The 72,089-nt window shown below is 43.6% G+C and overlaps 1 protein-coding gene across 1 annotated transcript; it reads left to right on the top strand.

Moving 5' to 3' along the window:
• Positions 1-33,787: 33,787 nt before the first annotated feature.
• Positions 33,788-48,746, top strand: LOC103656494 (lysozyme-like protein 1). Its single transcript, XM_008683890.2, has 4 exons — positions 33,788-34,031; positions 34,518-34,676; positions 47,435-47,513; positions 48,351-48,746. The coding sequence occupies exons 1-4, from the start codon at positions 33,893-33,895 to the stop codon at positions 48,418-48,420; spliced, it is 447 nt and encodes a 148-aa protein (XP_008682112.1). The 5' UTR covers positions 33,788-33,892; the 3' UTR covers positions 48,421-48,746.
• Positions 48,747-72,089: the final 23,343 nt, after the last annotated feature.

The following is a 72,089-nucleotide window of genomic DNA, read 5'->3' as shown; positions in this document are numbered from 1 at the left end:
TCAGGCATCCCCGAGGGGAGGCCACCAGGGAGGCTTTGTCACCACTCCTAGTTTCATCGAGCTTTTGCTCGATAAAAAAGCAAGCTGTCAGCGTCAGATGCCCTGAGATTACCAGTGCGAGAAAAGAGCGCCTCTGTCATTCTGCCAGCCTGCTGCTTCCAAACTTTCTCCCCAGCCCTTCTTCCGCATCGGTTACACCATCGAACGGAGCCCAGGGGTGACATGTCACCACACCCCCGGGGAAAGGTCCAAACCTGCCTGTGGGGGTGGAGCCGGCACCAAGTTCCACTGAGAAAACCATCTGGGAGGCGCTGGGACCGGGATTAGCGGGTGAAGTCGCGTTCCCAGCTGTCGCACCGGGTATCTGATCAACGTGTCCTCTCCTTTCGTCACAACGTACATTTGTGTAGTACTTCAGAGTGGACAAAGGCTTTGTATTCATTACTCCATTATAACCTCAAAACAATTATGAGAGGTAATTCCTGATTTTACAACCAAGGAAGCCAAGAGGTTGAATGACTGGCTTTGCATGACCAGGTCAATGAACGTCAACGTCAAAACGGGAATCCAAGTGTGTTGGGTATTTTTTACTATTAAGTTTTTCAAACATAAGAAAGGTAGAGAGAAGAGATCATCTCTCTACGCCCATCACCTCGCCTTAATAACTCTTAAGATCTTTCCAGATTTGCTTCATCTATTTTTGGTTTGCTGAAATAATTTCCCAGACATCCCATCATTCTGCCCCAAAGTGCGAGGTGTGCATCTCTTTAAAAATAAAACTACCTGTATTTTCTGACTTTAAACCCGCGGTCTGCCCACTGCTCCCTCACACACCCGTGGGGCTCACTTTCGTCATTCGTGCCTGCGGAGCTCGTGCTGAACGAGGTGAGCTCTGGGCTTGTTCCCATTTCGAAATTTCTGTTTCTGGTGTTTGCAACCAAAGCAACATTCACCCTGACAGTTTTGGGCACTGTTGTCTCCTCACCTTTCAAAGGTGTTCCCTCTCCTGTTCCTGATGCCAGGACTTCATGGCTCCTCAGCAGGGGAGCTGAGACAGCCAAGTTGGGGGGACTGATAAAATCAGAGTTGGGTTGCCCAGTGTAAACAGACCAAGTGCATCCTTTGAGGTATTAATGAGCAAAGTGGAGCCACTTGAACAGTTTCTAAAGGAATGGATGTGGGGGCGCCCGGGTGGCTCAGTCAGTGAAACGTCCAACTCTTGGTTTCCGCTCAGGTCATGATCTCTGGGTCATGGGATTGAGCCCCATGTCAGGCTCTGCACTCGTTGCAGAATCTTCCTGGGATTCTCTCTCCTGCTCTCTCTCTCTCAAATAAATAAATAAATCTTAAAAAAAAAAAAAAAAAAAAAAAAAAAAAACGAATGGATGTGAAAAATTACAAACACCCAGGATTGAAGTATTTATCTTCAGAAAATAAGAACTTGATTGGTTTTTGTGACACTTCTGCTATGGTTTAGTAAGGTTTGTGTCCTGGATTTTCAGGGAGCACCGTGACTTTTGCAGTATAAGGACCCCCCTGGCTCCCACCAGGATAAGGACCCGAGAATTAAAGCTGCTGAGTAGGAAAATTGAATTCCAGCCTTGTTTGCAGATCCAGTGAAAGACCCTAGGTGTTTGGTAATTGGGAGATGGATTTTCTAAGGCACATGGATGGGATAAGACGCCCCTCCTCACAGCCTGGCTGAGCGCCAGCTCCTCGAGTGGCTTTCAGAAAGGTTTACGGTACTGTTTTCCTGTTTGCTGTGACATCTACCACATCCCGAAATGAAGGGCTGTATTGTCAGGGTCTCAGCGGATTCATGCGCCCCTCCTACGAGACAGGTGTTAGAAGCCCCGCCTTGCGGGTTAGGACATTCCTCTTGAGAGGCTCAGGGGAAAGGCATCCCAGGATAGCCTGCAAATTTCTCGGGAATAGGGTCACTCCGGTGTGAGCAGTGGCTGTTGTCACCATGTGTAAGAAGGTGGCGGGGCCTGACCTAATCCTCAGGGCTCTTGAGGGGAGCCGTCTGCCTGGAGGACCACCTCGGTGCCCCTAGCGATGCTCACTTCTCTCGGAGGCAGGGTCTGCGATGAGCCGAGTTTCACATGCAGGCACGCTCAGGGTGCTGCCCCCGGGGCCTTTCACCCCGAGCCCCCCCTCTGGGGCAGGGCCAAGTGGGAAGCCTGGCCCCAGCGCCTCTGCCAGCCGGGCTGGAAAGCCTGCCCCGAGTCCGGGCCTGTTGCAGCCAACCGACTTTATACCACGCAGACAACGTAGACCAGACGCCGTCTTGAAGCATCTGGTCTCGAGAGGCAGTTTATTGATCTGGCAGATGATTAAAAGACAACAGAGATGAGCTCAAGTGATGCTTTGGTTTTTCCATCCTGACAGTGAATCTGAAATTTCCTTGGGGATCATTAGCCCGTCTACTGCTGCAGGAGAGGCAGATGACTCCTCGGAGCAGGCAAAGGTCACGAGAGTATCCCGTCACCGTCTCCTGGCCCTCGCCCGTTCTCAGCAAGACACCCGGGGGAGCGACACGTTCCACCCCGGCTTGGGGCATGCCAACTCCAGCTCATGCCTCTGCCAAAGGAGCCCTCATGCTGTCTATCGGAGGGGCTCTGCTCGCCTCTCTGTTTACGGGACGAGGGAGATGCTTGTTGCACTGCTGTAAGGTTTGAAGCCAGCTCTAAAAGAAAGAAGACGAAGACGCTGGCTCGTCCGCACGGCAGAGGGCTGACCGCTTCCAGCAAGGACGGAAGAGGGACGGAACTTGGGCCCCTGTGCCCGAACTCACCTGGAGCTGTCATCTGAAACAGACAGCACTCCTGCCAAACCTTGGACGGCCTAAGGTGCCACACCGCACTGTACTTGGCCTTGTCACTAAGCAGACTCGCTCTGGTCGGAGGAGAAATGACGGGGGCTTCGGTGCTCAGGGGGCAGATTATTTACAAACTGTTCCTAATGCGAGAGCTTTTACAGCAGTGGTTTTGTGGACCAAAGTACATATTAAAAGGCTAATGTAATCGCTCGTGTTGGCAGTGAAATATAACCGGATTGGGTTTCCGCAGGACACCTATAGCGATGGAGCACGCCTCAATCTGATTAGAGAGCGAACGGCTCTCTCCTGGAACAAATTATGCGCTCCCCAGGCCAGCACTCGGAGAACCCGAGGAGCAAATGAGTCCTGGCCATTAACTTCTCCGAAGCGAGGTTCTCTTTCCTCTTCTCACACACTCTCTGACACCAGCGTTGGATAAAAAAGCACATGTACGCTTTTTTATACAAGACTCGGCATCCCAGCTCCTGATTCCAGCTCGGATTCCAGCTCCAAAGAAAGCTGATTCTGCTTTGGAAACCTCGAACAACAACAGCCAGACCTAAATTGCCCTTCTTGCCTCAAAATTCTCTGCAAAACTTGCTTCAGCATCAAAACACTGTGGCCCAGAAAAGCGTTCATACACAAAATTAGATGGTACTGCCTCGCAGGGAACTTCCCCAGATGTTTTTATGGTGCGTGGGGGGACATTTTTAAAGATAAAATGGGGGCGCCTGGGTGGCTCAGTCGTTAAGCGTCTGCCTTGGGCTCAGGGCGTGATCCCGGTGTTATAGGATCGAGCCCCACATCGGGCTCCCTGCTCCGCTATGAGCCTGCTTCTTCCTCTCCCACTCCCCCTGCTTGTGTTCCCTCTCTCGCTGGCTGTCTCTGTGTCAAATAAATAAATAAAATCTTTAAAAGAAAATAAAGATAAAATGAGCCCCATTTGCCATTCCCACCCCCAACTCCTCCAGCCCTGGCAGCCCACTGTTTTTTGTCAAAGATAGTTGGAGTTACAGCTCATTAATCATCCACCACCCAGATGGACTCTGCCAAGGATGCTGATAGCATCGGGGCCGCAGGGGGGGTTGGCAGCCTACAGAGGTAGGACAGGACAGGACGGGTGGCAGGGCGACATTCTCTCCAGCCCAGGTCTGCCAGGCCAGCGGCCCAAGTAGCTTCTGTTTCTCGGTTTCGTTTCCAAAGATTGAAAGCTTGTGCTCTAACTCAGGCTCAGATCGGCTGGGCAAGCTCTCTGACAGTGGAGTCTTCAGGACCTGAGTACTAACCACACTCCCGGGGCCATCGAAAGTGCTGGCATGATTAAAAGCAACCAGAAGTAGTCAGCATTCAAGACAATCCTTGTGCTAACTTACGTTCTGATTGTGCAGGTAAGTTTCGTTCAATCCTAACAACACCAGAGCAATTCTATTGCTGGATATTAGCTAGACCCATTCGTGAATTAAATAATACACACACACACACACACACACATCCTCAGAGGAAACACACAGTGTTTTCACATATTGGCCATAGTTTCTAAACTCAACATTGGGACAGCTAGTGCAAGAAGCAAGAGCCATATTGTTGCATCCGGGGAAAGTAGATGTACCAAAGACCAAAAAAAAAAAAAAAAAATCAACAGGTCATGTATGGAAATCCAAAGTTCTCCAGATGAGAAGTTTCAACAAGCAAATCATTTGCTTTCCTCCTAAAGAGATGGACTAATATCAGGTGATCGCATTAAGACCCAACAAGAGTTTTTAAAGAGGAGCGCCATAATCTGTTCACAAATATCTTTAAGTACTCTTGAGAGGCAACCCTGACTGCATTTTAGAGGTGAAAATTTAGAGACCAAAGATGAGAGGCCGACCCCATGTCACTTGGGAAAGTCTCATTCTGTGACACTGTATTTAATACCCATTCCATTAGCCCCTGCCAAAGACACTCATTTCCTTCCTCAGGCGGTGACTTTAATGGACATAAAGTCAAATTCTGGCATATGGCAGACCTTACTTCCTTTACCAGTTCTCTGTTTCGGGGAGATGGAGGGGGAGAGAGGGAGAAACCCAGACAGTGGGGGTGGGAGGTGGCGATGGAGTACCGTGGTTCGTGTGTTTGGATTTCCCTGCATGGGGGTGGGGGGTGAGGGCTTATTACCTGAAGTGAGCTGGGATCTTGTGAATATTCTGAATCGCACTAGGAGGGGTTTGTGTGAGTCATGGGATTTTAAAATTATCAATTAAAGAAAAGAGTTCAGGGATAAACGCAGCACCACTCCGTTGTTTCAATGCCACCCTCTCCATCAGCTGGTATAATGACCCAGTTAGGAAACCATGGGACCCGTGGATGGGTTGTCAGCTTAAGGAGTGTGTCATCTACTTGGCCTTATTCAATGTCATTGAAAGCTTGTTTTAAAGAAAGTCCCAGAATTCAGATTATTCAAGCACACAGAAGCTTGTTTGTAAACGGGAGCGTTTACAAAAGATCTTAGGCAAAATATTAAGATAGAGAAAGCTGCTTCCTGAGATTGTGCAAGTGACTCAAAGATGCACAGACACGCCACGTTAGGCACGGGGACGTCGTCATTCAAATAGCATATTCTAGAACCCGCACCCACTCTCACATCATCCCAGCCCTGAAGTCCAAAGAAGGTCAAACTAGCAGGAGTTGTAAATAAGAGTTGTCAAGTGAAGATGCACACAGAAGGCCTCAAAGTGATGAGTGGGGTTTTTACCAAGGGCTTTAGACAAGTAACTTTCATTAGCGTTAACGAGAGCTGTCCTACCTAAAACCGACTCTTAAGCAAGTTGAGTAAATACTCTTAAAGGTATGAAACAAAGTCCTCTCTCTTTACATTTGAAAAAATAAAAGGAAGGAAAATTTAACAGCAGGGTTCAGACATGCCCCAAGACTCTATAAATAAAAGGTTTTATTTAAAAGATAAGGTGAACTCTGGGCCTCTGTCATAGTCTGTCTCTGTGAGATCAATGCTATGGCGTTTGTAGAAAATGAAACTCTCAGAGAAGCCAAGACTTTTCTTGTCAAAACATGGACATTATTTTCTGGCAACCAAGTTCAGTCCTTTTGACCTTGCATGCCCTTAAGGTAAACGAGATAATAAAACAGCACGCGAGAGATGGAATCAGATAGCTAACGTGTGGGGAGAAGGAGAAAGGTATTTAGATCTTTGGGGTGAGCTCCCCTTCATCCAGATGCTTTTAGTAAAAAGGTGCATTCTCCATTGTTTCCCACTGTATTGGAAAGACAGACCCAGCTTACTTGGAATGGGGTTTTGTTTTTATTTCGGACCGAGAGGCGGTGGCGGCTACGTCACAAGCAATCCTCACTACCTCAGCCACGCGCGCTGGGGTTGTGGCGCTGCAGACGTGGCGCGCGCTTGGGGGGGAGGGGAGGGGGGAGAGGTTGTGCTGGGAACACACTGCCATCCCTTTTTCAGATGTGCTGGCAAGAGGGGCTCTGGCTGGCCTTGTAAAAGTAGCTCCAGAGCAAATCATTAGCACATCTAACCTCAATATTTTGAAATCCAGAAACAACATTGAGTCATGCTGCTCGTACTGTAAAGTTTTATTGCGTTTTTTTAAACAGAGTCAAAAACAAGCTGGGAATCATGTGAATTATCTCTTTACGTGTGTCAAGCCCAGGAATTTGGCACATGGATGACAATGATGGAATGGAGCAGGGAAGCCACCGCGAATATGTCATTAGAGAAAAATTGCCCCGGGGCCCGGAGATGTATGGCACTTCATCAGGCGGGTTCTCCCATTGTCTGAACCACATACCTGGCATGGTGTCTGATCTGAGAAACCCGGGCTATAAATACCCTTCGTCCTGTACTAAAAATAGAGACTCGTTTGAGGCAAAAGGATCCACAGGGAAAAAGTATTGACCGCTGCTGACATCAATTTGTGTCTTCCAGTATCTGTGTTTCTCTGGCCATGCTTTCCGTGAGCCTGCAACATTGGGGATCTTTGACAGGATTTTCAGGAAAAAAATTGAACGAAGGAAGGATTCTCTTCTGGGGAAAGCTCTGTATGCATCAATGGTGAAAACAACCTGTCAACATTTCCTAGATGCTTTCACAAATCTCCAGGTCCACCTTCTCTGGAAACAGTCCACCAAAATCACCTGTCATGTCAACGTTGTAAAAATACTTGGTTTCCGGAGTGTCTAGGAATGACTTCTTAGCCTATAGCATCCAAGGTCACAAGAACAGACAACGTTCCAAGGTTCCCAGGCACACAAGGGGACCTGACTAAACTGACCAAAATCCAAACTAACGTCTTGTATAAGAGGAACACTAAACAGATGAGAAAATCTAATGAAGTATTTCAGAAGACAAACAAGTAGACTCATGGTACCAGGCACTGAAACAGATTATAAAGTCACAAAAGTTACACAGATATGGCATTAGAACCAGAACGGGCAAAGAAATTGATAGAAGTCTGTAGAACAGACCCCAAAATTCAATATTATATGAAAAAGCTACTGTGTCCATTTGGTGGAGAACACATAGGTGATTATTTTTTTAAAAAATATTTTATTTATTTATTTAACAGAGAGAGAGACAGCCAGCGAGAGAGGGAACACAAGCAGGGGGAGTGGGAGAGGAAGAAGCAGGCTCCCAGAGGACAAGCTTGATGCGGGGCTCGATCCCAGGACTCTGAGATCACGCCCTGAGCTGAAGGCAGATGCTTAATGACTGAGCCACCCAGGTGCCTCACATAATAATCACATAGGTGATTATTAAGTTGTTTAAGTATAACTGATGAACTCTTTAGCAAACAGCAAGTTAGAGATTTACCCCCATGGCTTATACTAAAAGAAATCCCAAATGGATTTAAAAGGTAAGTGTTTAACATAAAATCATAAAAAAAGAAAATGTACCTGACTGTTTATAAAGTTGTTTTATGAGAAGGGAAGGATTTTTCAAAGAGGCAGAAACCCATAGGGAAAAGAGGCAGAAACCATAGGGGAAAGAAAGCAATGCATGGAAAACAAAACACACATGCAGAGAGAATAACGGGTAAAGATGAATAAGGAATCCATTAAAGAAGACGCACACACAGTCATGGCGGCATGAATATGGCAGCTCTTGGCTGGCTGCGCCAATCACCATTTGTAAAACTCTTCTCCCTTATTCATTTCCACCCTAAAAACTGAAAAATCTCAATACTCACTTTTTGCGCCTGCAGACATGGCTGCCCATGTGACGTGAATCTGCACAAAGAGCTGTGAGGAGAGGTTTGCATGATTCTTGGTTAGACAATTCATGATCTCCATTTCTGTAGGGTTGCCTACTGGAGATTTATTTTGCTTCAGTTTTGCCAGATGAATAAGTTCTAGAGATCTGCCGTAGGTCATCATGTGCAGAGTTCCACATACAGTATACTTTGTATACTTTGAAATGTGTTAAGCAGGTAGGTCTCATGTTGTTAAGTGTTCTCGCCACAAACAAAACAAAACAACAAACAAATGAAAAGCACAAAGGAACTCCGGGAAACTCTGGGAGGTGTTGGATATGCCCATCTTGATTGTGGCGATGGTATCGGTGTGCACACATATGTCCAAACTCGACAAATTGTACTTGTCAAACATGTGCAGTTCTTTATGTAGCAATTACAGCTCACCAAAGCTGTTAAAAAAATAAATAAAAGTTATGAACAGAATGTTTTTTGAAAAGTTCAAAGAAAAGGTCGCCACCACGTCTTCGTTTCTTCCCATCTTGAATAAGGGTGTGAAGCCTGGAGCAGGGGCAGCCATTTTGTGACTTTGAGGGAAGATTAAGGGGGTTGCAGAAGCTTTAGCTTCAATAGGGACAGCCCTCAGCAGCTGCCAGCCTCCTGTTTATAGAAGAAAAACTAAACCCTGTTTGTCTAAGGTAACTTAAATCTCTATTACTTTGTAGGAAATGCGTCCCTAACTGATTGAGGGCAACGACTGTTACAGATCGTCACACAACACACACTGTCCACCCAACTCCTTAATTTCCAAAAGAAAAGGAGGGAAAAGAGTATGTATTCAGAAGATATTCTGCAGAATAACATTTTTATTTTATTTTTCAATAACCGTGCTATTTAGAATAACATGTTTAAATTCCAGAAATATCATTAATTTATAAACAGGCATACCTGACATTCTAGATAAATAATCTTTTACAAAGCCTCTAAAGAGCCCTTGGAATGACTGATTCCGTTAGCAAATCAACAAAAAGTAATAAAGACGTACTGTAAAATGTTCCTTTGAACATTATATTGTCAAAATTTAAAAAGGAGGGTACAAAAAGATTGGTTAATGAATAATTGCAAATCTATAAAATTAAATAAAACATGGCTGTTATCGAACACGTTGTAGAATGTTTAGTAAGACGGGAAAATTGATGCTATATACTTAAGGGACAATTAAAAGACAGAATACACGGTGCATTATCATTTTTGTTGCTAAAGACGGAGACCAAATCAATCTTGTTTATCACTGGATTCCCAGTGCCTAGTACAGAGCCTGCCACATATTAGTGTGGTTTTAAAATTTTGTTAAATAACTTAATGTGAAAGAAACAAAGTGAACTACTACTAGAGGGTTTTTTTCTTTTTTCTTTGTTCAAATACGATCCCGTTTTTCATATTTTCCATTTATTTTTCATTAAATATATATATGACTTTTATAATTAGGAAAAAGTTAAAAGACAACTAATGAAACAAACCTGTCTTTTCCCCCAACATCACTCCTGGCCTTGGTATGGATACGGAGCATGCAGACCTTACTTCTTATGGGCCACGCTTGGTGTGGATCTGAGCAGGTCTTGGCATATGCCATCCCCTCGAGGCCATGCTATAGGGGGTGAGCAAAATCCTCACCCTTCTCTTTGCCCACTCAGCCATTGCTGTCGCCGGGATCAGCCTGCTGCTCCCTTCCCCTGCTGCTGGCTTCCGTGGAACGCTCTTAAAATCCTCACTTTTCTGTTCACCCTCCTCCTCTCTCTTCACCCCTCCACCAAGAACCCGGATTCTGCACCCCGTTATCGTTGTTCCTTCAATCTAATTTGTGTTTGATAACGTGACAAGAAGCTATTGTGAATAGGCGTTTTTTTTTTCTTCCTTTCCAGGGTAATATTGTCAGCAGAAATAGCCCTAGTGTACCCCAAATTTGGCTCAAATGGCAGAAATATGATGGTGCTGCTCCCCCACGAAACCTCCAGAAAGGTTCAGATTTAAGATATGGGGTTGGTCTCAAGAGTGAAGGGTAGGCCAGGTCAGTTCCTGGAGAACAAAGGCAATTGTGATGGAATCGGGGTAGGAATAGGGCAAGTTATGACAAACTCACTCCCCTCGACCCTATATCTACCATCACTCCCTGGAAGGTAGCTCTTGGATGTGTCAGTGGAGAGAAATCTCATTGGCCTCACCGAGGGAGCCCTAAGACCTATAGGACAATGTTGCTTCTTCTTCTGGTGAACAAGTTCCGACATTGCTGGGAGAACGTGCTGGTGCGAGCCTGCCCTCCTCTGTGCTGACCACTTGCCTTCCTTTCCCCACCTGCCTCTCTACCCAAACTCTTTCCCNCTTGACAGTTCCTGACCATCACACCAGCTATTCAATGTTGACGGTGCCTGCCTTGTGAAGACCCTACTCTTGCCATTGGCCTCATCATATAAAACATGCCCCACTCACCCTGCGCTTATGTGCACTCCTAGTCCCCACTGCCATTGCCATGGTGGTATTTTGGAGATCTTGCATCTACTTCATGGCAGAAGGAAATAAAGGACATTTTTAGAAATGAAGAAGAGTAAGATGGAAAAAGGAAGAACAGTATAGGAGGCTGGGGGCTTCTAGAATTCTCCAGGTGCTCCGCTGAAAGATAGCTGTGTGCTGTCAAGGATTTCATAAAAACTGGCCCAAGTCTCTGAGAGACACTCAAATGCTCACATTCCCAGGACCTCTCAGCTTTGCAGGATCCACCTAGACCACTGCAGTCACCCGGGCCTATCAGGTACAGAGGTCTGACCGTGCAGCAGAACTGCCTGCCCAGAGGGGGACAGATGGAGATGTGGAGCAGAGGAAAGCCATGTTTCCATCATCCCACTTTCTCCTCAAGGGCCGCCTACGGACCCACACCTTGGGCCCTACTTCTGTTGTCCAACTCATCAGCCAGTGGCTGGCCTGCAATCCCCAGCCGTCCCTGCACCCCGCTGCCCCAGGGAAGGACTCCGGGGAGCTGTGTCCCGAGCACAGGCTCAGGAAAGGTGGGGGGCCATTCCTTCAGCCTTCATCTAGCGTCTACTATTTAAGGACATTAGGCTGAGGTACAGAGCTGAATAAGACGCCCTCAAGAGACTGCCAGAGCACAGTATGTCCAGCTGCCACATCATGGCTCTCTGGTGACACTAGCCCTTCTCACTGAGGAGGACACCAAGGTGCAGGGCCATCAAACAGGCGGCCCTTGTGTTCAAACAGTTGATCCTTCACTCTTTCGTCTCCTTCCCCATGTCAACTTTCCATGAAGGAGCATCAATGGCAGAAGTGGGAAACAGCACAAAGAACTACTAAACCTGTTTTTAATCTCCTCTTACATATTTTTGTTTAAAAAGACCTCGTTAGAAACTCATTAAAAAACCGACCTCATCTCCTCCTGTCCCCGTGCATCTCGTTCCTGCTGAACGCCCCCTCTTCCGTCATTCGTGCACACACGTACGAATTCATACACACACGTACACACATTCGTCCCTGCAGTAGCTGTGAAAAACAGGTTCTTCGGTTGTTTCCTGTTTTCGCTGGGTCTGATCAAGTTGAGTCAGAGATAGTGCATTTTTTGTTTTTTTTGGTGATCTAGAAAGCAAAAATATAAAGTTTAGAGCAGTGTTTATAAAAATAAAAATTCTGTGGCGGCCTAGGTTGTCCTGGAAGTGTGTGGGTTATCGAGGGCCAGCTTTTGTCTACGAAGTGCAGAGCAGAGGCTCATGAACTGTTCTGAATGCACTTGCGTGTGTGTAAGCACCACCAGTCAACATAGGCACAGGGCTTGCGCAAGAGGCTGAAGGATTGAACCCCCTATGTACGTGTATTTCACAGCTAAATATATGTGTGGAAATGTGACAGATTGAGCGTGTCTACTGTGTTTATAATACAGATAAAGACAGAGAGAGACGTCAACAGTGAACACCCAGGAATGCCCTCTTTCTCACACAGGGACTCCCAGGGCTCAGCAGTAGCCAGGGCACGCTGACCAGAGTGGGGTCACCTTGATTTCTTTGCGTGGCCTTAGAAAGAAAGGACACTGCTATGCCGGTACCGTATGCTGAACCAGCAGGGAATTTCAGAGCCTCTGTGTCGCTCTCTGTTGTGAAAACCATCCATTAATTTTCCACCTGACACAGGAATGGCTTTGACGAGAGGCACGACATTGAATCTTCTTTCCTAACCTTTGCACTTATAAACGTGAGATTCGTACTTCTTTTGAAAAATACTCCTGTTGTCAATGAGAGAACACAGAGAAAGCCTAGAGGACAAGAGTGCAAGTTTCAACAAATTAAAGAAAGTAAGGAAAGTGTTTAGAGCGTACAAGTAGTCTAATTAGAATGAACCCCTCGCTACCCTCTGCCTTTAAGGCAATCTGGAGTCTTGGTCCCTTGGTTTGCCAAGTGAAATGTTTTTTTCTGCTCTACCATTGACCCACTAAGTTACATGGTGTAGTTTTATTGAAAAAGCATGTGCAAAATGTCTCCAGAGCAGCAATGGGGATGAGACTACTTGCTCCACTCTCTTTAAAACACCCAACACGGGGGAGCACATACTAGTTAACTGACGAAAGGACCAGCATTCCAGGCTCCCCGAGCAACAGTTTTCAAAGCAGCGAACAATGGTCATAAATCTTTGTGATGAGCCAAGTACAGTATTTAGCCTGACTTACCCTCATAGAGTGTGTGTATGTGTGTGTGTGTGTGTGTGTGTGTGGTGTGGTGTGTGTTTATGTGTGTCTTGTTTTTGTTCCCTAGTCCTGGGATCCATCTCCATTTCTGTACTTGTTTTGTTTATAATTCCAAAATGCAAATTGTGACTTGCTGCCTGGGAACACTACAAAGTCCTTCCTCACAAACACTGAGGAAAGAGAAAACGCACAGATTTCCCACAAAAGTGGCTTTCCACTCCTATTAGATACAATGATTTTCATTATGGGTTCACAGAAAATAAAACACTTTTTTTTTTTTTTGGAATGAGAAATAGGAGACTCTGTGATCCTCCTGAAGTAATAGAAGAAACGGGGCTTAAGGGTCTCTTCACTGACTTTAAACACACACACACACACACACACACACACACACACACACAGCTTAAAAACAAAGCCTCTTGAATTTTAACAGAATTTTATAGAATTTTCTAGAGCTTTCTATAAGATACACACAGTCATGGTATTTTTGATTAAATGAAAAAAAAATGATGATTCCATGGGTATGTCCCTTTTTCCATAAAACAGGTGAGAGACCATTTTTAAACAGGGTTTTCTTCCTAAATAGTTCTCATCGAAAGCTGGTACAAGAGTTACATCAGGAGAAGGTATGTATCAGGAATAGATGCAAAGTTCCCAGCACTGGCTATCTTTCTCCCCACTCCCCAGAAATCTCTGGCTGTCACATTTGTCAGTTTAGACATGGTTGGACACAAAAACTACTTTTATTCTGGAAACATGAAGATGTTCCCCTGGACACCGGGGATCAATAGCATTTGTCCATCACTCCAGGACAGGTCCTTCATGTCCAAGAGAATCTTCCTTCTGAAATTCTCGGTTCTGTGTGTCTGCTGTAATCATTGCATCCAAATGCTTCATACACCCAGATCACTTTTCAGGGGAACTGAAAACAATAGTTTTGCTGACTTCTAAAGAGGACTAAGAAAGCATTGGTCAGGAAGGTCAGTCATTAAGAAATGGCACCAAAGCATGGACGGCACTGGAGGAGATAATGCTAAGTGAAATAAGTCAAGCAGAGAAAGACAACTATCATATGATTTCTCTCATCTATGGAACATAAGAACTAGGATGATGGTAGGGGAAGAAAGGGATAAAGAAAGGGGGGTAATCAGAAGGGGGAATGAAACATGAGAGACTATGGACTCTGAGAAACAAACTGAGGGCCTCAGAGGGGAGGGGGTGGGGGAATGGGAAGGACTGGTGATGGGTAGTAAGGAGGACACGTGTTGCATGGTGCACTGGGTGTTATACGCAACTAATGAATCATCGAACTTTACATCGGAAACCGGGGATGTACTGTATGGTGACTAACATAATATAATAAAAAAACATTAAAAAAAATATTAAAAAAAAGAAATGGCACCAAAGGCCCTACCTTTCTCTATGTGAAGTAATCTGAGTTCTTTTGTAATCCAAATCTCCGTACCAGTCCAGCTGGAGGCCTCCAATTCACAGTGGTCTCCTCTTTCAGGTCAAATCACAGAAGACCCATTTTAAAATGCAAGTACTTCATTCAAGAGGGGCTGAGTCCAGTGAACCATGATTAAATCTGAGCAAGAAGAACAGAGAATGGCATTGGAGGGAAGGGCAAAGGAGTTCAGACGTCAATAGAGTTTAGACATAGTTAAAGATGAAAAGAACATGTTTCTGCCAAGGCTTGTGGGCCTGGGCAGGATGTGAGAGCAAAGGTGGCCTAGGACAGCAAGAAGATGCTGGACACTTCCAGGTGCATGGGGATGGAATGAGGATGCTGCAGAGGAGGAGATGGTGGTGAGGCAACATGAAAGCCCTCTACTAGACAATTCTACTTGGGGCCGGTCTGTGCTGTCCAGATAAGGATATTGTCTTTGAGATTCTCATCAATCAGGATTGTCTATCTCCGGACTTAGCAACATCTGACCACAGAGAATGAATATGATCCCGGTATCTTTCATGCCAGCATTTGTCACAAATGTGGTGGTCAGTTTTCTGAGCCTCCACTCCAGATAACACAAAAGAGCAAAGGAAATGAAATTAATAAATGTATCACCCATCAACTCCTTGTTCCAGTTGTATTTCAAGTTAATGAATTCCTCTAGAAATGTGTATTGCTATAAAACATTTGGAGGGACACAGCTGAGATAAGATGACATCGTGTATGTAGGAAAACAATATTCCTGGCAAGGAGTCAAAATCTACCCATTTCGAAGAGCATATTGACATGAGAACATCAAATATTTCTTAAAAATTATGCCTTCTGAAGAAAAATAAGGAAATGACACAGAAGTAAGCCTTTTATGTGTTTTTGATGGGGACGCTGTATTATTAGGATTTTGAGTAAATATGAGTTTCTCTTTGAAATGATAGAACCCATGATGAAGATGTGTTAAGTTCGGCACATTTATCTGTCCATTGGTGAAATAGTTCCTTGAGAAATGAAATTACAAATGTATTTTCTCTTTCAAAAAATCTATTTCTGGCCTTTTTCAGTTAGTATTTAATTGGCAATGAAGTATTTCTCACACATTGAAGCAGACACTTCAAGGATCTTATTTATAACCCATTGGGACGGGGAGTACATGGCAATAGAATGAATTTGGCTTCCTTGGAAATACAGAAATGAACAAGGATCTGACAAGTTAGAAGTGTTTTGATAGCCATCTAATGTGGGGATTCTTAAGGCAGGTCTACATGGAGCCTTGGGAGTGAATTCCCTGTGTGTGTTTGCATGTTTATGTGTGAATATACATGGTCCCAGACCATGGTTTTCATCAGATTCTGACTAGACAACTCCGGAAAGGTTAAGAAGCTTTGGTGTAAAGTAAAATAAAAGCGAAAGAGTCAGTAAGAAACAGAAGTCTATTTTGGAAAGAACAAATATTGTGGAATTGAATAATTAAAGTAGAGGAAGGATTTGTTTACTCCAACATTTTGCTGGGGACGTGGCACCGAGATCTGAGGAAGGGCAAAGGCAGAGCCTCATTCCTATGCGATGAAGGTAGCCACTGAGCAAACTTAATGTCCCCAAAGGCAAAGTGTACCTTTAGGATTTTATAAATGCATGATGAGATAAAAGGTCTAGACTCCCTGTGTCCAGAAAGTGAGATGAAAGAGTTCAGGAAGAGGAGAACATATGAGGAGCAGATCCAGTGTCAGAAGAACAGGCGTGGAAAGACTCAGACCAACACTACTTCATACTTCAAGTCTGAAATCAGGTGATGCAAGAGAGTAGATCGCCAGCAAAACACACCCTTTGTAATTGTGTGGGGTTCCATTTCTGCAAGAGGATGTCATCCAGCCTACAAGTGTTGAAGTCAATGTCTTTCAACACCAGCTTGGTCAAAACTCAAGACTGAAGGTAATACAAGTCACAACCTTACCACACACCTACATACACACGAAGTCCAGCTAGAAGAGAAAGAGTGTATTNGGGTCGTCCAGAGAAACAGAATTAATAGGAGATCTCTTAAAAAATAAGGAATTGGCTTACGCAATTACGGAGACTGAGTCTCAAGATCTGCAATCAACACACTGGAGACCCAGGAGAGCCTATGGTGCAAGTTCTAGTCCAAAGACTAGTCCCAACAACAGATGTTTCAGGTACGAAGGCAGGAAAAGACTGATGTCCCAACTCAAGGTGGTTAGGCAAGAAGAGTTCTCTCTTTTGTTCTAGTCAGGGCTTCAATTGGTTAGGTGAGGCCCACCCACACCAGGGAAGAGCATCTGCTTTATTCAGTCTACCAATTCAAATGTTAACCACATCCAGAAATGTACTCACAGATACATCCAGAATAAGGTTTGATCAAATGTCTGGGTACCCTGGCCCAGCCAAGTTGACACATAAAATTAACCATCACAAAAAGGCTGAATCTTTTTAACAGATACACCCGTTCCTACATACCCGAAAGTAAAATCTGACAATTCGATAAACTTTACAGTTCTGAAAATATTGGCTGGTCTTCCCCTAGTACTTACTGCATGCCAGGAAATACCTGGACACATCACATGGATTGACTCACTTGATCCTCACCACAACTCTATAAAAAAGATTCTACTCTTCTCTCCATCTTATAGATGAGGAAACTGAGGCACAGAGAACCCAAGATTATGCAAGAAGTAAGGAAAGGAGCTGGGTTTCAAATCCAGCCGGTCTTAGTCTTGGTCCCAGTGCTATGCCCCCAAACTGCCTCTCATCCTGTTTCCTGCATTTACTCTGATTCTATAATGTTTCCATCGCTCAAAATGCCTTAATGTTTTGTGGATAGATATCTATATAGATATATACAATGAATAAATATAATAAATTATATTAAAAAAAGCTCAAAATGCCTTAATGCTTTTGTACATATATATAATATATAATGAATAAATACAATAAATTATATAAATAAATAAGCAAAAAATCTTTAATTATATATTTATGTATATTTCAAAGCCAAATTTAATTTGATATCACACGAACTCTGATAATAGTAACTATAACCTAACAAGGTGGATCCCCAAGTGCTTTTCATGTATTCCCTCTAAAAACAATAGCAAAGGAGGGTTTGGTTAGTGTGACTCCAAGATGCTTTGAAAATATTCTATCCTAACCAAATATGACACTAGAAAACTTAATGTTAGTAATTTCAGGAATCGCTAATAGAGAGTGGTGTGATTACACATGTAATCTCCTGCCTGGATTTCGTACATATACCATTAACTGGTTAAAGTAAATTACTTTAAAAAATCACAGCCATAATAAGGAAAATTAGATAAATGACTCATGGGCAGGCCACGAAAAGAACAGAATACATAGCAGTAAGTAGGATTCAACACTAAAACATGCATGAAGTCAGGGTCTCAGTTGGGGCTCCTCATTCTGGATGGGGCCTCCATGCTGGGATGTTAAGCAACACAGAGCTGCTACCTGTTGTGCTGGGAGGGGACAGGGGCAGTTGTATGATCTCGAAGGAAATAAGCCCTTAGGAACAGGGACTGCACATCCCCGCAGGACATGCCAAAAGAAGAAATGGTTCCAAACCAGACAGCTGGGGGGACAGAGACAATAACAAACTATCCACATAGAGGCATTAACATGAGGAAAGGAAAACATGCGTGGGCACACACACACACATCTTTCCCAAAGTGAGTTGAAAGCTAAACCAAGAACAAGACATTAGGAAACAAACAAACAGGAACAGAAATACTCGAATCCAGAACAGGGAAGACTACAAAAGACAAATGCTAGAACTCAAACAAAAATATATAAACTGCGATAGAACTAAACAGAAGGGGTAATCAATACCAGAGTTGTCATACCGGCAGGATCAGTGCTGTAATACTGTTCTCAGCGCTCCAGAGGGAAACACAGACAGACGAAGAAAAGGGACATACAGAAGAAAAGCTAAGTAACTCTCCCTAAGGGACATAATAGGAGTTCCAGAAGCAGAGAATAGACAGGATGGTGGAGGGGCAAATTTTGAAGAACTGATGGCTGAAGATTTTCCTGAAGTGAAGGAAAAAAGAGTCCTCGTACATATAGTGCGTGCCAAGTGTGGAAAGGAGAAAAAATAAATAAAGTAACACTATATCTAGACACTTTGTAGTGAAACTCTAGGTCATCGAAGAAACAAATTTTAGAAGTTACAAGAGACAAATGCCAGATCTCCCACAGATGAGTAACAGGTGGGTGATATATTCGTTTTCTGTGCTCATAAAAAATTAACACAAGTTTGGCAGCTTAAAACCACATGTATTTTTTTTATCTCACAGTTGCTGTGGGCTAGGAGTTAGGACACAGCTCACTTCGGTTCTCCGTGAGGCTGCAATCAAGGTGTCAGCCAGGGCTGGGTTCTCATCTGAAGGCTCAGTTGGGGAGGGTTCACTTCCAAGCCTGTTCAGGTTGTCAGCAGAGTTCATTTCCTTGCAATTATATAGGACTCACAGCTACTTGCTTCTTCAAAGCAGCAAGGAGAGGGAGACTATAGAGCCAGTCTTCTAGCAAGGCAGTCTTACGTAACATAACGTAATCCCAGCAGGGACCTCCCGTCTCCCTTGCCACATTCTGCTGATTAGAAGCAAGTCACCCACACTCAGAGCGAGAGATTATAAAGAGCATGAACATCAGGAGGCAAGATCATGGAGGCCACGTTAAAGCTCATCTGTCATAGGCAACAGCAAACATCTCACCAATAATAGATATCAAAAGACAGTGGCGTAATATCCTCAAAGTACTGGAGAAAGTAACTGTCAGTCGTACCAGGATGAGAGAGGCTTCAATCATGAGGACCAAATAAAGTCATTTTCAAATATTAAAGCTTAGAAAGTTGACTACCTACAGAGCCTTCCTGAATTCTTAAGGAATATAATCATTAGCAAGAAAAGTGTTTGTAGGGACGCTTGGACGGCTCAGTCAGTTAAGTGTCTACTTTCAGCTCAGGTCATGATCCCAGGGTCCTGGGATTGAGTCCTGCGTCAGGCTCCTTGTTCAGCGGGGAGGCTGCTTTTCCCTCTGCCCGCTGCTGCCCCTGCTTGTGTTCTCTCTCTCTCTGTCTCTCTGACAAATACATAATTAAAATCTTTAAAAAAAAAGTGTTTGTAAAATATGGTGATATAGCTAACTACTGTGAGCTAAATACTAATAATTGATTGTATTATGTTTTTAAAGAAGTGACCCTGAAATTCCAGATGGCAACAACACAAAGATGGGGGGAGAAGATGGAAAATATACAACGCATGCCAGCCTTCTACCAGCGCCTGTGCTGTTTCAGAGGAGGACAGAGGCACTGGATAACTCAAGATATCATTAGGGAAATGTATAATAAAATACATACATTAAAACCAATTTTTGCCTAAAAATGAAAGATTATAAGCAGTACTATTCAAGCAAATGTAGGGGACAGAAAAGGAGATCCTGAACCCCCACCCCCCCACCCCCACCAAAAAGCTTTAACAATTCAACAGATGTCAGGAAAGTTAAAAAAAAAAAAAATTGCCAAAGAAAAGAACATGGTACTAGAAAGGTAGCAGGAAGCAGCCCAAATGCGTCGATAAATACAATAAATGTAAAATAATTACCTTCGCCTATTAAAATATGCTGCTTTTAAAAGAGTAAGCATCAGAAGAAAGCTTAAAAATAAAAGAATGTTTTTAATTCATGGATTTCAAGGCTCCCGCTTGCTTTAAGTCAGCGAGTCTCCAAACCTCTAATGAACCACCTAAAGCATTTGCTGAAAATACAGATTCCTGGGCCCCGGGCCAGAAATGCTGATTCAGGAGGCCTGGTTTCTCAACCCAATTATCTGGATGTTTAACCCGTTAGCCAACTGTTTCTGTGAAGTTGACCGGAATATCAAACTCCAGAACACCAGATTCTTCAGCCTTCGGTCTTGCCATCGAAGCCTTCCGTCATCGGATCATCCTGCTTCTCTCAGCTTAGTTTTCCCTGCTCCCCCAACAGGTGATAGGTTTCCTTTTCCAGCCCCGACATGGCCAATGCTCATTTCCAGCAGTTTCTGAGCTTCTTGCAGACGCGAGCGCCAGCTCCTTGGGCATGCTGAGCCCTTACAGCCCTTGGGATGATGAGCTGATGTGAGGCCGTATCATTTTCTGGTTTAGGAAGAAGTCAAAGAAAGTGTGGAAAAAGTGAATGAGCTGAGACTGGAGATTAAACAACACCCGAAAGGGGGCGCCTGGGTGGTTCGGTCCATTCAGCGTCTGACTCTTGGTTTCCACTCTGGTCGTGATCTCAGGAGTGTAAGACGGAGCCAGGCGTCCGGCTCCGTACTCGGCACGGAGTCTGCCTGAGATGCTCTCTCCCTCTCCCTTTGCCTCTCCCATTCGTGCTCCCTCTCTCTCTCTCTCTAAAGTAAATTAATAAATCTTTAAAAAATAAAACAAAACAGCACCAAAAAGAAGAGGAGGAGGAAGACGAGGAGGAGGACAAAGGACCGCAAGAGGCAGAGACAGCCCAAGGGAGACCGGAAGAGGGAGAAGAGCACAGCGGAGGAGAGCGGAGAGCAGGGAAGCGTGGCTTCTCTGGTTGATTGCTTCCCAGGCTCCAAATTTCTGGGGTGAGGCCCGGGGTGCTCTACGGCCATTGTTTCTGCAGCCGCAGAGATGAAAGTCAGACAAAATAATCCAAAAGTGCTGAACTCTGCTTGCTAAGTCCTTAGGGGTTTATTAGACTTGACTTTCCTCAGACATTGAAGAAAGTCTTCAGCTGAAGTCCATTAAGCAAATTAAAAAGCAGGAGAAAAATAAACAGAGATGGATGGAGATAGCAGTTTTACGAGGCAAAGGGGGCAGTTAGTTCTGACAAAGCTCCTGGCCTTCCTTGTATTCTTGGATTCCCTGGCCCTTAAAACTCCGAAGATACTGTTCCTTCCACGACACCCTGCTGGCCATCATAGAAGAAAGCTAATAGAATTTTTCCCCCATGAAGACAAAGGCTGATAACAGCTAAAGTAAAAATATTGTCCACATTGTTTCTCGGTACAGTTCCTGACACCAAACCATTTGTCCTCCTGTCTCTGAGCAGGGTCCTAAGAAAAAAAACTCCAACACTGTCTTATATATATTTTATGGGCTATATACTGCACACGCTGTTGGCCCTAAAAGGAAACCAAACCGCGTTAATATACGTTTCCCCCAAATAGAGACTTGTATGATAGAGGATCACTTCAAATTCATACCTTCTTGGGATTATCAATGGTATCTGAAAAACAAGACATTTTATAATGTTCCAGATCTTTAAAATAACACAAGTCAAAAAAAAAAAAAGATTCATTGCACACCCACTATGTGCAAAGTGCCATGCTTGGGCCCCTGACACATGCAAAAAAGCGGAACAAAAGATCTGCATTCAGCTCATCTTCTTTGCCTGACTTTGTGAACTTATTTTCAACCCGAAAAAATAAAGCCACTCTTGGACTTTGTCTCCAAGGCAAGGAATATTCCCTTGGGGCAATGACTCTCTGTGCTCTCTGCGTATTTTCCTCAGGGGCTGGGGCAAAGCCAGCATTAGATTTTCCATTTCACAGTCTGTGGCGGCTTCAGACAGCTGAGCTCTTCCTCACCTTGCCCTGAGGTTATGGAAACCGAGCCTGCTGCCAGCCCAGCTCGCGCTCTCGCAGATTCGCAAGCGGCCGGCCCCTGGTTTCTGTCCAGGACCCAGGGCTGCAGAAGCCCGTGATGCCTAAATGCAAATTTAGTCCCTGGGTTTTTCTAAGCCAAGTAAATTTAGCACTTCAAAACATTCTTACATTTTCAAAAACTCAGGCTTTCCAAATACTGCAATATTCTTGACTTCCAACTATCTCCAGCCTTTGTTTCCTCTTTTTTTTTTTTTTACAGATTTTTTAGTTATTTATTCGACAGAGATAGAGACAGCCAGCGAGAGAGGGAACACAAGCAGGGGGAGTGGGAGAGGAAGAAGCAGGCTCATAGCAGAGGAGCCTGATGTGGGGCTCGATCCCATAACGCCGGGATCACGCCCTGAGCCAAAGGCAGACGTTTAACTGCTGTGCCACCCAGGCGCCCCGCTTTTGTTTCCTCTTGAACATGGTTTTGCGTTGTCATAGACATCATATATTCCCAAACAAATAAAGGGGGATATAAAACAAACCTGAACCATCAAAATCTATCAAAAGTGAAAAGTACTGTTTTGCAAAAATGTCACAGTATTTTTTCAGTGGGAAGAAAATTAAGTTGTACTAATTTTTTAACAGATGAAAGCACATTTTCATCTTTTAGAGCAATTAGTTACAAAGGAGAGTGTCTTAAACACATAAAGGACCAGATTCTCCCTTGGCCGAAGTAAGTATCTTCAATTAATCTCCTAAAAGAGCCTGTAATAATCCCAAAGCTGGTTGCTGGTCTCTTGACGCCAAAATCCAAATTAAATCTAATTATCCTTTCTAGTAGGACACAGGAAAGGCATACCAATTTAAATCCACAGAAACCCCAAACCTCATTTTTACCAATCGTTTTAACATTTTCTCCCCTGAAATCTTTTACAAGAGCTGCCTTACAAACAAAAGAGCTTCTCTTTTGCCTTTCTTCTTCCGCTGATTAGTGGAGATGCTAACGACCAGGAAAATGCATGGATTGTGAGGGAACTGGAGACGGGAAGTTCAAACACTCCACAAACCAGGTTACCAGTCAAAGGAAAAATGTTAAAAAAATAAATAAATAAGAGTTCCCCCCAATCCCCCAATGAAATGAGAAATAATAACCCCCTAGACGCGCCCATGATTTTTAACATCCGTGGAATGCCTGGTTGAGTTAATATCAAATATTATTACCACATCTGGGTTAGCAAGTGGAATTTCCATGCAATCTTGGATCCCCGACTTTTCTTCCGCAACCTCATTAGTGGCACAGACCCTGCCGTGAAAATCTACCCAGGTTTGCAACCAGCATTATCTTTTTGTCAAAACAAGACACGTGTAAGGCAAAGTGTAAAATCCTGGGCCCTGTGCGTATGGGGAGTAGCTGTGAAATGAGGACCTGGCTAGGTAGGTGGGGGTGCTCATGGAATCAGGCTTATGACCCACTGCTCCCTGAACAGACTTAGGGTGGGGGCGGGGAGCCCACCTTCTGAGCACTCAGGGGCTTGGGAGGGGCAAGGAGCTCTTGGGGAAAAGAAAGGACACCTTCGAGGGTCAGAACGACTTCATCAAGATCAGCCACTGTGAACAGAAGTACGCTTGCCAATTAACTTGTGTGAAGGGTAGTGGACGAGGGCAGCAACGGGTCGTTCTTGTTTAGAATTCTGTGACATGAGGGGCGCCTGGGTGGCTCAAATGGTCGAGCATCTGTCTTCGGCTCAGGTCATGATTTCCAGGTTCTGGGATCGAGCCCCATGTCGGGCTCCCAGCTCAGCGGGGAGTCTGCTTCTCCGTCTCCCTCTGTCTCTCCCCCTGCATGTGCTCTCTCTGCTTCTCTCTCTCAAATGAATGAATGAATGAACAAATGAATAAGTAAATAAATAAATAAATAAATAAAATCTTTAAAAAAAAAAGAATTCTGCGACATGATTGCTATGTTCAGGAGAGCAAGTGAGTGCTGCAGTCATATTTTACAGTGAGATGGGCTGGTTTGTGGAGAGCTGTGTCCCTGGGTCAAATGGTAGTTGCTTTTTATTTTTTTCCTGAGCTTCCATCAATATGTCCTATTAACTCAATATTTATTAAGCTCTGACTAAGTGCCGGGCATTTGGAGACTCTTTCTTATGGCAAGTCATTTAATCACAAATATTCATCTAATAAGCACCTAATGGATGTTTCTTTGGAACCAAACTTTGTGCTGCATGTTAAAATGCACCTGGATAACTTCAGGATTCAACCTTTATTTTTCTTCTTCTTTTTTTAAAAAAATTGAAGTGTCATTGGCATACAACAATATATTAGCTTCAGGTGTACAAAATAATGATTTCATATTTGTGTCTATTGCAAAATGATCTCCGCAGTAACTTTAATTAACATCTGTCACTACATATAGTTACAGAATTTTTTTCTTGTGATGAGAATTTTTAAGATCTACTCTCTTAGGAACTTTAAAATATGCGATACGGTATTACTAACTATGGTCACCATGCAGTACATTGTATCTCTATGACTTACTGAATTTATATCTGGAAGCTTTTGCTTTTTGATCCCCATTACCCATTTGCCCCCCCAACACACACACACCCTACCTGCGGCAACTACCAATCTGTCCTCTGTGTCTATGAACTTGATTGTCATTTTTTTTAAGATTCCACATATAAGATCATACAGTATTTGCCTTTCTCTCTCTGACTCGTTTCACTTAGCATAATGCCCTCAAGATCCATCCGTGTTGTCACAAATGGCAAGATTTCATTCTTTGTTATGGCTGCACAGTATTTCACTGCAGATATACCACATTTTCTTTATCCATTCATCCACCGATGGACACGGAGATTATTTCCATGTCTTGGCTACTGTAAATGATGTGGCAGTGAACATGGAGCTATGTATATCTTCTCAAGGGAGTATTTTCGTTTTCTTGAGATAAATACCCTGAAGTGGAATTGTGGGATCATATGGAATTTCTATTTTAATTTCTTGGGGAATCTCCATACTCTTTTCCACAGTGGCTATACCAGTCCTCATTTCCGCAACAGTCACGAAGGTTTCCTCTTCCCTATAACCCTACCCACGCTTGTTAATTCTTGTCTTTCTGATAATAACCATTCTAACAGGTGTGAAGTAACATCTCATTGTCATTTGGATTTGCATTTCCCTAATGATGAGTGACGTTGAGCATCTTTTCATGTACGTGTTGGCCATCTGTACGTCTTCTTTGGAAAAATGCCTGTTCATACTCTCTGCCCATTTCCCCCCCCACCGGATTGTTTGTTTTTGTGCTATTGTGTTGTATGAGTTTTTTTATACATCTTGTATATTAACCCCTTAACAGGTATATGATTGGCAAATATTTTCTCCAATTCGGTAGGTTGCCTTTTCAATTTGTAGATGGTGTCCTTGGCTTTTTAATCTGTAAAATAAGGTACTCTACAACATTTCTAGGGTTTCTTCCTGTTAAAAAAAACAGAACTCATTTTGATTGGTTTTATTATTTGTTTATAAATAGTTTGTCTTTCATTTATAAACTTCAAGAATCCAGATTCGTTATTGTGATGTTTCCTGGGTCTAAATTATACATTGGAAAGGTCACCCGACGATACAGTTCTCACCATGGGAGCCTGCCAGCGTTGAGAATGGAGATAAACGTTAACTGGAATTTTAAACACATGCTTACAAATTACTGCAAACCTCAGATACAATAAATAACTGACAGCAAGGGAATCAAGATCCTAAGAATTATTCACATAAAACTTCTTTCTCACGTAATAGTGGCACATAGCCAGGATTCCAGCAGAGATGGAGCCCTCCTTTTGGGGGACACGCCGAAGGCTAGAGGTAGTTTGGCTGGGACCTCATATCTCAGTTGTGTGGCCCACGGTAACAGCCCTTTTGCCACTGACAGGAGCCAGAGGATGTAAGCCTGCTAGGTTTCTGATTTTCCTTATTCTGGGGGGTGCACAGCTGGATTAAGTGATGGAAAAAGTCATGCCACACAGACATTTTCCTTTCAAGAAGTTAAGGAGAGTTCAGCCACAGTGCAAGTTCTTTCTGCATTTATCTTGGACTTAAAAAAAAACTGGAAATGGCTACAACATGACATGCTGACATATGAGAGTACAAATGGGGAAGGTTTGCAAAGATGATGGCAAAGAGAAGAGGCTGACATAGGTGAGCATATGTGGGGGGAAAATAGCAGCGATGTAGTGGGAAAGACTGAGCATTAATATGCACGTGCATGTGCACACACACACACACACACACGGGTACACAAACACACATACACACACACAGATTCTCCCAAGGTTACAATGTAAAGGATTGAAGACATTCCTGGAGTGCCACAAAATGTAGTAAATGTGTGTTTCATGGAGGAACCAATGTTGCCCCCCACATTTTAGAGTGTTTGCAAAATTGGAGAACTTTCCATATGCATTCAGCATACGTCAAAAATGTCAAAGAACAGGAATAAGAAAGAGCCAGTGCAAGATTAGTGTGGCATGAAAGACAGACCAAGGATTCGTATCCCATCCCTGGCGGGGTCTCCCGGCAGAGTGCTCCAGGGGCCGAGCTGTCGAATCCTGGCTCCGCAGGCTCTAGTAACAGTCCTCACATTGTGGAAGCCCAGATTCCTTTGAGAATTCGGTCAAATTTAGAGTCTATCCCTAGAAAAATGCACATAAATACCCTCATTCTGCATATAATTACGGGAGATTTTCAGATCCCCAGAAGCTTTGGACTAAGAATCCTAACTAAAAGATCCCTCTAGATCTTTCTGTTGGGTGAAGCTTTATGCTGAATGATCTCACATTTCTTCATCAAAATAACGACCAAACCTTCCTTGTTGCATTTGCCTAAGATTTCATTTTCTTCACCATGGTAATAAAAAATCATCACAATTGTGATCCCTGTAAATGATGGTGATAGCCAGCATAAAATGAGCTCTTATGTGTCAGGCAGTATTCCAGCAGCTTACATGTATTATCTTACTTGGTCTTCGTAGTGACCCTGTTGAAAAAAAAATGCTGTTATCATTCCATCTTACAGACAACACCACTGGGGCACGGAGAATTTAAAGTAACAAGTAGTCATTGGCAAGTCCAGACTCTGGCAGTCTGATGTCACACCTTGCATTCTTACCCTTCCAGGTTTTTTTTACTCATAAAAATGTTTCTCTCCTATACACAGCAGTAGAAACTTTTCAAAACAAACATACACAACAAAAAACATGAACTGAAAAATAAAGTTTTAAAGAAAATTGTTTTATCTTCTTTCCTTATTATTTCGGAGAAATAATAGAGAAAAGGTGCAGTGAAAGTCTTGGCATCTTATTCAAAGGACCCATCCCCTCCTAACAATGGGTTACTCTCCAATTCCAGTGGCCAGTCACCAGCCATCACATCCCTGAGCTGGGTGGCCCTTGGGTCCTTCATCTCATTTTACATGTCCACAGATAAGCGGATTGAGAATCATGTATCCATTCCTTCCCGTCAGCTTATTGCAACCTATGGCAGTGTAGATGGCATAGGATGTCACCAATGTGGTCGCATTTAATTAAAAATTAAGTAAGATCAGACTATATTAGTAGAGTTAATGATATTAGTTGTTAATACGGTTAATTTTATTAAAATGAGGCCTTTAAATAGTAGAATCTTTGCAATAATTTGTAATGAGAAGAGTGATTTCAAAAATCTTTTGTGCCCCATGTTCGTTGGGTTTTTCACTGGTAAAGTAGTAAAAGGGTTGTCAGATTTAGAAATTAATCATTTTTAGTTTACAGTAATAAGTGCAATATGTGTGTTTGTATGTGTGTTTTTCCGACACCACCAAGCAATTCTCCCATGCTCGGTGACCTAGCCTGGGTGTCCTACAGTTTAACTCAGTTCTGACACTACTTACATCCAGGTAGATAGTGTCAGATCCCACAGGGCAAGAGCTCAGTCCCACAAACTGCCCTCTGCCTCAGATAACAGCCACAAGACCAGGCTGTCATCTGTGCTTCTGACCAATTGGCAATAAATTGAAGGCTCTAGAGACTCCCTTTCTTGGGTTCGATACATTTCCTACAACTCAGTAGGAACAGTCAGATGGAAGAGGTGCATAGGGCCAGGCATGGGGGAAGGGTTGCAGAGCCCCCATGCTCTTTCTAGACACACCACTCTCCCCATACCTCCTGCCATTCACCAACCCTGAAGCTCTTTAAACTCCATCCTTTTTGGGTCTCCATGAAGCCATCATAGGCGCAATGAATTAAGTCATTGGCCATTGGGGATTCGACTCCACCTCCAGACCCTTTCCCCTCTGGGGAGTCAGGAGAGTGGGACTGAAAATTCCAGCCCTCTAATCACAGGGTTGGTTCTGCTGGCAACCAGCACCCATCCTTTGGTACTCCCCAAAAGTTATCTCATGAACATAAACTCACAAACATTAACACGAAAGGGGTTTGTTATGAATATCAAGACACCTTTATCACTCTTATCACTTAGGAAGTTCCAAGGGTTTTAAGAGCTTGGTGCCAGAAGCAGGATGAAGGCCAAATATACATTTATTATAAATCACAATATCACACGAGTGTTTCAAATCTGCTCGACTTTTCAGTTATAAGTGCTTATCAGCAGTTATGTGAACTAGCAGATGTTTAAACTGATTTTGGAACAATTTTAGGTTTACAGAAAAGTTTCCCAGATAGCAGAGTCTCCATATAGCCTTTACTCAGCTTCCCTGACATTAACATCTGTCATATCCACAGCACATCTGTCAAAACTCAGATATTAACATTGGCACAATGTGTTAGCTACAGGCTTTATTCAGATTTCACCAGTTTTTCCAGTATTGTCCTTTCTTGATTCCAGGGTCCAATCCAGGACACCACACTGTATTTTAGTCATCATATCATCCTAATCTCTGCCAGTCTGTAACAGTTTCTCAGTCTTGTTTTTCATGACTTTGGTATATTTGAAGAGTACTGATGAGGTATTTTATGGAATGTCTTTCTTTTGGGGTTTGGCTTATTTTCTCATGATTAGATGGTGCTTGTAGATTTTGGGGAAGAAACCATAGAGGTCAAGTGCCCTTCCCATCACATCCTACCAGTGGGCACATAACATGACTCCTCACTATGAGGTTAACCTTCATCAATGGCTAAGGTGAGGTCCATCAGGTTTGTCCACTATAAAGTTACTGTTTCCCCCCTTTCCATACTCTATCTGTTGGAAGCAAGTCACTAAATCTAGACCCTACTCAAAAGAAGGGGAATTAAGCTCCATTTCCTGGAGGGGGGATTATCTACATAGATTATTTAAAATTCTTCTGTAAGATTTGTCCCTTTCCCCATATATTTATTTATCCAATCATTTATTTATATCAGTGTGCACTCATATTTATTTTATTTCCTGAGTTCTAATCCAATACTATAGTTATTTATTTGATTGTTCAAATTGTTCCAGTTTTGGCCATTAAAGTTCTTTCAGTTTGGCTCCTCTCTCCCTTGGATATAATACACCCCCCTCTTCGTCTTTCTCTTTTTAAGCACTTCCTCAATATCTAGCATTAATAAGACATCCCAGGCTCATCTTGCATTTTCCATGCCCCAGTCCTGAAATCAGCCAATTTCCCAAGAAGTCCTGGTTTCATTCACTGGCGAATGGTGTTAGAAGCAAGATCTGGGTCCTGAGTGTGCTCATTGTTACTGAGTGTCACATTTTCTAGGTCCTCTCAGAAGCTGGAATTAAGGGGGCGCCTGGGTGGCTCAGTCGTTAAGCATCTGCCTTCAGCTCAAGGCGTGATCCCGGCGTTATGGGATCGAGCCCCACATCAGGCTCCTCCGCTGGGAGCCTGCTTCTTCCTCTCCTACTCCCCCTGCTTGTGTTCCCTCTCTCGCTGGCTGTCTCTCTCTGTCAAATAAATAAATAAAATCTTAAAAAAAAAAAAAGAAGTTGGAGTTAAGAAATAAATGTGTATATACTAAGTCATGTATACACACAAACCTACGTTTATTTTTCTATCGAAGTTTAAAGATACATATGTATAGATATTCAATAGATATAGTGAAGATACATTTATTGAGCATATCAAAGATAGGGAAAATTGTAGGTGTGTGTATATAAGTATGTATGTATACATATGTGTATGCATGTGTGGATTTAGCTGAAGACAGATGATGGATAGATGATAGATAGATAGATAGATAGATAGATAGATAGATAGATAGATGATAGATAGATAGATAGATAGATAGATGATAGATAGATAGATAGATAGATAGATAGATAGATAGATAGATAGTAGATAGATGATAGATAATCTCTGACCCTAATCCAGCACGACAGGGTTCATTCACGATTTCTTCTTTTATTTGTAACTTCTTCCTGACAGTGTAAAATTTGGCTCGTATTATCCATAATTTACTTACTCACTTGTTTAATCCTAGTATACAAGTAAAATAGTTATAGAATTGCTAACTCTTACCCCTCTGAGAAACTAATTTACTAACTACAGTAGTGTTGATACATACATCTTTTTGTCCTTGGATTGAAATATCCAGTGAAAACACTGTTTTCCAAAATTATCTAGATCAGTAACTCTTTCCCCACCCCCTTCAATGGGATTATCGCCCACGTTTGTAATACGATTAGCTTTGTCAAAGTCTGCATTACATCCTGGGATCACCCAACATGCTGGCTGGTTTTTTTAAAATTTGCATACGAGAAAATTCATGTGGTGCACAGTTCAACGGGTTTTGACAAATTCATAGAATCATGTATTGAATACTCCAGCACCATAGAGGATGGTTGCATTGACCTCAAGTTTCCCTTGTTCATTCTCTTTGTAGTCAACCCCACCCTTAATCCTTGGCAAACACCGATCTGTTTTCAATCCTGTAGTTTTGCCTTTTTCATAATGCCACATAAATGCAATCCTGTAATATAAAGTCTTTTGGGTTGTTTCTTTTATTAGGCAAAATGCACTTGAGATTCACCCATGTTGTGGGAATTGATAGCTTGTTCCTTTTGGAATGGATATGCCAAAGAATTTGTATAGATTCTTCGGTTGCAGGACATCTGGTTGCCTCCAGTTTTAGTGATTATGAAGAGTTGTTATCAATGTAGGTTAGCTTTTCATGAGAACAGAAGTTTTCAAGTCACTTGGAAGTGTGATTGTTGATGTGATTGGAAAGAGAACTGCCAAACTGTTTTCCAAAGTGACTATACAATCTTGCCTTCCACCTGGGACGAATGAGACTCCTCGCTGACCTATAGCTCCTCATTTCGTACTGTTTGATTGATTTTAGTTATTCTAAGAGGTGTGAGTGTATTTATTTTGGTTTCAGTTTACATTTCCCTAATGACAAAAGATGCTGACCATCTTTGTTTAAGCTTATTTGCCATCTCTATGTCTTCTCTGGTGAAACGTCTATTCAGATCACTTGCCTATGTTTTAATTGAGTTGTGTTGCTGATCTCACTAAAAATATTTTATTAATAATAACAAATTATAACAAGACATTTTGTGTTATTAATATAATTTTTAAATGTTAATTTCACCTCTATCTCATCCTGTTTCAAATTTTAGTTTCATGTGTGTTTAAAATTTATGTAACTTTAGTACAGAAGAACATGAGTGTGATTCATAATTTGATATATACCTACTAGGGGTACGTGCTCGTTATTGCTGGGATTTGTGGTCAAGTTCGGAGACTGTTGCCTGAGAACGAAGCTTACACTTGGATGGGAGGCCCTGGCTGAGTTGAATAGTGAGGAGGGCTGTTGGGGAGGAGGAAAAAAAAGAGAGAGAGAGAGAGAGAGAGAGGTAAGGAAGACCCAGAATGTAGTTATCACCCAAGTCCCAAGAAATAGGATTCTAGAATCTCTAGGCAGTTGGGAACAAGAGTTAAGAATTCTTCTCTCTCTAAGGCTCTGAAGAAAAATTCCTGGTTGAAGACAGATCACTTGTGCCTTGTAAGAATCAGAAATGGCTTCATGGGGTGCAGGAAGCTCATGGGACCTGCCAGTCACTGATTGAGTAAGTAGAGCAGTATTTCTTTCACAGAATCACTTGAACAGCGTCTCTGGGGCAGGCACCAGGAATCTGCCTTTCTGATAAGACCTGAAGTATTCCAGTGAAGCCACCTGTCCCAAAGAACCAGCAATGGCAGCCTCTGGCTTGAAGGACGCCGACCATTGTGTTTGGGGCTACCACTGTTGTGGGGTCTTGTTTTGTTTTGTTTGCTACCAGTAAGATTCTAAGGCAGGGGCTGGAAACCAACCTAACTGGTAAGCTCCGCTTAGTAAACCTCATGGGTCTCCCTCTTAGTGCCTGCATATAGCTCACTGCTTACATCAGGGACCACTCCTGAAAAGGGCCAGATAATAAGTATTTTAGACTTTGTGGTCTATACAGTCTCTAACACAATCACTCAACCCTGCGAAAGCAGCCATATACTCTGTATTACCGAACGGGCATAGCCAAGTTCCAATAAAACTTTACTTACAAAAGCAGGCCTGGTTTGCTGATCCTTGTTATTCACTAGTCTGTATTCTGCACACCCTAGATGACAAACAGTTACCTAATGGCTTGGTTACTTTAAAGACCCCATAATGATTCTTCCTCTGGCCCTTCTGAATACTCAGCCCTGTTTTTAGCCTCACCGTTCAATTGGAGAATGTAACTCTAAGAGAGAAAACGAATAACTTTAGAAATTTCTAGGCAGGGGCAGAAAATGATGCTGGGTGAAAATAAGTATGAATATCATGTTTAGTATCAGAAATTTTACTCCACCCCCATCCCAGCAAGGTTGCTATATTTAGAGAAGACGTTGCTTCAAGAAAGGAAGCATTTCTAGAAAACCAATAGCCAACAAGGCATGGAACTCTCTGCCACTTAATTTGTAAGTGGCCACCACTTTAAACAAGTCAGTGGGGGTCCCTTTATTAGTTCTCTACTCCCACCACCAACCCTTCCCTCCTTTCATGACCCATAGTCATCAGTCCCCCTTGCTCATCAGTCAATAACATGACTTTTGGGGGGACCACAAAGTAGTGATGAAGGAGCTCAGGAAAACATTGTATCTGCAATATAACACTGATAATTTTGAGACAATACTTCCACATCTGGAACAGTATTAAGAGTATGGAAGAAAGATAAGGTGCTAAATCTTCTTGCTTCAATAAAGCCCCAAATAATAAATCTAAAGTCGTCCGTGAAGACCTGTGCGTATTTCATCTATGGTTGAAACTGGGGTGTGTGTTTCCGCAGACATAGGGAATGGTTTACTCTTTGTATTCTACTTTTTTTTTCTATTCATAGAATGAAAATGAGAATCCTGGGAATGTGTCACCCCGTGTGATTTCTAACGAGACATCAATGAGGAGGGTTCATTTCTTTGCTTGCCTGATCCTGGGAACATAGTAGCATTTACTTGAAAGTGACCCTGTAGAAAAGGATTTAGGAAAAAGCCTGCACTCATTCCTTCCTTGTACTGTGTACCTGTACCTTTTTCCCCCCCACGCTGGTTCTGAATGATTAAAAGAAACAGGAAGTGGAGGAATGGGCAAAATGGGTGAAGGGGAGGGGGAGACACAGGCTTCCAGTATGGGAAGAATAAGCACAGGAATAAAAGACACAGCACAGGGAATATAGTGAACGATACTGTAATAGTGTGTGGTGATAGATGGTAGCCGCACTTGCGGTGAACATGGCATCATGTAAAAACTTATAACTTGTCAAATTACCATGTTGGACACCTGCAACTAATATAACACTCTCAATTATAATGAATAAAACAGTTTTTAAAATTTAAAAATACAAATAAATAAAATAAAATAAAATAAAATAAAATAAAATAAAATAAAATAAAATAAAAATAAAAGTAACGGGAAACACCTAGGCAGGGCCACCCACAACAGTGGCAGATTTTTAAGTTCTCAGTGGCAACAGACTTGATCTCAGGACTCAGGACAAAGCAAGATTGTGTGACCTGGTCTCCTGATCTTTGACAGGTTCTGCCTCCAACAGACCTGGGGATGAAGGCTGCCGGCATCTTGGCCCTGATTGGCTGCCTGGTCACGGTCACTGAGCCCAAAGTCTACACTCGCTGTAAACTGGCAAAAATATTTTCGAGGGCTGGCCTGGACAATTACCAGGGCTTTAGCCTTGGAAACTGTGAGATTTCTTCCTTCCTCTTCTTTTTCTACCTTTGATCTCCCCTCTGAGATGCCAAAGTCTCCCCAAACCCCCAGCTTTGGCTTGTCCCCAGTTCTTCCATGCTCTGCCCCTCTCAGGGATGCCTCCTAGCTGTCCACATGGTCTCCTCAAATAATGATCTCTGGGGTACCTCTGCTCCTGCCTACCCCTTCAGGAGTGAGGAGTCCTGCACAAAGGACACCATCGAGTGAAGGAGGAAACAATGGTCCCCTTGCTGGTGTGGTAGGGTCAGACCCCACTTCCGGCCTAGTCCAGGTGCAGCCACTGACTAGGTGTGCAGATTTGGAAGTGTCCCATGGGTGTGCTACTTGCCCTGTCCCTCCCCAAGGTCCGTTGGGACCACAGCATTATCGTAACGTGTATAAGGGAGCTCTCCTCTAAGAGCAGAGTTGGAGAAAAAAATGCATTTCTTTTACTGGCATTTCTGGCTTTTTCCCCCTCTAGGGATCTGCATGGCATACTATGAGAGCCACTACAATACGACGGCTCAGACCGAGCTGGAGGATGGAAGCATTGACTATGGCATTTTTCAGATAAACAGTTTCACGTGGTGCAGACGTGCCAAGCTACAAGAGAAGAACCACTGTCATGTCGCCTGCGCAGGTACGGTTTGGATTTGCCAAAAATAATGTCCTGGGGGATAAAAGCAGAAAAGCGGATAATGGAATATCTACCCATTTTCTGCTTTAACAAAAACTTGGAGTAGAATACCATGGGAATAAATTATTCGACAGTTTCCCGGGGTGACACCCACAGTCCTGTGGCCTACTTGCCCAAAGATGACTTATTCCTTCTAGTATGGTTTTTGTGAACCCACCATAAAAACGGAGGGGTGGAAAAATGGCCTTATTATCGTTTCACGCATAAAGACATCAAATACTTTCAATAAGGAGGAGAAACTTGTTTGCCAACAGCTTTCCATAAAGCAATTTAGTCAAAGGATGTGTTTATGTTTCTTTGTACAGAATGAGGCAAGTAAATACACTTTACATTTCTTAAACAGTAGAAATTAAGCTAGAATTCACTTCCAAGGCTTCTACTTCAAACATTTAAGAAATATATGTGTGCACAGAATTGAGGCTGGCAGAAAGGATCAGACGTGAATTCTGGTATTAGGAAAGAGCATATATGCTTTAGGAAGTTAAAGGACCATAAGCAGGTGTAAGTTGAGTGTTGTGGACTTCAGAGGACAAAGACATCTTTGATAAAGTCAAGGAAAGTCTTGTAGACACAATGATATTTGATCTAAGACTTGGAAGATAGGTAAGATTTGGACATTCAGAGACAGAGAAGAGTCATTCCAGGTAAAGAGAACAACAAAAGCCAAAAGGTGCATGTGGGAAGAAGGTATGGGGCACACACAGGGAGCAGTGAGACATTGTGTTATCTGGAACAAAGGGGATGTAAACACAAATAACGGGGCACGGGGTTGGAAAGGTTGATTACTACCTGACGATTAAGGGCCTGGGAAGCCAGGTAAGACATATGTACTGATTTCTGCCTGCAATAGGAAATCAACAAAGGTCAGTTGGTTAAGCCTTGCTCCAGAAGGATTATTTGGCAAGCAGGGTATGAGATATTGCCATTGCAAGTGTTGAGGTGAGAGATAGAAAGACCTGAATGGTGGTCATGGCTGGGGTGCACGGAGAAGAACATGCAAGAGATACTCAACAGATCCTGCCTTCTCTCTACAACGTACGCTCCATGAGGGCAGGGGTTTTATCTGTTTTGTGCACTGATATATCCTCAATGCCCAGAGTGGTGCCTGGCTAGAATTTTGGGGTTCAATAGGTAGTCATTAAATAAATGAATGGAAGGAATGAGGAGCAAGGGTGAAGACAAATAATGAAAAGATATTCTATGGCAAACTCCCTAGGAGCAGGAAATAAACTTTTAATTTCTCTTTGACACATACAGGATAATCAGTACAGATGTTTGAATGTATGATTGATTGAACGATGTGTTAATTTTCTAGTAAATGTCCTTATACCTACATTACAAGGGAACGTTCACTAACTCTTGAAGTGGATCATACAATTGTCAATCAATTCCTAATTTAGAGCATTTCTCTGCTAGGCCAAAATCTACTCTTTCTAGATTTCTTCCATTAATTCTAGTTTTTCCTTCTGGATTTATTTAAAACAAATTTGCTCAACTTTATACATAGAAACTTATTAAATGCTTGAACATGACTAGTAGATATTTCTTATCTTTGCTTTCTTACCTTCTGGGCTAAAACATTCTGTATCTTCACCTTCCTACAGGTATGACTTTTAAACCCCTCCCCAACCATGGCCAATTTCATTAGCATTCCCCAAGAGCTTGCCAATGGAGTCTTCCAGTTAAACACAGCAACTGGACATGTACATTTTTAGAAGTTGAAAAGCAGGAGGACAGTACTGGCTAATTTAGTAATTAGAGAAATTTGAGTCCTAAACTGACAGTGGGAAAGCCAAGAAGCAACCATAGATTCCTAAAAGGGCTCAGAAGTCAGCAGGATCAGCTAATCCTGGAAACTGGAATGAAAGTAGGTAGAAAAGAAGAGGATTGATGGGAAGTCCAATTAAGGAGCAGCTAGACCATCAGATTCCCCTCCTGACACCATTCAGTTACTGACTTCTCCTCCCCAACCCTGGCAGAATACTGGAGCTTTCCTTCCCGAACGGAGTAAGTAGAAAGTCTCTCAACTGAGGGGCCTCAACAACCTGTGAGTGTGGGAGTTGCATACTGAAGACATGGGAGATGAAAGTTTCCATAGTCCCAGTCACTTTTCTCCACTTAGATCCTGGAATGATGGAAGTCAGTCTAGACTCCAGAAGAGAAGATTCTGTTCTGGAGAAGTCAGACAGATGAAAAGCAAATAACTAAAGATTCTGAGTAGGAGCTCTCCATGAACAAAACTAGCTAGACTTCCCTATAGGGGGAAACAGAGTTGAAAATCCCCGTGTCTGCGTACAGAACTCCTACTCAGCTTTTTAGTCTCTCTTTCTTGAATAAGTGCAGATAACCAAGGATCACCAGACGTCATATAAGTGTCACTGACGAAAGAATGAGACCAAACAAAACAAAAAACAAAATCGGATGAAAGTTAACTTGTTGAGAGCAGAGATTATACAGGGAAATGAAAATTTCAAATGAAAAAGGGAAGTATCATTGATATTTTCAGATAGATGAGATGTCTTATCAACGAAACAAGAAAAGGATGCTTTATAAAAAAGAAATGTTTGGAGGAGAGTTCCTGGAAATTCAAAATATGATTGCAGACACACAAAAAACTCAATAGATAAATTGGAAGATAAGATTAAGGAAATCTCTCTAAAAGCAGAATGAAAAGGAAAGCGATAGATGGAAAATAGGAGAAATAAGGATAAGAAAAGTAAATGGATCTAATGATACAGGTTTCAGCAGGATAGAAGAGAAACAGTAGATAGAATGCAATCTTTAAAAAACATTTCCAGAACTGAAGGGCATACGTTACCAATTTGTGAGGTCCATCACATAACCAGTACAGTCGATTAACACAGATTCACACTAAGGCACATCTCATGAAATTTCAGAAAACTAGAGAGAAATAGAATACATGGTCTTCAAAGAGAGAGTAAAACGTGTCCCATACAAAAGATCAAGCATCAGAGTAGCATCAGACTTCTCAATATCAACATTGGAAGCTAGAAGAAAATAGAGTAATGTCTTTAAAATCTTGAAGAAAACTTAGTTCCAATCTAAAATTTGATGCTAGCTGAATTGTCAATACATTGTGAATGTAGAATGAAAATATTTCAAGACAAGCAAGTTGTCAAAAAATTTACCTTCTATAGAAAGAATCCTGACTGGAAAACATAGATAACTCAACCTAAGTACTACAAGAACTTTTTAAAAGGGGCTACTTACAAAAGTGTTGTCAGATTGCAGGGAAACCCCAGGAGGAATGAGGTGAGGGATTAAAAACAGCAGACCATTATTAACTCCCGGCCCAAGCAGGAATGGAGAGAGAGCTGTGCCCCTACCCAGATACCGTCTGCGTGGAGAAGTCTCCTTGTAGGAGTTGTGACCTTCGACCAAGGGACACAGTTTTTTCTTTTCTTTTTTTTTTTTAAAGATTTTATTTATTTATTTGACAGAGAGAGAGAGACAGCCCTTCGAGAGAGGGAACACAAGCAGGGGGAGTGGGAGAGGAAGAAGCAGGCTCCCAGTGGAGCAAGGAGCCCAATGCGGGGCTCGATCCCAGGACCCTGGGAAGGCAGATGCTTAACGACTGAGCCACCCAGGTGCCCAGGAACACAGTTTTTTCTTTGTGACTTGACAGAAAAAAAGCTGAGGAAATATATCTATCCCAGCTTCGCCATTCTTTTACCTTGCAATCTTCGACTAAGGCTCATTGTTCGACTCTTCCAGAAGTCAGAGCACAGAGGAGATCTACTGACGTCATCCGTGTAGTTCAGCCCCTCAGTGCACAGAGCAAGGTGAAGGAGGATAGAGGGTGGCTCAGTGGGGCAATGAAAAGATAGTCAGCATACTTCCCACGCATGCTTTCTCACAGAACTTTTGGAGAAGGTGCTGCATTAGAAGAATAAAGTAAACCAAGAAATAGGAAGACACAGATCCAGGAAACAAGAGATGTCAATAGAGGAGAGAGGCAAAGGGAATGCCCAAAATGATCATGAGGGATGATCCCAGGATGAAGTTTTATAGTTGATTTCTAAATCAATTCTATTGTAGTCAGAAACTATAGCGTATATGGTTTTAAACCTTTGAAATGATTTGAAACATATTTTGTGGTTATAGACCTCTGGTCACCGTATAGTATATAATTATGATGAATGTGCATTTGAAAAACTAATGTGTGTTCCACAAGTGCTAGATGGCTATTCTAGACTGTACATGTGTATATAGTCTATAATACATATTCTATGCTTCCTTGTTTTCGTATTTTTTAAGTAATGAGAAGTAATGAGAACGATGTATTGAAATCGCCAACTATAATTATAATTTAACGTATTTCTCCTTTCAGCTTTGTCAGTTTTTGCAGCTCTCTTATTAGGTACATACACACTGGGGACTGCTAAATCTTCCTAATACGTTGACCCTTTTATCATTAGTGCCAATGCCCCTCCTTAACTCTGATAATATTTCTTATCGCCAAATCTACTATACCCGATAGTAATATAGTGACTCAGTTTTCTTTGCATGATGTATTTCTTTCCATTCTTTTACTTTTAACTTACCTGTGTCTTTACATTTACTGTGAATGTCTTACAGGCAACACACAGTTAGGTGTTGCTTTTATATCCAGTCCAACAATTTCTGCTTTAATTAGGGGGAAATCTTAGAACAGGGGTCAGCAAACTTTTTCTTAAAGGGCCAGATAGTAAAGTTTTTAGACTTCTGTGCCTATACGGTCTCTGTTGTAACTATCCAACTCCCTGTATAGCACAAAAGCAGTCATAGATAAGGTGTAAATGAGTAAACGGGGCTGTGTTCCACTAAAACTTTATTTACAAAAACAGAGGGTAGGCCTATGGGCCATAGTTTGCTGAAACTTGGTTTAGATCATTTATATTTAATGCAATTACTGATATGGTTACTTTAAAATCCACTGTCTCGTTTTTGGTTTTCTCTTTGTGCTATCTGCTTTTGGTTCATTTTTTCTGCTTCTTTGAGCATTTTTCAGTATTCTCTTATTTCCTACGTTGGCTTATTAACCACACTTCTGTTTTATTTTTGGTGGTGTTCAGGGCTCACAATATGCATCATCTTCTCACATTCTACCTTCAAATAACGTTATGCCACTTGACATATCATACATGAGTTTTATAACAGTATACTTCTATTTCCCCATCCCATCCTTTATGCTATGTTGCTCTGCACTTTATTTCAACAAGTTATACACCTCATGCATTTTTGCCTTAAATGAGGAAAAGGATCTCTTTATATTGGCTACATGTTTGCCATTTCCAACACTTCATTCCTTTGGTCGACTCATTTGGGCAGGCAAGTAAGTGATACCACTTTCCTCTAGCCTAAAGAATATCCCTCAGGGGTTTCTGAGTGGCTCAGTCGGTTAAGTATCTCACTCTTGGTTTCTGCTCCAGTCATGATCTCAGGGTTGGGATATCGAACCCCACTGGAGTCCAGCTAGAGCCCAGCTAGAGCCCAGTTAGAGCTCCTCGGTGGGGAGTCTGCTTCCCCTCTCCCTCTCCTTCTGCTCCTCCCTCTGTTCGTGCACTCTCTCTTTCTCTCCTTCTAATAAATAAATAAATAAACAAAACTTCTAAAAAAAAAAGAATATCCTTCAATATTTTTTTGGAGTGGAGGTCTACTAGAAAGCATTCTCTCAGCTTTGGCTATCTGAAAATGTCTATATTTCATTTTCTTCTTGAGCAATATTTACTTTCTATATAAAATGCTAGGCTGGCAGATGTTTTTCTCTCATTTTGTTAAAGATAGCCCTTTGTCTTCTGGCTCAGCTTGTTTATTATGAGAAATTGGTGATTTTCTTGTTTGCATCCCCGTGTATAATGCCTCTTTTTTTTCTCTACCTGCTGTTAAGATTTCCTTTCCATCTCCAATTTTCAGCAATTTGATCATGATGCGTGTTTTCTTGTGTTTATCTTACTTGATGTTCATTAATATTTTGAGTCCCTGAGTTGATAATTTTCGTCTTTTCTCCTTCTAAAACTTTAATGATACGTGTATTAGATCATTTGATGTTGTCCCACAGGTCACCGAGGCTCTTCATTTCTTTCAATCTTTTTTTCCCTTTGGGTGTTTTATTTTCAGTAGTTTCCATTGCTGTATCTTCAAGTTCTCTGATCTTTTTTCTGAAGTGCCAAATCTATTAAATTCATTAATTGAATGTTTTATTTCAGAGATTGTATATTTTCAGTGCTAGGTAATTTCTTTATATCTTTCATTTCCCTCATTTTATTCATGTTTTTCTTTAAGTCCTTGATATAAATAAGCGTATTTATAAATTGTTTTAAATTCTTTTCCTGGTGGGGTGCCTGGGTGGCTCAGGCGATAAGCGTCTGCCTTCAGCTCAGGGCCTGATCCCAGGGTCCTGGGATCGAGCCCCCCACTGGGCTCCCTGCTCTGCTGGAAAGCCTGCTTCTTCCTCTCCCACTCCCCCTGCTTGTGTTCCCTCTATCGCTGGCTGTCTCTCTCTCTGTCAAATAAATAAATAAAATCTTTTTTAAAAAATAAAAAAATAAAAAGAAATAAATTCCTTGCCTGGTAATTCAATCAACTGTGTCATTTCTAGGTCTTAATATTGACTGATCTTTCCCCTTGTTATGGGTCACATTCTTATGCCTCTTTGCACATACGATAACATTTTGTTGGATACTAAAGATAGTATATGTTACATTTTTAAGTGTCTGGATTATGTTTTCTTCCTTTAAGGAGTGTTGGATTTCATCTTGGCAAGTAGTTAATTCTGATCAGCCTGACCCTTTTAAGACTTGCTTTAAATTGTGGTAGGGAGGGGCGCCTGGGTGGCACAGCGGTTAAGCGCCTGCGTTCGGCTCAGGGCGTGATCCCGGCGTTATGGGATCGAGCCCCATATCAGGCTCTTCCGCTATGAGCCTGCTTCTTCCTCTCCCACTCCCCCTGCTTGTGTTCCCTCTCTCGCTGGCTGTCTCTATCTCTGTCGAATAAATAAATAAAATCTTTAAAAAAAAAATTGTGGTAGGGAAGTCTGAGAGTCATCTTTATGGTGGAGTTAATTTAATGGTACTACCAAGGCATGGCTTTTCTAATGTCTTTTGAATGTTCAGGGGTTCACCAACGTCTCTCCCTCCTGACTAGTCAGAAATCAAATGTCTCCCAGCCCTGTGTGAGCTCTGTGATTGCACAGGTCCCTGGTAATTGTTTTCTAGCTAGCTAGCTTCATGGAGTTTTACCCTTTGCAAGTCCACTTGAAGCCTTCGGCCAAAGACTCAGTGGAATCCTTACGCAGATTTCTGGTATTCTCTGTCTGGGTGGCCCCTTGCTCTCAGGTACTCTTCTCCACAAACTGCAGCTGCCTTGGCCTCTTATCTCTGTCTCCTGCATTTAAATTGCCATCTCCTGCCTGGGTTTTACCTTTCTGGTCTGGCAAGTGCCTCTGGACAGAAAGTCATGGTAATCATAAGACGCCCCTCATTTGGTTTCGATCTCTAAAGGGTCATGATCCCGCCCTGCCTTTTGCCTAACATCTGAAGATAATGTTCTCATATATTTTGTCTAGTTTTCTAGTTGTTTACAGTGGGAGAGAAAATCTGTTACTCCATCATGACCATGCTTGACTTTACATGCAGTTGACTAATTTAATATTGTTCAATTTAGTTTCAGATGAGGAAGTCTGGGGCAAACATATATCAGCAAGGCAATCTTGAATTCTAGGAAATTAAAATGTTGGACGGTTCATGGTTAGAGGTGAAGGAACACTCCTATCTGCTTTCTCATCATAAAGAGCATGGGATTTTTAGAGACAGCTTTAAAATAGAAAACAGGATGTTGGTTTTATATCCTAATCACCCTCAGTAGCTGGCCTCCCTCAGCCTCAGGCAGAGAAGCTTTAATTATGGACAATGTCATTCTGTCCCATGTATCACAGAAGTAGGGACATTTGTCATGGGAACCCGGAAACAAGTTAGCATTAGGGTCTGTTTACAAGAAACATGACGTTTCATATATGTACGGGTCACGTGTCCTCCTGCCCATCTTCCAAAGCTAAGCCATCTCACTCCTGTACCAAATTCTATTTCCAAAATTCCCGCCTACCTTCCCCAAACTATTTGGACAGAATATTCGTATATATATGTATATATAAACATACATATGTGTATACACACACGTAATCATATAATATCAATCTCTGTTTTCCTCCAACAGCATAGACCTCTTTAAAGTAAGAGATGTGTAAGGAAAAAGGTGATTGCTGTCTCTGGTATCTAGTCTCGTCTACCTATATTAATCTCTCTTTCTCATCAGCTGGGTATCTGAGTTAGCCTTTGTCATTCCAGAGAGAGGAAGGAGATGGAAACTGTAGGCATGACAGTGATGCCGTAGCTGGGAGGCAGGAGGATGCTGGGCAGAGGCGGGGAGAGGCAGAGAGACTTTGAAGCAGAACTAACTTCCCTGAAAATCCGTAGTTCCTTCCATGTAGATTGTTGCTGTTTTCTGTTGTTGATGTGGGAGAAGAAGCTATTCGGTTGAATAATGCTTTGTTGTTCAACAGAACCCTTTGACTGCGGAGACTTGTCTATTTAAAGTAAATTGAGCAGAAGCAATTCTTGGCACGGATCCTTAGAAATACTTGCTCTCTTGACTCATTTCTGCCCCTCTGCTGCCCCTCTGTGGCGAGTTCATTGTGTCTTCACATTTCAGCACATCAGCTTCTTGTTTCCCAACCCCCATCTTCTTTGACCTCTTTTCCTAAGCAAATTCAAAGTCATGTCCAACTAGCACTTTCAAGACATCTCATTAGGGGAACAAAAAGCTACAGCAAAGTGGGAGACAGACACACAACTACTAGGTCTCCACCACATGGGCCCGAGCACCTAATCCTCTCACCAGCGGCACACAGCATCTCCAGCCAAGCCAACTGCCCTACACCAAACACAAGCCTTCCGTGGCATGTACATGCCTCTGGTGTGCTCCAGGCCTGGCATAATACAATGCTCTCTACTTCTTCCCACTGTGTGTAGTCTGTGTCCTTCCCACCCCTGAGGCCCCACCAGACCCACTTCTAGGAAACAGGCTCCAACTACTTTCAAACACAAACGGTATCTCAGCACTTACCAAGCATTTGCATACACAAAATAAAGTGTTTCTAGGTAATTTGAACTTGTCGCAGATTCCAAGCACTGAAGTTTGGATCATCTCTTAATAAATAAATAATTACTTGGAAAACGAATAAAGTATTTATATTTTTAATTATCAACTTCATTAGCATACAGTATTCCATAAGCAGGTATCTTTGGTTAAGTGTCTGCATTGGAAAGAAGTAATCGAGGACAATAGAAGTTAAGCCCTGGGTTTGAATGCAGGCTCCTTTACTGGATATGGACCTCAGGTTAAAGGGCTAATCATGGTACTCACCCACGTAGTTGTTCCGAGGCTGAACAGAGATAATACATGAAAAGAGAATTAACGTGAACTTGACACACAGTAAGTTTTCAATAAAGGTTGGCTCTTGGGGCGCCTGGGTGGCACAGTGGTTAAGCGTCTGCCTTCGGCTCAGGGCGTGATCCCAGCGTTCTGGGATCGAGCCCCACATCGGGCTCCTCCGCTGGGAAGCCTGCTTCTTCCTCTCCCACTCCCCCTGCTGTGTTCCCTCTCTCTCTGGCTGTCTCTATCTCTGTCGAATAAATAAATAAAATCTTAAAAAAAAATAAAATAAAAATAAAGGTTGGCTCTTAGTAATAACGATTACTATTCTAATTACTCATCTCTCTAGAAATAAGGCGAAAGATTTATAATCTAACAAAGCTTTAGTTTTCACTGTGTATCAAATACTAGTGAATTTGCATATTGTCTCAATTTGTTATCACCTATAAGTCATATCTTATGTTAATTTTCTGTTGGTTAATAAAATTTGTTTTAAATTACAAAAAAAAAAAACCCAGATTTACAGTGTTCATAGCAACAATGTCCACAATGGCCAAACTGTGGAAGGAGCACAGATGCCCTCCAACAGACGAATGGATAAAGAAGATGTGGTCCGTATATACAATGGACTATTACTCAGCCATCAGAAAGGATGAATGCCCAACATTTGCATCGACATGGATGGAACTGGAGGAGATTATGCTGAGTGAATTAAGTCAAGCAGAGAAAGACAATTATCATATGGTTTCACTTATATGTGGACCATAAGGAATAGCAGGGAGGACATTAGGAGAGGGAAGGGAAAAATGAAGGGGGGGGGATCCACAGGGGAAATGAATCATGAGAGACTATGGACTACGGGAAATAAACAGAAGGTTTCAGAGGGAAGGGCCGTGGGGGGATGGGTTCGCCCGGTGATGGGTATCAAGGAGGGCCCGTATTGCATGGTGCACTGGCTGTTATACGCAAACAATGAATCATGGAACACTACTCAAAAACTAATGATGTACTGTATGGTGACTAACATAAAAAAACAAAACAAGATTTAGGATGAATTTGCTTACAAGAAATCTATCACTACCTTTATCTTCTAGTTAAGCTTATCCGAGAAAGCAACTAGTTAGCAACCACACAGGCATAGTCAAGACAAAAACTCCATTTTCAACCGAGTTTACAGAATAATTTTGTATTGTAGTGATCCATTCAGGCTAACATTATTTTTTTTTTTTTGGTTAAATTTTTGTGAAGGTAAAAATACTGCATTTCTATTGTAAAAAGTTTAGAAATATGCAGGGAAGATGTAAAAGCTTTGGTGATCCCACAATTCAGAGCTAAAACTTCAGATACTGGTGACTATGACTGTCTTTTTATTTTCTCTCTAAACCAGTGCTGTCCAATAGTACTTTCTGCGATGATGGAGATGTTCTCTGGCTACCCGCTATGAGAACCACTAGCCACAATAACAGTGCTCTAAAGCTCCTGGAATGTAGTGAAAGCAACTGAGAAACTGAAGTTCTAATTGTACTGATTACTGTACATTTAAATAGTCCCGTGCAGCTCTGGGGGGATATTTTCTACAATATCGAAAACCTTACGTTGGGAGCATTTTCCACTATCATGAAATCATGGCAACGCACGATTTTATTTTTATTTTTTTTTAAATATTTTATTTATTCGACAGAGATAGAGACAGCCAGCGAGAGAGGGAACACAAGCGGGGGGAGTGGGAGAGGAAGAAGCAGGCTCATAGCAGAAGAGCCTGATGTGGGGCTCGATCCCAGAACGCCGGGATCACGCCCTGAGCCGAAGGCAGACGCTTAACCGCTGTGCCACCCAGGCGCCCCAACGCACGATTTTAAATGGCACCTTCTGTCATTCTGTGGAGGTAGAATTATTAACGTGAACACCCCTAATTATAAGGCAATTCGATCTTTTCCATTTGGAAGTAAATTTCCTCTTGTAAACAAAGCTACAGTAACCCACTTTGTAAATAAATCTTCGTCTAGATTCAAAATTAGTTCCCTAAGATAGATCCAGAAAGAGAAATTACTGGGCAAAAAGATAAGAACCACTTTTAGGCTCTTGACATATACTATTAAATTGCTTTCCTGAAAAGCTGAACCCATGATTCTCTTACCAGTGAGCAATGAAGAGTGCCTATGCCATTGCACCCTTGTCAACATGGAGCATTATCATGTCCTTTAAAAATCTCTGCTTAATTGATAAATAAAAATGATATCCAATGGTGTAGGTTTTTGAGTCTTTTGATTGGTGCTGATGGGCAGAGACATGGATCGCCCAGATTCCTCTTGAAGGGAAGACTTCTGGCTCAACAACATCTGTGTGATTAGCAGACAGTCTACCTGGCGCCTCCCTTAGGGTTGTCTCAGCGGCAGAAAACTGCCCGCATCTCACACTATGCCCCTCGGGGGCAGTCCGCACCCAGGGACTGAGTGAGGGGGCGTCATAAAGACTTAGCCATTTAGGCACCACCTGGGCAACTTCGATGGGCCTGCGTCACACCTGGTGGTCTCCATCTGCCCAGCCCAGCTTCTGCCCCCTTCCTTTCACAGATGTGGAACTCTAATAAGTACTCTGCACCCCAAGCCCATGTCTGCATTTCCTTCTGAAGAAGCCACCGTGCGACAGAAGTGATGTTGGACTTTATACTTATTTGCCTCTCTCTGTCGTGTTTGCATCGAGGATTTTGAGGCCACTTCTGGGCAAGCAGGAAAGAATGCTAAGACCGGTGAACTCATTTGCCATCAGAAGATCTGTTCTGTCTGAAAGCCACAGAAAAAATAACAAAGACTAATGTATCTGACATAAAAATTTTTGCATGTGAGAAACAACTTGGACAGAATTTTTTTTTAATGCACAAACTGGAAAGTTAAATAGACAAGTTTAATATTTACCTATAAAAAGATCATATATGTCAAAGCATCCCAAGTAGAGAAAACATAGTACTGTCCTCTTACTTGTGTGTTTCTTTAGGACGCAGAAAACATTCTCCTCCTGTGTCTATTCTAAACACATTTCCAAAACCCTTCAGGACCGAAACTTCAAGAAGCCCAGATGTGGCTACTCTCGAAATTAAAAAAAAAAAAAAAAATTCTTTGATTTGTAAGAAGCTCAACAAAAATAAGAATATGGCTCATAGTTCTTCCCACCCTCCCGTTCCAACAAGCAGTGAGAAAAGTGAAGAAAACCGGATCGGGGCTTCCCCTCAAGTAACAGTCTCAGCTAATCTATACTCCTCTCTCTTACAGCCTTGATCACGGATGACCTCACAGACGCAATTATCTGTGCCAAGAAAATTGCTAAGGAGACAGAAGGGATGAATTATTGGTAAGAGTCTTTCCTTGGCAGACTTTTGCTGACGTGGCCAAAACCGACAGTGCCCATTCATCACGCCTCAGCGGCCACTGACAAGCTCACTCTACAGAGAGGTCCAACCGTGTTCATGGGACCCTGTCTTTACCCTTCCCCGTGAGTGTGTGGGTGGACAGTGAACGCAGCGAAAGGGGTTTCTATGGGGATGAGAGACAGTATGAGTCATGGTAATTTGCAATTGGTTTTCGCATTAGGTGTTCCAAACAAGAGAGCAGGGGGTGCTTTCTTTTTTTTTTTTCTTTTTTTTTTTGGCCAAGGGGTGCTTTCTAATGTGAGTGGCCGGTGAGGGCAATACACCAGAGGACAAAAGCTTGAGTCTGCTCTCCACCTGGATGAGATTTTGGACGGCTAGGGCACAATTTGGTGCGGAGAGAGAACAGGCAGCAGAGAGAGAGAAGTGACCATGTCAGTTACAGCATACATCAGCAGGAAACTTCCCGAGCATGGCGAGAGACATGGTTTCTGGTGCTCACGGTTATCTGAGGCTGGGTTTCCTGTGAACATTGCTAATCAGGTCACCCACTTGGGGAACCCGAATTTTCGGAGGTGTAGGTGTTTAACTAAATGACCCATCCTTATAAAAGTCGTTTGCCTGTTGCTAAGGCTAGTAAGGGCGAGGAGAAAATCTAGAAGAGAAAATTCTTAAAGCAGGATGGAATCGTTGGATCTCAGAAACAAAACTAAATCCTGGGCGCCACTGGTGGTTTTGGTTAATTACCTATTGTTTCAAACCTACAAATATTTGGATCGTCATGCTTCTCTCTGTTGCTTCTGCTTCCATCTCCTCCTCAGGCAAGGCTGGAAGAAACACTGCGAGGGCAAAGACCTGTCTGAGTGGAAAAAGGGATGTGAGGTTTCATGAATTGGAACTGGACCCAGGATGCTCGACAACCACTCCCTAGGATTTGTAATAAATGTCAAAGTGCTCATGACACCTTGTCCCCCTTCCTCCCAGCGTTCCTTCTCGAAGTTGGAGAGGGAAAACTAAGTTATAGTTTTAAGAAAATAAATATTTCCATTTAAGTATCTTAACTTCGCCCTGACTCTGTTTAAGTGATGAGCACAGTGGTGAGATTTGAAAACTCACCTGCAAAATATTCTAGCCCCTGAAGGAACAAGCTTCCTGTCTTCATTATAAGGATTACTGGCTCCTGTGGCCCTGAAATGGCTTCTCATTTAAAAAGAAGACTCCTGGGGCATCTAGGTGGCACAGTAGGTTAAGCAACTAACTCTTGGTTTTGGCTCAGGTCATGATCTCGGGGTCATGGGGTCGAGCCCTGCATTGGGCTCCATGATCAGGGTGGAGTCTGCTTGGGACGCTTTGTCCTTCTCCCTTTGCCCCTCCCCCCTTCTCTCTCTCACTCTCTCTAAAATAAGAAAGTAAATCTTAAAAAAAAAAAAAAGGCTCCCAAATCAAGGAGAGCAGTAGATGAATGACCACAGCTTGCTGACCTCTTTCCTAAAGCAATAGGTCATTTTTCTCTTGGTCAGCAGACACAGGGTCCTTCCTCAACTCACCACTGCCAGAGAGAATGTTCCGGTGAGAGCTAGACAATCCTGATGGACACTCTAATGGAAATAAGTGGGTGAAGTTGCAGCTCTCATCTCTAATGTTGAGAGTTCCCCAAGTTCCAACATCTATTTAAATTAAATCTATCAAATTCAAAACTAACATCATCATGGCAAAATTGTTTCCAGGCTTAGACCTATAGGTTTGATTAGTTTGGTCAGGAAGCTGGTGACTATCTGAAGGACACTTCATGACCTGTAACACTGAGCTGAGGAGCTCAGATCCCAAAGAGCTGTTCCCAGAATGCCCTCTGCTCCATGCAGGGACAGCCCACAGGGCACGGCAGCTCTGCTCTGCTGAGTTTTCTCTCCTCTGTTCTCTGTCCTGCTGGGGCAGAGTCGGTTGGGGCTGCCTTACTGCAACGTTACATGGTAAGCTCCAGCTGAATGCAGTCTGACCTCAAGAACACACTCAATTAAGATTTGTTAAAGAAATGGTTATGCCTACAAATACGTTTCCCACTTAGAGGAAAGTCCCCACCGGTCAGACTGATGGGTTTTGTGATAGCACCTAACTGACCCATAAACACTCTCTCATTGCCAACCGCCTGGCTCTACCCTTGGCTCACGTCACATCCTGGCTTTGCTTGCACGCAGAGGCTTTAAAAAATCTGAAATGCTCCTTGCCAAAAGAATATAAACATTTCATACGTGTCTAAACAAACATAATCCGGTGACAATTTAACAGGCATTACGTACCATGGGAAAAAAAGCCTTGGAAACTCGTGGAAGAATTAAAAAAGAATTCTGTAAAACGGCTGAAGAGAATGTGAAAAATGTTGACTCCATTAAGTGGCACTAAATCAACAATTTGTGCTTCTGGAAGTCCATAAATTTGCCTCCTTCATTATTATTGTCCTGTTATCCATCTGCCTTGGCGCCCCCATTCTTAGCCAAACCTCCTTCATTAAATCAGTGATACCATGTTCATGACCGAGGTTGGCATGGGACCTGGTGTCAGCTGTGCAAACACTGAGGGAAAGATGAAACAAACAAACAAACAAAAACCCACTCCAAAAAAGGAGAGCTTTGAAATTACAAGTGAAGAGAGGCTGGCTGGCCCTCCAATTTGATCTATTTTTTCACAAAACGTAACATTTCCGAGCATGTAATCCTACTCTTTCTCTCCCTAAATTGTTTCATTTATTTAATATTTCCATAAAGATTTAGGATTAAAAAATGCACCGTCCTGGATAATTTTCCACAGGTAATGCTCTCAGAAATTCAAGAAGAAAATATTGTTCCTGTTCCTGAGTTATCTTTATTTAACAAAAGTATCTTGAAATAACAACTGAAACGTATATTCCCTTTTACAGTTTCCAGGGTATTTGGAAATAGATTCTCCGTTTCTCCTCACAGCCACCTTATCAGCAGCTCACCAGACGTCAGTGCACGGGACGGATGGATATTAGGGTTTGGAGAACCGTGTAGGTAGATACGTTTTTTCTTTGGAGACTCAGCTCTGCCTGGCTCTTGGGACCCCCTCCCCCGGCATCTGTCCCTGTGTATCCCAGCTCACTCTCTGTCATTCCTCAACACTTTGTCTGGTTCAACCATTTTTTCTTGATGCCTCTTGAACCCATATACCATTTCCCCTTGGGTGTCTTTGCTCCTTCTTTTTCCCAAACCCGGAAGACTGTGGCACTTCCCAATAGCCTCTTCAAGCCCCGCCCAGCCTACAGGAAGCTTCTCTAGACCTCCAACCTCCGAACAGTCTTTTCTCTATGGTCTTTCCCAGCTGGGCACGGATGGGCTCATAGAAGGAATACAAACAAAACAAGATCTTGTATTTGGAATATTTTTATTTTCAAATCATGGTCACATCCACTATCTCAGATGTTCTTCACAACTACCTTGGGACGCAGTGTGACATAATCTTCACATTATACAGAAGATACTGAGTTATAGAAAGGGTGACTGTCTCTCCAAGCTCCATAGTGCCACAGTGCAGAATGGAGCATAGCCTGCCACCCTATAGGAATCCTCAGAACTCAGTAAAGGAACAGTGGCCTAGTCTCTTTAGGCACAGGGAGTTCCTGAGCTCCTCATCTGTGTTCATCACCCACCTCTTTGAGAACCCCAATATAACACAAACGTTAGCCAGGCCTGGAAAGATCTAGAGGAAGAGAATAGGAAATGCTCTCACCCAAAATTTAATCTCTTCAAGGTGAATTAAAGAAATGAAGACTCCATTAGGAGACCAAGTAAGATTTCCTCTGCCCTCCCAAAACAAAAAATGTTCTAGATTTCTAAAACTTGAAACAAGAAATGTATTGTGTTTATGAACAAAAAGTTTCTATTTTTAAAATTAAAACATGAAAATGATTTATTCCAAATGGCCCCTCCAAGCCCGTTCCCCTGGAGTCAGGCTCCACATTTCCTCTGTGGGGCTGCTAGACTGATGAGTGCACATGGCCAAGGAAGAGCTCTGGACTTGACCATCACCCAGGGCAGCCGCCCCACGGAGCACCCAGCTGCCGGAAGCTTCACACGTACAACAGTCCAGGGATGGAAATCCCCAGGTGTTTGCCCAGGAGCCCCTTCCTTGGGAGAGCTGAGGATCCAGGAAGAAACCTGACTGCAGCAGAATCATCTGGGACACAACAGGGCTCTCGGGGGGAACTCCAGCAGCCACGCAGCGCCATCACTAGGACAGGTGACCCTATGTCTCCTTCACTCTCCTTCCCTCTTTTCCAGTTCGTTCCGGGTGCAGGAGGATGGGAAGGAGACGCTCGGGAACCATCCTACATCACAGATGCAGCACGCACATCTGTTTAACCTGATCCTTCTGTAACAGCACAAAGAGGGGAAACAGAAGGTCAGAAGCTAATAAACAGTCTCACAGAAGAGCGGAAGGGAGGACAGAGACAAAGACGGTATTTTCTTACACAAGGCAGCAACTAGAACAACTTTCACCGTGGGGGCCCCCTTCCTGGTGGGCAGCCCGAACCCAACACTGCGTCCTGAGTGGGGGGCCTTTGCATTGCCTTTGTTTGCGTGACTTTATCAGCTGGGCTCTGATTGTAACCAGAATACACAGTCATTGTGGAACACACAGCAAATAGTTCTGCAAACAATGAAAATATTCTCACCAGTCAGCGATTACTGCTATTAATGCTCTTGGCTTTTCTTCCAGTTTTTTTTTTTTCTATTTTTTTATAGGGTTGGAACCAGAGTTTTAATTTTGTAACCTGATCTTTTCACCGAACGTACCACACGATTCCCCCAGTTAATATTTGCTACGACACGGTGCCTAGAAACAGCAGCGCAGTGGCTGTGCTGTCCCATAATCCCTTTCTTCCATCCTCCCTTGTGTGGCTGGCTCAACCAGCAACGTTTTCAGGCCTGGGACTCTAGGCCAGGGTCTGGACAGGGCTCGTTCTTTTCTCATGGCTTATTCCCCTCCAGACTTTACCAAAAGCCCTCTGTATGTGATTTTTCTGGGGCCCATCTTTCCACAGACTCCTTGACTACTTTGGGGAGAACCTGGATGGAAACTAGAAATAGACTGGGCCATGGTTTCCAATCAGGATCCATCATCTGCCATGTGGCCCAACATCGAGAGAAAAAAATGCAAGTCTGTACTGTCCTGACAAGTCCAAAGCACGTGGTTAGCCCTGCTGTCTCACCTCCTGCAAGATGGCAAGACCAGCTTCACCCCACACGCTCGTAGGGAGCATTAGCCCCAATACCAGAAGCACACGGCACAGATCAGGCTTTAACAAAAAAATTGGTGGGACACCTGCGTGACGCCGTCAGTTTGGCTCAGGTCATGATCTCAGCTCAGGGTCGTGAGATCAAGCCCCAAGCCCCGCATCAGGCTCTGTGCTGGGCGTGGAGTTTCCCTCTCTCTCTGCCTCTCCCTCCACACACACTCTCTCTCTAAAATAAATACACAAATCTTTAAAAGAATTGGTTGCTATTATTTTATTTCTACATTTTTCTCTCTTCAGTATGTTTAACAGGTGATTTCTAACAGGTATGGCAGACACGTCCATAGGATGAATTACATTTTGTGTGAAATGACATTTCCGAAAAGGGAAGGGAGAGATCTTTCCTGAAAGAAGCTGCCAATAAAACCTTGGCTACCTTTGTTTAACTCGGGTCCTTGCAGCTGAGATTTTCAAGCTACAGGGTAAAAAGTTAAAAGCGCTCTGGATTCCCCTGCCTGCTCACTACCACGCCCCCACTGGCAGCATCATTCCTGGTGAGGAAGAAAAAATAAATCTATAGTTGCCTTGAAAAGCATTCATGCAAAATAAAGCCCAGATTCATAAGTAATCGGACTTCTGCATCACTTTTCAAAACAGTATCCTGTTACGAGCTAAAGCAAACAGAGTGGTTTCAACCCCGAGAACTGACAGGCAGTGCAGAGGGCAGATTGGAAAAGATTAAATATTTGTGCAAAACGCCACATCCCCCTTCACAAAGAGCCGCCTGAGTCTGGAAGAAAAGGAAATGGGAATCAGAGGAAGGGGATCCAGGAACTGAGAAGAGAGTCTTATCTTTCCAGAGGAAGGACTGGTTTTGGAGGAGTTGGCGGGGAAGGGGAGAGGGGCAAAAATGAGGCGGAGGTGGGTGCCAGCGCTCAGGTCACTGCCTGTGCCCAAGGCTGCACTTTTGACCCGGGCAGTGGAGTCAGGCCGCAGGGGCTCAGGGGAAGATGGAAACAGGATGGCGAGGGCTCTGAGGCTGCCAGGCTGTGGTGGTGGCGGAGAAGCAAGAAAGAGGCACGCTCAGAGAAACCCACAGTCTGAGCAGTACTACGCTAATTTGTAAGGGTGGGAGGAGAGGAGGGTGGCCGGGGCCGAGGCCCGCGAAGCACACTGTGCAAATTGGCAGTCCAAAGGCCAGCCAGTGGAGCAAAGGACAGACCAGAAAAGGGGGGTTTTAGAAAATTGTTTAAAAACAACAGTTTCCAACTCTGCTGACAGTCTATCAAAGCTGGATTCTGCCTCTGAGATGTTTCAGTGGCTGCCAGAAACTTCGAATTAAAAAAAGAAAAAAGGAAAAGCCTCATACAATAGAGCGTTCTGTGTAGGCAGTAGGGAGATTGCTGATAAGATGAAAATCTTGTAGGAATTGGGATTTTTTTTCCGTGGACTTTGGAGCTCCTCAGGGCCCCACCACGAAGACTAACACAGGACACTCCCCAGGAAAAAACAGCCCCCGGAGCCCTTTGAACATAGCTCAAGTGACCCACATTCAAGCAGCAGGCGAGCCCATGGGAAGCACACCCTGTGGTCCCATGTGCTGGCTTAGAGACAGCTCTAGAGCCCTGCTTCTCAACCCTGGCTGAGGGATCCAGGGGCTTTTTAAAAAATGGCTCCCCTGCATTGCATTACGCTGGGACCCCTGAAGGTGGAGCCCTGAAGTGGGTTGTTGTTTTTTTTTTTTAACTCCCCAATCCCCTCGAATGTGCAGCCAGGGCCAGGAAGCCTAAGCAAGAGATTTTAAAGGGGCCCTGCTGTTGCACCCAGTCTCCCCACCGGAAAAAGAGTGTCAAGTACCCCCATCTTCCAGCTATATCCTAGGTCCTCAACAAGTCATGCCCCTTGGAAGGCTTGGAGCCCATCCCAGGACCCGAGGGGTTGAACCTAGTCGTCAGAGCAGACAGATAGAAATTGTGCAACTGCCAACAAATATTTGAGCAACCACCTCGTGCCAGGCTCTACGCGCCTCGTGCATAGACGTAATGGCAGGAGATCCCAACGCTCTGAGTGTTCCGGGCAGGGAAGGGTGGCCGAACCGTGCACAGCCTGCAGTCTACAAGTACAGAGAAGGTTCAAGTACCGTTTTCCAAAAGGCCTATATATAAATGCAAATATAAAATAAGCACATGTCAAAGATTTTATTCAACTCGTTAATTAATGAGAAAACCAGGAAGACCTTAAGACCAGTTGAAAGAGATTTGAAGAGCTAGGTATTTACAGGCAATTTACAAAAGGAATATTATGGTCCGATTGCTGGGTTAGATCCAAAATTAATATCTTAAAGGAAATAAACTATATGCTTTGAGGGCTTTTCGTTTTTCTTTTTTTTTTTTTTTTTTTCTGCCAGACAAATTACTTGCCTTTCTACCAAGGAAAGATCCACAACTTCATAGGTAACTTCACCGAGTCTAGGACTTTTTAACAACGGTGAACGGTGAGTTGACAAGCGCATTGCCCTAGATACTCCTCAGGGGGACTTTGGCCCCATAGGACACTGCAAGGACACGTTGCCCACCTGTCGGCCTTATTTCCAAGTTTCTGATCATTTTTCTTGATAGTGAGTGGCAGGTGGCCAGACTGGAGGTCTGGGGAAGGAAGGCTGAGCTGGTCGTTTCGGAGTCACCAGAGAGAGCCCGGAGCCCACGCCGTGGCACACCCAGCCGGGGCCAGCTGGTCTGGGCGGCCAAGTAGCCTGCTGGGGCGGCGCCCACACATCAGCTGGGCCTCCAGGCCCTGGAACTTCTGGGAAGTTAGATTCAACCCTATAGAGTCTTGGAAAGCCTAAGGCCTTCTGGAGATCTCTCAGAATTCTCGAGAAGGGGGTGCTCCCCTGGCACAGAGCTCCTGCTCCCGCTGGGCTGGTCCCTGCCGGGATCCTCACGTGTCTCAGAGACAGAAAACGTGTCCCTTTTCTTTAACGTGCACAACACAAACATAAAATAAACCCAACCATGTAAGATATTGATATGGACTTTACTAGAAGGTTTAGGTGGATGGAAAGGGTTAGATCTCAAATGCAGTGAACTCAGACACTAGCAATGCTTGTTCCCCAAAAGGGTGCTTCTGCTCCTGCTTCCTTTCCCCAGGGCTCTTCCTTCTCTAGTCTCTCTTCTCTCCGGCTAAACGACCTACTTGCCCTTTTTTTTTTTTTTTGACCTTGAAAAACTTCACCATTTTAATAGAAAGTATTTGCATGCCTTGAAAGAGTGCTATAACCATTCTTATTTACATTATGATATGCTCAGGGTTTCTGCCAGAGGCTCCAGCTGGGCCCCTGTTTGCCTTTTCTTTAAATCATCTTGACCGCTAATAACTCAAAAGTTCCGAGTTTTATCTTCCCTTTAAGCAGTTGATTAAAAAGTAGTCTTAAATGAAGTTTGATCTCTCCTCTAAGAAAAATTTTGGCACTGGCTGATAAGAAAGCAGTATTTCTATCCACTTTTACAATGATATCATCTGGGTTGCTTGCCTTCTCTTCCCCTGGAATCTGTAATTGTTTCTCTAGGTCACCACAGATAGGTCCAGACCCTGTCACCACACACCTGAATCCCTTCAAGATGATAAATTTAGATATTCGGACACTGTTCATATATGTGCTGTATGAACTGTACTGTATGAACTGAACATATGTGTACTGCCCACTTTTATTATATATATATATATATATATATATATATGTACAGTTGACCCTTGAACAAGGGGGAGTTAGGCATGGTGACCCCTGTGCAGTCAAAAATCTGCATATAACTTTTGACTCCCCCAAAACAACTTCTAATAGCCTACTGTTGACCAAAAGCCTTACAAATAACATAAACATGTTTTGTATGTTATGCGTATCAGATCCTATATCCTTACGATAAAGTAAGCTAGAGAAAAGAAAATGTTCTTAAGAAAACCATAAGGAAGAGAAAATACATTTACAATACTGTCCCGTATTTATTGAAAAAAAATCTGTACATGGATCTGCACAGTTCAAATCCGGGTTGTTCAGGGTCACCTGTAATTTACATATATGTAAAGTCCCCTCGTCCCACCCGCAGTGCTGTTTGTTGGGTCCCAGCTCCCACCCACCATAACTTAACCTGCTCCCATCCTGGCCATCAGCTTCTTGCTCTTCCCCCAGGCCCCCAATAAATGGATGCAGCACCCAGGCTGGGACTGGGCCAGTGGGACACTCTCCTCAGCTACAAAATGCAAGGGCCACTGGGACACTCGGTTGTCAAGATCCACGATATTTTAAAGCACTGTTTATTTGCAATATTTAATGCACTAAACTAATGTAAAAAAAAAAACTCATGATGAACAAAATGTCAAATTTTTAAATAAAGATAGAATCAACATTACCATTTTGTTTTTTGCCTCAGGTTTTAATATGCCCCTGCACAGCACTGTGAGTGGTTTTTTTTTTAAAGATTTATTTATTTATTTATTTATTTATTAGCACTGAGTGGTTTTTTTTTAAAGATTTATTTATTTATTTATTTATTTATTTATTTATTTATTTGAGAGAGACAGTGAGCAAGCCGGGGGGAGGAGCAGAGGGAGAGAGGGAGAGAATCTCAAGCAGATTCCCCACTTAGCATGGAACCAGATTCAGGACTCAATCTCATGACCCCGAGATCATGACCTGAGCTGAAACCAAGAGACAGATGCTTAACTGACTGAGCCACCCAGACGCCCCTATCAGTGATTTTTATTTTATTTTAAAATTTTGGTATTTTGACCTTCGTGGTTTTTTAAAAATTGATTTTGCGATTTCAAAATACAGTGCCTTCAAATGTTATTTATTTCGATTCTTGAGTGTTTTGACCGCTACTTAATTTTTGTGCTAAGGTCTCACCTTAATCCTGGCCCTGGAGGTATTTTAATCAAGGCAGGTAATAAAACTAGTTGGAGCTCCTTCTGACAAATGAGTAAAGAGAGAGAGAGAGACAACTTGGTGAGAAGTGCAGAAGACAGAGTGACGCAGGGGGGGCAGTCAGGAATCGGAATGAAGGGAGGTCAGCAGGCCAGCCAGGGCACAACTGATAATAAGTAGGGATCGAGGCTGAGCGGCAGAAGAAGCTGGCGAGACCCTCTGTTAGGCCCCGGTCTCTGCATCTGATCTTGGTAGACCAATGGTTCTCACTCCTGGTTGCTCACAAGAATCCTCTGTGGAGATTTTTTAAAATACTGATTTCCGGGTCCCACCCCACAGCCTGTAAAGTCATAGCCTCTGAGTTTGTGGCCCTGGAATCAGCATTTCCAACAGCCCCCCTTCCCCCACCGGTGCCATGTTCCCAAGGCCATGAATACCTGGCTTCCTCCAGCTCTCATATCCTGGACCCTCTTCGTCTGCTGCTGCTGTTGGGATAATTACTAAGGTGACTTTTGCAAACTCCTTACCCATCTTTGGCTTACAGAAACCTTTGAGAACCTGAAGAAAACAGTGCACCCCTCCTTAGAAAAAAATGCTCATTTGACACTTACACCATTCAGTCCCCAAAACCCCCCTCCTACCCTTGAGAAGCCATTGATTGGCTCTAAATTAAAAATTCCCCATCTATTGTAAGTAGTAGTGTAAGTCAGCCTATTGAAAACTATGGAGGTTGCCTGCACGTGGCCGTGTGCTAAGCGCTGTATGAACGGTTTACCTGGACCCATTTCTGTCTTTGGAAGGCGAGCTGAGATGCCAGCCTGAGACATGACATTCCCCCTGCCTCCAGCCTCCCACCCAGCAGCCTTCACGACTCACACCTCCATGCTTTAGGTCAACCGTCCAGCCCTGACTGCCATGCGACTCACCCGAGAGCTTTTAGCAATACCCGTGCGGGGGGCCCCATCACCCAGAGACCCTCACTTACCTCCTCCGCAGTGGGCCTCAGCACGTGTTAAGGCCTCCTGGGCCTCCGATGGGCAGCCAGGGCAGGGACGCTGCCGCAGGAGGCCCAGCCTCAGCGGGGTGCAGCCGGCCCCTCCGCACTAGGTGCTCTGACCCCCGGGGCGCTTAACTGAGCTAATTGCTCCCAGCCGCAGGGTAAGTGAAATTGAGTGGTTTTATAAGCTGCTTAAATTTAATAATCCAAAATATAGAGTGCCTTTAGCATCGTATCACAGGAAGGGGACCAGCCAGGGAAGGAGAATTGTGGGGTTCAGTCCTGGTCTCGTGCGGAAGCTAACATTCCCCGAGCCTGCCCCCTGCGTGGCGGTCAAGGACACAGCAGTGCAGGCTGGGCAGCCCCCAGTTCCCGCCCAGCTCTGCAGCGTGGCAAGTGACTCAGCCCCTCCTAGCCTCTGTGCGACCTCCAGACAGCATGACAGCGTATGTCACAGGGCGCGATGAGCGCTGAAGTGCCTTAGGAAAAGTCTAGCACGTGGCAAGTACTCAGGGAGGTTTCGCTGTGATTATTACGATTCAGCCCAGCCAACCTTCCGGAGCCATGGGTGAGGACCGAGGCAGTGACGCAAGCGTAGCCTTCAGTGAACCGCAAAGCATTATAAACTGGGGTGATTGTCACTGACTTCAGGGCTTTAACTAGGCTGAAGCCGGACACAGGAGGGCTGACGCCAGAGCTCCTGGGAACCGGACTGGCTTCCCCACCCATCCATACATTCAGAGGGTCTTTTGAGACCAAACTGTGAGCGAGCTCTGGAAGCCCCTTCTTAGATGGGGGACCATGGTCTGGTTGGCCAAGCGGTCCTGTCATGGTTTATAGCTACTTTCTCACCTCACTTTCGGCCCTGAGTCAAACCTAGTACCAGGCCCACAACAATGATTGAACTGAATTGGTCAAATTAGGAGAGAGGAAAAAAAATGAGGTGAGCTCTACCTCCTGCTGGATATTTTAAATGCTCCTAGAAGGTCCTAGCAGAGCTTAGCGCGTTCAGAAATACTTAGGAGCCTCAGCTCAGCACCTGCAGACATTTTCAAAACTCTCTCTTTTGTGTCTTCTTTATAAGTGCTGCCAAATGCACCCTGAGAAAATGATTGAGCTCCCCAAGAAGCTTGGGGCACATATCTCTCTGATGAGTTATGAATGAATCTCTTAGGTTTAAATCGCCTTCACCCCTTAAGGACGTCTTGCTATCTTTGATGGCGGAGCAGTATGGATGAATTGTCCCTACAAACTCCGCCATCCGGGTACAGACAGCCTGCTGCCTGTCTGAACAAAGAAAAGGAAAGAGGGAGAGAAACAGAAACCAAATTCTCAGAAACATCCTGCTGCACTGAGCTTAAAGGGGAGCATGGGATATTGGTTGACCTGCTGAGCGATCCGTGTTCCTCATGCAGAAGATTTATGGGGGATTGCAGAGTGATAATGATGGGGGTGCTTAATAATAATAATAATCATAATAATCAATAAATGTTCCTATATGTGGGGAACACAGCTAAGGACTTTTCATACATATTAGCTAACTGAATCCCCTTAAGGATCCTATGAAATCGATATTATTTTCAGTTTACAAGTAAGAAAATTAAAGCTGAGAGAATCTAATTCACTTGCCCAAGGTCATACAAGGTTAGTTAATTCGTTCAAGTAATTCAAGTTGAGGTCTTTCTGACACTAAACCCCTGCTCGTACCCATTGTACGATACTACCTGAAGACACATCCCCAAACATGTCACCCAGAATGTCAGTTTCCTATTCCCGAGAAAACGTTAACAAATTCCACAAAAGGAAGAAGACAGAGTCCTGTTTTCCTCTGGGACTTTCCCCTCCCAGTTTCAGAGAATAAGTAACAGAGATAACTAGAGGTCAGGCCACAGGAAGTAGGGACCAATGAAAAAACCTAAACTGATCAAGAGACAATTGGGCAAAACACCTTCAAATTCACAAATTTTTCAGAAAGTTTAGAATCTTAAAATCTCTGTGCACGTACAAAACAATAAATGTGTTAGCAAATTTTCACTCTGAATGAAGCACGTAATTTTCTCAATTATATTCCTGGCTCCCCCAACTTCTGACCTGGAAATGTCAACTCCTTATAGTCATGGGACGATATACCCAGGAGGCTTCTTGTTAACTTCTCTCTTACTGAGCAGCCTGTCATCTTTAAACTACTACGAAAGCCTAAAAGGCAAAGGAGAGGAAGTGGAGTGAAGAGACCATTTTGACTCAGCCACTCTATCAGAACACCAAAAAAAGATACAAATCAGGGTCCGGAGCAAGGCTGTCTAAGGTGGGACAGAAGCTTCTAAAAGTTCTGCAAAGAGGGCACCAGCGTTTGTGTGCTTTGCAGAAAACACCCAAACTTGGGATCTCCTGCTTCCTGAGAACAGAGCTATTCCCTACCGAGGACTCGGTGACACCCAGGGCCAAAAGCCGATTCCAACGTGAGTTACACCCTGCATTTGGCCATCCAAGCCACATTTTCCCGTGAGTTAATAATTTGACCCCTCTGAGGGGGCTCGCTGTGTGTACTGCAACTGTCTGTTAACTCTCCTATGGGCTGCCGGGTTCCGTATTTAATTTCCAGCAGGAATTTCAGAAGGTCAAAGTCCCCATCTGTGAAGAATGCCGCTTGAGTAATGAAACAAGGCGGCCAAGTTCACCCTGGAGGAGATGGCAGTCTTTAAGCGTGGTTGACAAAAGACCTTTAGACTGTAGACATTTGGGGCCTGGGGTGGAGTGAACAGAGAAGAAAATTAGCTCAGGGAGAGAGATTCTTAGATCAGTGGGAAAAAACAAAACATATGCTATGCAGAGTCGCAAGCTACTGGCACATTTGGTTTCCATTAACTGTACAAGCAATGGTTGGGGTTGTTATTGTTGTGTGTGTGTGAGCATTAGGGTTAATGGGCGCTGGAACAGGGGCAGTAATAAAAGTGTAGCGGAGTAAGCACGTGAAAGAATTAAAGCTAGAACTTATCCGTGTGTGGAAAGAAGAAATCCAAGTATTTGCAGGTCCCGGGCTCTCTGAAGCCCGTGGTTTCCCACACTTAACAGAGAGAGCCCCACAAGGTGTCAGCTTTCTCATTTCAAAGTCAAAAGCATCCGAAACCAAACAGGAGCCTCACAGGTGAATGGTTTCTCTCTGATTTACGCATCAATGTTTCTCTGAGTGTTGGTTTAGTGCAGTCATCCCTGGCTGCACCTTGCAGACAAGGGCCTCTTCCTGCTGGTCCCTGTGATGCTGTCAGCCCTGCATGGGAAGAACTGTGACAAGACACTCCATGCTCAGTCTGAGGGCAGAGGAAATTTCCTGCACTTTCTCAGATTTCCATTTTGTAACGTCAATCCCAATACCGTCATGTAAGTGGCTCTTCTTCATTTTAGTAATAGATTATGTAGGTTACTGGGCAGGCATATACTCAGATATATGTCCTTACAGAATGGCACTGGGGGAAGGGACGTATTTACCCACTGGCATGTTCCATGTCAGCATTTCTGTGATGGGAGGTTGGGGCGTCCAAGCCACATGAACTTCTGAGACTCCGAAGACAATGAGAGTCTCCTGCAGCCACCACCAAATCGCTGTTTGAAGGATTTATAAAATGATAATTGCTGGGGTGCCTGGCTGGCTCAGTGGGTTAAGCACTGGACTCTTGATCTCAGCTCAGGTCTTGATCTCAGGGTGGTGAGTTCAAGCCCCGCATTGGGCTCCATGCTGGGCGTGGAGCCTACTTAGTAAAAAGGAAGGAAGGAAGAAAAGATAACAATAATTACTATCTTTTACTAGGGACTTATAATGTCAGGCATTTTTCATACATTAGATGCCTACTTCTATTCTCAGCTTCGGGCCCTCCCACAGTCTTCCTTTTCTCCAAGACCTGATGTGAAGCCAAGAGGGAACGTCCTAAATTTTTTATTTAACAATTGCTTAGTGGATGCGGAAACTATGTGAGTCTTCCTTGGCCACGTGGTTTGTTTGGTTTGATTTTTGGCACCAGTATGGAAGGATGGTTTGGAACGTGGGTTACCATAATATTTCTCAAGGAAGCCCTCAGTACCTAAAACTTTGGGAGCTGCCATTCCACTGGTAGGCTTTCCAAATACGAAGAGCGACGCCAGGAGCGGAGGGAATGGCTGGGAAGGGCTTGCAGCATTCCTGAGTTAGCTGCCAGGTGTATGGTCCGTTGCTCACTCCGGGGGTTGGCTTTCAGAAGCTCATCGGTCCCTGCTGCCTGCTACAGCAAACACGACCCACGTTTTCGTCCCCCGACCTCCTCTTGTTTTTGGAAAGCCCCTTGGCTCTCACTTATTCCGAACCAATCCTGCGAAACTGTATAACTACCACTTGAAAGAAATTTAATTTTCTACTCAGTGCATTCACCTCTCTTTGAAAGAGATGTTAAAGGCACTCTGCTTTATAAATGCTCCCCAAATCTAAAAGAACACTCTAAGAGGTCCCTGAGAATAGAGCCATCTCCACAACTCCTACCCTAAAAGACATTGTGTCTCCTCTTGAGTCAAGAGTCGATAGCACATATTTGGTCCTCAGTAAAATGGATTTACGTCTCTTGTGTTGTTCTTCTCACACTACCTGGCATTGAGTAAGTACGGATATGGCTTGTTGATCGTGAGTTGGGGTGCGTGTGTGCACGCACATGTGCAAAAAAAGAGGGGGTTCAGCTGTGAAGGCAGGCAGCAAAAAGAGAAGCATGAAGAATTAGATCATTTCTATAATCAGTGTTGCTTACTATTTATTACCAAGGGAAAATACAGTTGTAATAGAGAATGCTTTCTGATTATAGGGGAGAATAATACTTTGTATCTTAGGTTTTCTTTCTTTTCTTTTTTCTTGCGAACATAACAGACACACTCACATTTTTGCCTTCAGTTGCAATTATCAGTGAACAGCTGTTGAAAGACTTTGTTAACGACCTTTCTCGAGTCAACGTCTTTCAAAAGACCCACTCCTATTCCATTCTTTCGTTGGCTGGCCGGGGTCAAAGGAACATGGAGTGTGCTTGTGCATTCATGTGTTTTCCCATCTCGTCCCTATTATTACACCATCCAGGTTTTGTCAGTCAGTGGGCACAAAAATATTATGTCCCCACGTATTTGTATAAAATAATGCAACTGTGGGGCCCCTGGGTGGCTCAGTCAGTTAAGCATCTGCCTTCAACTCAGGTCATGATCCCAGGGTCCTGGGATCGAGCCCTTCATGGGGCTCCCTGCTCAGGGATCCTGCTTCTCCCTCTCCCTCTGCCCCTTCCTCCTGCTCGTGCTCTCTCTCTCTCTCTCAAATAAATAAAAAAATCTTAAAAAAAAAATCCAACTGAACGAAAAGAAAGTCCTCCATCTTCTTCCTTACTAACTACGTGGATTATCAGAATGAACGTTGAACTTTAAAATCTAGGGGGCGCCTGGGTGGCGCAGTCATTAAGCGTCTGCCTTCGGCTCAGGGCGTGATCCCGGCGTTATGGGATCGAGCCCCACATCAAGCTCCTCTGCTGGGAGCCTGCTTCTTCCTCTCCCACTCCCCCTGCTTGTGTTCCCTCTCTCGCTGGCTGTCTCTCTCTCTGTCGAATAAATAAATAAAATCTTTTAAAAAAATAAAATAAATAAAATCATAGACTTTAGGGATGCCTGGTGGCTTAGTTGGTTAAGCATCTGCCTTTGTCTTGGGTCATGATCCCAGGGTCCTGGGATCGAGTCCCGCATTAGGTTCCTTGCTCAGTGGGGAGCCTGCTTCTCCCTCTGCACCTCCTCCTGCTTGTGCTCGCTCTCTCTCTCTCTCTAACAAATAAATAAATAAAATCTTTAAAAAGAAGAAGATAAAATCATAGACTTTAGATTCAAGTCCTGGATTCATTCACTTCCTAGGTAAGTGATGGACATGTGTTTAATCTCTACAGTTGACTTACGTGTAAAGTAGATAATAACACCTGCCTCACAGTGTTATTCTTAAGACTCAATGAACAAGTGTAGGTAGAATATATGGCACGTAGGATGTGATGTGCAATGAATACTCAATACGTATTGCGTTCCTTTCTGAGGTTCCCTTTGGCAGAAAAGATAACACACCAAAACCTCAGGCTGCCCATCAGTAAAGCCGAGGACGCAGATAAAGAAAAAAAGTACAAGACTTGTATAGAATGCTAGATCTGATCATTTTTTCAGTTATCATATTTCCTAGGCATATGCTAATGGGTGAGCCTAATTTTATGGAGAGTTAAGATTTTCCTGAGAGAGGGGCGCCTGGGTGGCACAGCGGTTAAGCATCTGCCTTCGGCTCAGGGCGTGATCCCAGCGTTGTGGGATCGAGCCCCACATCAGGCTCCTCCGCTATGAGCCTGCTTCTTCCTCTCCCACTCCCCCTGCTTGTGTTCCCTCTCTCGCTGGCTGTCTCTATCTCTGTCGAATAAATAAATAAAATCTTAAAAAAAAAAAAAAGATTTTCCCGAGAGAAGAAGACATTCAAGGGTGATCTCTCAAAAAACGTTGGCAACCTGTCCTCCACCTACACTATTTGTTCTTGTTTTTAAGCATTTTTTAAAGTAGCAATGAATATTGCCATTCATTGATGAGTTATGGAGAATTTCTTTGGTATTTGTTCAATCCCTGCCATTGAGGACTCATCATCAAAGAAAACGTAAAGGGAACTTTCCCTTCCCTCTCCCATCTAGAGAGGCTAAGCCTTTGGGTTTGGAGTTCTGGGCTCAATTTCCCCACCCCAGTCCCTTGAGGTGTCACCTCGACGTGGGACAAGCTAGATCGTCCCAGAGGAGGAGGGGCACGGCCACTCTGGGTTTTAACACATGGCAGAGACAGGGCATTATTCTGATGGGGGAAGGAGACCAAGCAGGGGTCCGGCTCAGTGTGATGGAAGTTGGTGCCACCAGCAGAGATGCTGCTTTGGAAGGAGAACTGAGGATCTCAGGTGCAACTATCAGTCAGAAAGCTAGATGATCCTACCTGATTTTCCTGGAGCATGTAATATTTGGAGTTCTCATCTGCTTCCAAATGATGGAAAAAGACTCACAAAAACGACTGAGATTGGAAGGCTTGCCAGTCTGGTGGTTGGAGACAGAATGATTTAATTTAAGACAATAAAGAAATGTGCATATCTTGCCCTATGGGCTGCAAAGCAATTCATCCCCTTACTCTATTTTTACTCCAAATACACAGAGCTGCCCCTTTTTCTCTCAACGATACCCTTCCTGCCCTTCTAACAAAAACAAAACTTTTGAGGATGAGGGTCAGAGGCCTCTCTTTTGTAGTGTCCCAGGCAAACCTGGCAAACAGCTTTGGAAGTGGTCAGTGACCCAGTTCAGAACCCACAGTAATCAGTGACTGGTCCGGGATGTGACCAAGAGTGGCTGAGGTTCAGTTTTGGGAGGAAGATTGGGGATGAAAGATGCAGAGACTTTGGAAAGAATTTCACGTTCTCCTTTGTTGTTGTCGTTGTTGTTGTTATGGAAACATTCAAGTCAAAGCAAACAGGAGCGGAGCCACACCAAGACAGAAGGGACAGAAACTGCCTAGTCCCCCTTTCCTTTCCACCATGGTGTAGTTGGCCCATCACAGGGTCATGTCATCGCTGACATCCCTTCGGCTCTAGAATCCTAAATATTGAGTGTTGATAAGGTACTAAGCCAGGTGCTATCATGGACAGAAAAGATTTGATAGCTCTGGAATCATGTGTTTGACCCTGCCTCTGCCGATCTCTGCCCAAATTACCAGCTCCCCATGATGCCCAGAACACTGGTGGAGGCTTCAAGGGCTTGTCATGTTGTTAAAAATAGATGCCACAAAATACTTGCTAAGAACTAGGGTGAAGGAAGAGAGGCACTCAAGGATCAACCTGCGTGACCCTGAAAATACCTCCTTAAGCTCTGTGCACCTCTAATAATATAATTCTAACTTTTATGCAATAACTTCCATGTTAAGTCTCAAGAAAGTCTTTAAGTCTTAAGAAAGAAACCATTGGACAGTCAGGGCAGATATTAAGGTCCTAATTTAATCAACAGAGAAACTGAGTCTCGAAAAGTGTATTTGAACGAAGTTCACACCTGACCTGAGCTGAAATCCTTCCTTTTCCTACCCCTTCAACTAGTCTCAGCTCCTGTCCTTCTTAATCCCTACCAGTTGAAAGATTTGTGTTCCTCTGAACTAGTCTAATCTACTTGACTGACTTCTGACCCATTTCATAAGAAGATTTAGGAACTAGAAAGATCTCTAAAGGACCTACATACTCTGGATGCAGTTTTATTGGTAAACAGTAAGACGGTTTCCATTTCTTGAGGTCACACCACTACGTGAGACACTGCAAATCTGGTCCACCTACACCGATGGCAAATCCATGGTCATTCTGGTCTGTCCCGCACGGCTCTCCATGGCAGGGCACTGACCAGGGGCCACGGCAAGTGAGCCACATGACTGATGAGAGGCTGCTCCTCCCTCAGTGGCTCTGGCTGAAGGCAGCCTCCTTCCTTTAGTCTGATGTGCCCTAGAAATGTGTCTACTCTCCATTTATGCCGGGTGGGGTTTGGGAAACATCTGTGTAGTTCTGAAGTGAAATTCTTCCCCGTGATAATCACCATCTAACACGGGATACTGTAAAGACAAGTGAAGTTACTAGAGTCACACTTGTGTTGTCATTTTTTGCTATTTCAGTATTTACATCTCTAAACCTCTCTATAAACCTATAACCTTTTAGACCAGTAAGAAAAAAGTGTAGTTTACTTACGACCATGTCAAGTTTTTATGGTCACGTCCAATTTAGCCACAAGGAATCTAAGGTTACTGGCTTAGAACCACCAATCTCTTCTGCAGGGAGAGAGGTCTAGAGCCAACATGGATCTGACCAAGTTCGTTCCTCTTTATAGGTCACTTGGCAAGAGACAGAAAGAGGGAGGGAAGGAAGAAAAAGTGCTTCCTTTAGCCAGCTCCTCAAGGTGTGAACCAAATGCCAGGAGTGGGGGGTTCATCTATCAATTGAACTCCTTTAAATCTAAGAGCTGATCTCAGAGTTGTAGCAACTGTTTTTGCATTTTCAAAATACTCAGCAACCACTAGTGCTCCAGATGGGACTACGACGTAAACTCTTGAAGATCACCTAAGAACGATAACTGACTGTCGTGGAGTGGAAATGCAGCCCCCAAAAGATATGTCCAACCGGAACCTCAGGAAGTGACCTGACTCAGGATAGGGGTCTTTGTGGATATGATTAATGTAAGCATCTGGAGAGGAGATCGTGCTGGATTAGGGTAAGCCTCAGATCAAATGACGAGTGTCATTCTAAGACACGGACAAGGCTCCGGCACAGAGACCCGAGGGCCCAAGACCATGTGAAAGCAGAGCAGAGACTCAGCAGGATGTTATGCAGCTTCAGGCCAGGGGCCACCCGAGGTTTCCAGCAGCTACCAGAGGCTAGAGGGCATCTGGGATGGATTCTCCCACTGAGCCTCTGGGAAGAACCAACTCTGCCAACACCTTGGTTTCAGACTATTGCCTTCTAGAACTGTGAAAGGATGGATTTCTGTGGCTGTGAGATGCCAAATTTGTGGCAATTTGTGACAGCAGCTCCTGTGCCTTCTCAAAAAACCATATGTGGACTCACTTAGCACAGAGGCTCAGTGAAGAGGAAAGGGACAGTACGTTATTATCTGTTCTTACTGATGGAGAAACTGAGACTCAGATAGATAGTATCTCTTGCCTGGTTGATAAGCCAGTGACAGGGCAGTTCTCCTGACACCCAACCCAGGGGTCTCCACAGAAGACTGACCCCCTCCGATGTGGGGAGAGCAGCACCCGAAAACATTTAAGGCCACATCATTACTCTGGTAAAGACACAATCCGCTACCAAAGTCCCAGTGAACAAAGGCTTCAGGATCTACTTTGTATTGTCTCCAAGCAGATGTTGATGAAGTCATCTATAAATTGCAATGCTATCTTCTACCTCCTGTATTCCCATGGCGTCCAAAGTTCGGGCCACTGATGATAGCACATGGAACCCTATCAGACTACGAGATCCCAAAGGCTCGTAGGGTCTCTTTCCCTGTGGTACTCCTCGCCCCTAGCATAGGGTTTAAAGAAGAATGGTTGGGTAAGTGAATGAGGCCACCCTGCCGGATCCTAGCTCAACAAGGTATGGCTGACCTTCTTTGGAAGGTGTTCAGTGGAAAGTCACCGGCACGGTCATTGCAAACGTACACACATGGCTCCCCAGCCTGTGCTCAATCCATCAGGACCTCCCTCAAGTCGTGGTATGCACCAAAGCAGCCTTTCTCACGCTTCATTCCACAGGGAAATGCCTGGCTGATGAAGTCACAAGCTGCCTCACCCGTGTGGGCCCACGTATGTCAGGGTGGACGTGGTATGGCCATCCCCGCCTGTGAGCCTGGAAGTCCGCTCTATTCTACCCCAGGCCAGAATCACTCTGTGTGGGATGAGTGTGCCTTTGGGGAAAACCATGGCTCCTTTCTAATTGTTCAGCTGGGTGATGTTTAAGCATATGTGCTCTTTTGCTGGTAGTTCTAGTTTCTCGTAGCGTTGATCACAGCTGGCAGGCCTGGCCAGCAAATTTCCGTGCTGTGGTTATACAGCTCTGGTCTAGACAGTATCTGTGCTCTCCCCCTCTGAGATCAGGGTGCCTGGCCATTTCAGGGAAAGAACATCAACTGCCCGTTCTGCTCGAGGAAGGGTCAGATACTCAGACTGAGGAGACGCTGGCCTAATAGGGTCCTGGGGCAGACTCCTGGGGAAAGGCCAGGACACAAAACTGCCGCAGGCACAGCACATCCAGGTTAGGAAAACAACCCAGCTGTTCCGCTGCAGAGATGCCAGGCAGAGGCTCAGCCTGCTTCCATGAACGCTCTGATCAAACCTGAGGGCTCTGCAGCCATTGACAGGTGCTGGCAGGAGGAACCTCCAGCCTTGGAAAGGACTGTGCTCAAATCTTTAAGATCTGGGTTTAGCTTTTGTGCAAATGGGGCTCGACCATCATTCTAAACTGACAACTGACATGGGCCAGAAGTTGAAAGAGGGAATAAGGACAAGGATCTTTGGGTCAGACATGCAAATACATTGCAGAGGCAAAGCATGGCAGTGAGGACTTGAACATAAACGAACGTTAACATTTGTGCCCCGCGGCCTCGTCTTACAGAGCCACAGAGCACTTGCGGGCCTTCCATACCAAAGGCGGAAATGGATGACAGGGCCCCTGGTACAGAGTGTCAGTCAGTCAGCACACGTGTGTTCACTGCCTACCACAGGACACGAGTTCGAGACAGACCTAAGCCTCGGAGGTCTGTAATGACAAGTGGTATCATCTGTCCCAGGCTCCCTCCCGCGTCCCAAACCCCTCTCTTCATTTACAACCATTGGAATCATACCCAGCCTCAAAGGTCATGTCAAAGGCAACCGCCTTTGTGAACCCCTTTTCACTCCATCCCCAGCCCTGTCTTCACAAACATCGTCTTTCCGCTCTTTGAACCTCTCATAGCATTTAGTTTCTGCTTCTACAATGACGCTCATCAGAATCCGCTTTGGAGAAGTTGTTTTCAAAAGTGTCAGATTCCCAACAAAGTTGCAAATTCCTTGAAAGCAGCATCCTGCTTATCACTGTAGCTTCTGCAATGCTCAGCACAGGGCCCTGCAAAGCAGGTTATAAAATGCATTTATTTAACATTTTTCAACTGTCTATGGAATAATAGCTAAAGATTGGAGGTGATGAAGAAGTCATTCAGAGTGGTTCTTGTCCTCCTAGAATGCTTTTTAAAGAAGGAACACACACACACACACACACACACACACACACACACACACACACACAGCTCTAAGAAGATCAAGCAGGTAGGAAAAGAGGAATTAGAGTAACGGAGTAGGGGCACAAAAGCACAATATTAAATGGGCTCCTAAAACGAAAGTTCCAGTTTTATTGTTATCAGAATATTTTCCTTATTTATATTGCAGGTTAGAATGACTAAGTGATCCAATCTTCAGGAAGAAGTACAGTCACTGGACTAAAAGTTGGGAGGCCTGAGTTCTGGTCCTGGTTTTGTTGCAAACCAGCCACGTGACTCTGGATGAGGCAAAATCCCTCAGGACCCAAATTGCTATAAAATTAGAGAATTCAACTAACTCATCTTTATGTCTTTATAATTTTGTGCTGTTTAGAAACATTTCATTTGTACCACATCCCTCAGGTCCTTATGAAAATACCAAAACACAAAAACAGCTCTCTGCTTGGGGAAAAAGAATGATTCTTTTTCTTTCTTTTTGTTCTCTGAGATCTGCTCAACAATTTTTTCGTATTTCTAATTAGGATACTACATCCCTACTTCATATTCAAAAATAAACAGCTGCCCAAAAGTAAAAAAAAAAAAAAAAAGAAATTCAAATTAGATTAGATTAGGTTGGGTTATGTTAGATTTAGGGGAATACCTTACCAGACAAATGTAAAACAAATTCAACTCCTTTACTAATTCCATACCTTGGGGGTGCTTGGGTGGCTCAGTCAGTTAAGCCTCTGATTCTTGATTTCAGCTCAGGTCATGATCTCAGGGTCATGAGATCGAGCCCCATGTTGGGCTCCAGGCTGGGCATGGAGCCTGCTTAAGATTCTCTTTCTCCCTCTTCCTCTGCCCCCCACCATCCTCGCTCTCTCTCTCACTCTCTCAAAAATAATAATAATAATTCCATACCTTCACCTTTGAAGGAAAAAAAAGATCCATGTTCAACAACATTTTGTCAACACTTTTGCTCATACTTACTATGGTAATGACTATCATAATAACATAATAATAAAATAGTAGGATAAATACAGCACTAGTATAGTAGATTAAGGTTTGTTAGAATTGTTCAAGCCATGGGGGCGCCTGGGTGGCACAGCGGTTAAGCGTCTGCCTTCGGCTCAGGGCGTGATCCCGGCGTTATGGGATCGAGCCCCACATCAGGCTCCTCTGCTGTGAGCCTGCTTCTTCCTCTCCCACTCCCCTTACTTGTGTTCCCTCTCTTGCTGGCTGTCTCTATCTCTGTCGAATAAATAAATAAAATTAAAAAAAAAAAAAAAAAAAATTGTTCAAGCCATGACTTCGAGTTTTTATTTCATCATCCAGAAGTTGTTTTGGCTCAAGTTCTGAGCTCATTAAACTTTAAGACTAACGACATCATTTTCACTTCCAAACAAGTGTATTGGATGTAGTGAGGTGAATATTACTTGAGCAATGAAAAGGAATGATTTCTGGCTTTCCAGTTAGTCTTTCATATTTGGTAAGTATTGAGGAGAAGGAAAAGAAAGACGTGGCTTGTGAGCATGGAGTCATGTTCAAGAGTAGAAAAAAGAAGAACACATTTTTTTAAAAAAGATTTTATTTATT

The sequence above is a fragment of the Ursus maritimus genome, unplaced genomic scaffold (assembly GCF_017311325.1).
Source record: "Ursus maritimus isolate PB19 unplaced genomic scaffold, ASM1731132v1 scaffold_31, whole genome shotgun sequence".
Lineage (NCBI taxonomy): Eukaryota > Metazoa > Chordata > Mammalia > Carnivora > Ursidae > Ursus > Ursus maritimus.
Note: the sequence above shows the minus strand (reverse complement) of the source record. Positions and strands in the feature narration are given on the sequence as shown.

What these genes read in the sequence shown, in the direction of transcription:
- LOC103656494 (XM_008683890.2), top strand. Translation starts at nt 33,893, where the DNA reads ATGAAGGCTGCCGGCATCTTGGCCCTGATTGGCTGCCTGGTCACGGTC. An exon ending in GGGCTTTAGCCTTGGAAACT is followed by an intron (nt 34,032 to 34,517) that starts GTGAGATTTCTT and finishes TTCCCCCTCTAG; the next exon opens with GGATCTGCATGGCATACTAT. An exon ending in CTGTCATGTCGCCTGCGCAG is followed by an intron (nt 34,677 to 47,434) that starts GTACGGTTTGGA and finishes TCTCTCTTACAG; the next exon opens with CCTTGATCACGGATGACCTC.